This window comes from Rousettus aegyptiacus, unplaced genomic scaffold (genome assembly GCF_014176215.1).
Source record: "Rousettus aegyptiacus isolate mRouAeg1 unplaced genomic scaffold, mRouAeg1.p scaffold_m13_p_5, whole genome shotgun sequence".
Classification (NCBI taxonomy): Eukaryota; Metazoa; Chordata; class Mammalia; order Chiroptera; family Pteropodidae; genus Rousettus; species Rousettus aegyptiacus.
In genome coordinates this window covers 75,033,710-75,103,887 of record NW_023416308.1, presented here as the reverse complement: position 1 = coordinate 75,103,887, position 70,178 = coordinate 75,033,710, and the positions used below count along the sequence as shown (strand labels likewise).

General features: G+C 49.1%; 3 protein-coding genes across 4 annotated transcripts; 1 reads left to right on the top strand and 2 right to left on the bottom strand.

Moving 5' to 3' along the window:
• Window positions 1-860: 860 nt before the first annotated feature.
• On the bottom strand, window positions 861-1,832 carry LOC107519119 (olfactory receptor 2AT4-like). Its single transcript, XM_016161396.2, has one exon. The coding sequence runs from the start codon at window positions 1,830-1,832 to the stop codon at window positions 861-863; it is 972 nt and encodes a 323-aa protein (XP_016016882.2).
• Window positions 1,833-6,446: 4,614 nt separating this feature from the next.
• On the bottom strand, window positions 6,447-7,412 carry LOC107519120 (olfactory receptor 2AT4-like). The gene has a single exon (XM_016161397.2). The coding sequence runs from the start codon at window positions 7,410-7,412 to the stop codon at window positions 6,447-6,449; it is 966 nt and encodes a 321-aa protein (XP_016016883.2).
• Window positions 7,413-22,128: 14,716 nt separating this feature from the next.
• Window positions 22,129-69,920, top strand: SLCO2B1 (solute carrier organic anion transporter family member 2B1). 2 transcript variants are annotated; one of them, XM_016161572.2, is made up of 14 exons: window positions 22,129-22,262; window positions 33,402-33,532; window positions 34,750-34,887; window positions 36,327-36,489; window positions 38,215-38,448; window positions 38,699-38,797; window positions 41,012-41,190; window positions 52,923-53,025; window positions 57,053-57,410; window positions 60,304-60,469; window positions 64,942-65,105; window positions 66,548-66,612; window positions 66,967-67,087; window positions 68,180-69,920. In XM_016161572.2, the coding sequence occupies exons 1-14, from the start codon at window positions 22,247-22,249 to the stop codon at window positions 68,352-68,354; spliced, it is 2,112 nt and encodes a 703-aa protein (XP_016017058.2). In that variant the 5' UTR covers window positions 22,129-22,246; the 3' UTR covers window positions 68,355-69,920. The 2 variants fall into 2 exon arrangements, with proteins under 2 accessions (XP_016017058.2, XP_036076950.1); XM_036221057.1 differs by lacking the exons at window positions 66,548-66,612; window positions 66,967-67,087; window positions 68,180-69,920 and having other exon boundaries at window positions 64,744-65,058.
• The last annotated feature ends 258 nt before the right edge of the window (window positions 69,921-70,178 follow it).

Sequence of the window (70,178 nt, the reverse complement as noted above, 5' to 3'; positions counted from 1 at the left end):
AGCCTTTAGTTGATTATATGCATTGCAAAACACTTCTTTTGTTCTATAGTTTGGCATTTCACTTGTGGGGGGCGGGGTTTGGGGGACAGGTGTTTTTCCATGAACAGAAATTTTTATATTTTAAAGCAGGCAAATGTATACTTTCTTTTTCTCTAGGTTTAGAGGGTTTCTTTTTAAAATCTTGTATAAGAAGTATTTCTCTACCCCAAAATCAGGACTACAGTCTCTTATATAGTTTTCTAGTTATGCCTTCATATTTAGATCTTCAATGAGATTGATTTTTGTGTTTTCTTGAGGTTAGAGACATATGGATATCTGATAGTACCAATACTATTTATTACATGTCCATCTTCTATACTAATCCACAGTGTCATTTTCTTTATATATTAATTGTTTGTATATTTAAGAGTCTGTTTCTGGGCTCTCTAGTCTGTTTCATTGATCTATATGTCTATTTATGTTTTAATAACAAACTTCTTTGTGTTCTCATCTCTATTACCAGTTAGTCCTATTAAAATTGAAAAATCTATTTGATATTATTAAGAAGATATTTTTTATATTTTATCTGACATTTTAGTTAGTCTAATTGATTTCTACCTCTATCTGTTTGTTGTAATTTGTGCTTCTTCTATTACTAAAGAGGTTGAGCACTTTTTCTACATTTATTAGACATTTGTTTATTGACATTTGTATTTCTTTCCATAGAAGTGTTCATTTTAGACCCAGCCTATCATTATAATGGAAATGGAGGTCCTAATGGTAAATTTTTGGCCTCGCTATTTTATTCTTTCCCTCAAAAAACTGTAATGTCATCCTTTACACCTAGCACACTGATATTCTAGGAGAAGAATTAACTATATCTAAGGATCAAGGGCCCTAGAATGCCCTGAGCCCTGGAGACATGCCATTTTGGTGATGGCTGCTTTGACATCCTTATTCCTCAGTGTGTAGATTAGAGGATTGAGGACAGGTGTAAGAATAGCATATGCCACATTACCCATGATGTGGAAGTCCAAGGGCAGGTCAGCCCTATAGGCCACATAGGCAATCGCAATGGATGAGTAGTATGTGCCAACCACCAGCAGGTGGGAGCTGCAGGTGGAGAAGGCTTTTGAGCGTCCTTCTCTGGATCTGATGCGAAGCACCGAGGCCAGGATGTGGGCGTAGGAGAGAAGCACCAGGAGAAGGGGCAGGAAGGAGACCACCATGGCGATGCAGAAGCCCATGAGGGTCTGGCGTGTGGTGTCAGAGCAGGAGGCCTGGACCACAGCCAAGTGGTCACAGAAGCAGTGATAAACCTGGGCCACAGGACCAAAAGCCATTTGGGATGTCTGCAGCACTGCTGGGATGGGCAGGAGGAGGGCGGTGAGCCAGGCACTGGCTGCCAGTGCAGCATTGTTCTGTGGGGTCATGTGGACAGGGTAGTGCAGTGGACGGCAGATCGCCACATAGCGGTCATAGGCCATGACCACCAGGATGAAGGCTTCTGAGCAGGAGAAGCTGTGGAAGAGGTACATCTGCAGGAAGCAGGCAGGGAAGCTGAGGAAGCGGTCCCCAAGTAAGAGTAGGGACAACATCTTGGGGACGGTGGTTGTGGTGAAAAGGATGTCCAAGGCAGAGAGATTGATCAGGAAGAAGTACATGGGCTTGTGAAGGCTGGGCTCTGCCACCACAGCCACCAGGATCAGGGTGTTACCCACCAGGATGAGTAGGTAAAGGAACAGGAAGATGAAGAAGACAGGAAGGAAGAGAAACTCCTGTAGAGAGGGGATCCCCACCAGGTAGAAGATAGGTGAAGAGTCTTTTGATCCATTGCAGGCTGTGGCACCCATGGTGGGACAGACCTACACGCTAGGATGATAGGCAGCCAGAGCATCTGGAGACCAGAACAACCAGGATTCAGAAAAAGAAATCTGTAGAGTTCACTCAACAATTATTGCAATCCAAATCATTTACGATCAAGTTTAGGGGACTAGTGGTACCATCCGATGTTGATTCTTCTATCTTAACCCATGATTCACTCCTTCCATCTCCCATCAATTATTTAGTAAGTTTCTACAACGTACAAGGCCATAGAGGTATATAAGGCACTCAAGGCCCCTCTCTTTATAGGACTTAAATTCTAGTCAAATGATAGTATGTTTCAAAGCCAATCACACAGTTAATTATTTAGTTACAACTGATAAATGCACTGAAAGAGCCTCTGTCCATTGTCTGCTCCCACACTATCTTTTGGACATCAGATCTTAGATGAGCTCTTAGGTCCCCACATTACTGTCTTTTCTTTCACTCTTGCTTCAAGTTCTACTAAGTGACATCATCAGGTAGACCGAATAGGCAATATACTGCCTATTCGGTCTACTCATCACTCAGGGATGAATAGCTCATTTTCCACATGCAGCAACTCTGCCTGCTTCTCTCTCTAGTGACTTCTCAGGGTGCCCTTCCACTTGGGTTTCAGCGATGAGAGGACACTGCTTTCTGTGGAACAACTCTCTTCATTTTGGATTCCAAGCTGAAGGTGGATCTTTCTACCACTCAGGGCACAACCCAGCGAGTGTTCTGTTTAGTTTCTTTATGCCCACCCTGCCCTTGGCTCCTCTAATACCAACTCAGAAGCAGCCCTGAGGAGCTGTCTTGAAAGCCGTTGTTGCTAGAAAGGAGCCAGAGACCTGAAAGCTGTAGCTTCCCAGAGACCAAAGAACCCTATATCAGTGGTGGTTCACTAAATGTGTGAAGGCTGCTCCAGGACTGCTGGACTTGAGTTGAGGCAATACTGGCCAATTCTCACTTCAGGATGAGCCTCTGACGAGTGGTCCAGGCAACTTCATCTTTATACCCACATCACTGCTGTTTGAATCCCAGTGTTTTCCATAGGCAGTTTCCCTTTGAATTTATTGGAACGATATCTACTTTCTTTCCTTTCTAAAAGAAATGCTAAACAACAACAATGAACAAACAAAAAAACTAACAAAAAGAACACCTCTCATGTTCTAAAATAATAGAATGTCAGAACTGGGAAAAGGTCGTTGTTGTTTTTTTTTAATCTACAGTTTCAACCCGATTTCTGCCACCCCTGTTCCCACCCCCCACCTTTAATAATTTTTGTTGTCGTTGTTGTTGTTTCCTCTGTGATTGATTTGAATTGTGCGGCCTGGTTTCTAGATGTGGAGGTGGTGACTGGCAATGATTTGTCTAAAATGGACACAATCATCCTGTGTGTGTGCCCCTTGAAAGAGCACCTTAGAGGTCTCCCACATGACCCGGGCAAGGGGGTGAATCCCATTGTCTCCATTTCAAACAGTTGACCCTCAGTTAATCGGAATCCCATTCTAACAAGCTCAGGCATGAGTTGTTTCTCACTCCTGAAGGGATGCAAACGATACTGCCCTGGACATTCTTGCTCTCAGAGAGGCAGTCATGGCTAATGGCCCCAGGTGAGGCAGAGTAGGGGGTTTGAGGTGCAGAAACATAAAGGGCCAAAGCCAGAGGAGTCCTAAGGGGCCATCAAGTCCAGCTGCCCCTCTCCTGCCTCCTCTGTCCCACAGCTTTGCAGATGGAGGTGGGGATGCTGAGACCTAGGTGGAGAGGGAGCACATGCTTTTCACTGCCAGGAGGTGCTGAACTATCCAACAGGCAGAACAGGCACACGCTGGGTCACCACAGGGCGGGGGCATCAAAACTACTTTCTGAAATAATTTCACATTTTGTATTTTAAAGTGTCACTCAACTAGATCATCGTAGGAAATATCTGAATTTGGCTGGAGTTTCTTACACGCATTTTACAGGTTAGGATTCTTGTTCTACTTTGAATTATGTACGACATCTGAGTGATGCAGCCTTGTGTTTAAACCTAAAGGAGGCAATCAGGGCCCCTGACCCTGGTTCTACATCCCCGCTTCCTCACATTCTTACCCCTGTCTCTCCACTCTGACTTTGCTGAGATTTGGCACTTTACCCCCAATCCACTCACCTGCTAAGCTTTGTCCACTTTGGTGTCTTCTGTGGCGTTCCCTTTGTGTCTTACAACCTGGCTTGGCAGGGAGGAGCCAGGCAGGTGCTGAGCTGTGGCCCATTAAACCCTCTAACGCCTTGTTTCAGCCAGGTCTGTTGGGACCCTCTCCCTCTGTGGGGCTCCTTGGGGCACTGTGCCTCCCTCCCCTGTCACCCAGGATCAACTTCTTGGCCCTCTTAGAGCATGTGTTGGGAGGGGGTTTGCTTTTGGGATTTGTCAATAATGAGAACAGCATTGTTAACAGCCCTCATGGGCTCCAGAACTTTATAACCAACAGGACAGCTTTTATTGACATTGTTTCATCTGGTCCTCAGAGCAGCTGGGGAGACTGGCAGCTCGAGAGGAGGAAAGTAGGGTCTAAACAAGTGACATGACTTACCAATGTTCACGCTGATGTTTAGTATCAGAGCTACAAGTCAGAGCTGGGCTTTAATTCCCAGGCCTGTGCTCTGCAGTGTTCCTTCATGGGTAATGGCTTAGGGCCTAAAGTGAGAAAGCCCTGGTTTGAAAAGCAGTTCTAATATTTTCTAGCTGTGTCACCTTAGGCAGTTTACTTAAATTCTCTGAGTCTGAGTTTCTCCTTTTGTAAGATGGAATAATAGTATTATCCATCTCATAGAGTTTTTGAGAGGATTTAAAGAGATAAGGGACATAGTGTGCTTGGAGTGAAACATGATTATTTCAAAATCACTCCAGGAGTTTTGTTTGTATTCCCTGGCCATTAACAAAAAAGAAGACAGAGAAGAGTCTAAGTGCATATATTCAATTTCCCAGGAGACTGTGGGTGTCCGTCTTCTGTAAGAGAAGATGCAACTCTCATGGATTCTCAGAGTTTCCAGATGCTGAACAGCTGGCTTTACCAGGAGCTACAGTCACTAGCTAGTGTGCAAGCTGGGACTGCTTGGTACTGGTAGTTGGTTTGTTCTGCTTATGAAGCTACACTCTTGCTCCCTTTCTCCCCCAAAACGGGAAGCAATAAGGTCAGGGCCATTATACCTATATCTTAGGATGAACTAATGTCAGCAGCCAACACTCAGCTGCTACAGAGCAGGCCACCAATTGTGTCTACTACAGTCTACCCCTCGAACCTCTCAGATTCATTCACTTATCACAAGCAGCTCACTCCATTTGGACATAGAGTTTCCAAGATTCTGATTAGTCACAATTTAGTGTGTGTGTGTGTGTGTGTGTGTGTGTGTGTGTGTGTGTATCTCTAAAGGGTAAGAACAGTGGAATTAACTACTGCCCCTGATACTGTAGTCAGTCCCCAGTTGCAAGTGATATTCATCATGTCTACCACCCAGTCTAGATTTTCTTCTCTTCCCTTTCACATTTAATCACTTCAGGTTTTCTAGATGGATTCCCTTCTAGCATGACTCAACCCTCGTCCCTGATCATTCTGGGCCCCTGGTTACAATGACTCATTGGCTATGGTTGCTTTAATTGCCCATTTACAGTTAAAGTCAGTCGTGGAAGAAACAGCAAATGCTCCGGTGCTTGAGTGCCAACATTTCAGCCCCCTTTATGGAAGAGTAGTCTTACTTTCTCTTGAAGATCTGGGCCAATTATGCATGCAAATATGTAACTCCTTTTTTGACTGCGGGTCTACTTGCACAGTGGATTTAGATGATCAGGCAGCCTTTGTAGCTTTAAATTTACTGAGACTTACTGAATCTCCTGTGGAATCAGGACTGTTTAACCCACAAAGGCTAAATCATCAGAACTGAAGCACAAGTTCCCCCAAATGGGTCGCCGCGAGTAATGGTGAGTGAAACCACTGGTATTTGGCAGGAAGCATCCCTTTTTAATGAGTGATCAAGTTGAAAATGAATCCTTCCCATTGGACAGGAACATGGACCCCATTATAATTCCCTGACTGGAGCAGCCAGTGGGCTGTTTGTTTGTTTGTTTGTTTGTTTGCAATCATTTCAAGTCTCCCACCACCCTACGCCCCCAAACTATATTGCTGATAATGTGAGTATTCACTAACGAACAAGTTATAAGAACTTATAAGAAAAATTGTTGGCATTGAATTAAACGCTAACTTCTTGTCTTGCACGGTCCCCTTGCTTATCTCTGTCTTATCACCTTATGTTATTTCTCTGGGTCTGACTCCCCCAGTAGACCATGAATACCTTGAGGGCAGCATCTCTGTCTGCTTATTTCTGTCTCCAGCACCTAGTAAAGATTTTTATGAATGATTCAGTGATCAACTTTTATTTATCACATTGATGACTGGTAAAAATTGTGAAAATTACAATTATTTTATAGCATCAGTAGGAAGGCTTCTTGATTTAGATTTGAGGAGCAGATTTTAGCTCACCTGAATGAAGCCAATTTAGGGAGCTGTAATTCGTTTAAAAATATTTATTGTATTTTTCTTTGGTGCTAGGCACTGTCATTGCTGTTCAGGGAGCTAAATTTGTTGCATCTAAGCATCAAGGGCCCCAGAATGCCCCAGGCCCTGGGGACATGCCATTTTGGTGATGGCTGCTTTGACATCCTTGTTCCTCAATGTGTAAATGAGAGGGTTGAGAACGGGTGTGAGAATGGCAAATACCACATTGCCCATGATGTGGAAGTCCAAGGGCAGGTCAGCCCTATAGGCCACATAGGCAACCGCAATAGATGAGTAGTAGGTGCCCACCACCAGCAGGTGGGAGCTGCAGGTGGAGAAGGCTTTTGAGCGTCCTTCTCTGGATCTGATGCGAAGCACTGAGGCCAGGATGTGGGTGTAGGAGAGAAGCACCAGGAGAAGAGGCAGGAAGGACACCACCATGGCGATGCAGAAGCCCATGAGGGTCTGGCGTGTGGTGTCAGAGCAGGAGGCCTGGACCACAGCCAAGTGGTCACAGAAGCAGTGGTAAACCTGGGCCACAGGACCAAAAGCCATTTGGGATGTCTGCAGCACTGCTGGGATGGGCAGGAGGAGGGCGGTGAGCCAGGCACTGGCTGCCAGTGCAGCATTGTTCTGTGGGGTCATGTGGACAGGGTAGTGCAGTGGACGGCAGATCGCCACATAGCGGTCATAGGCCATGACCACCAGGATGAAGGCTTCAGCACAGTTGAGGCCGTGGAAGAGGTACATCTGCAGGAAGCAGGCAGGGAAGCTGAGGAAGCGGTCCCCAAGTAAGAGTAGGGACAACATCTTGGGGACAGTGGTTGTGGTGGAAAGGATGTCCAAGGCAGAGAGATTGATCAGGAAGAAGTACATGGGCTTGTGAAGGCTGGGCTCTACCACCACAGCCACCAGGATGAGCACATTTCCGACCAGGATAAGTAAGTAAATTAAGAGGAAAATTAAAAAGACAAAGAGGAAGAAGGATTTGGGCAGAGAGGGGATACCCATCAGGTAGAAGACAGGTGAGTCTTTTGATCCATTACATGTGGCCTCCATAGTGGGTCAGGCTTGGATGTTTGCAGATAGACACTGGGATCATCAGTACATATCTGGAAACCAGAACCATCAGGAAAACATTAACTAGAACATTCGTCTTTTCCTTTCCAACCATGGATCTCATTCCTGTCAGTTCCTTTCGGTTTGTAATTTCATTGCTCAACTAACATGTCCAGGTTGGTGAGGTGTCTCATGAGCAATAGTTGAAAGAGCTGGTCCTTCTTGTGGGGAACAAAGGTAGACACAAACACCTGATGGGCTGTCAACTACAGGAACAACACTTACAGAGAACTAAGGCCAGTATTAGAAGCTCCAGGGACCTAGAGTTTAGTTCTACATATGGAATAAGTTTCTTACGATTCGAACTGTTCCAAAGACTAAGAGTGACTTGAAAAATTTTGATTTCCTTATAATAAAGGCATGCAATGCAGGAGTCTTTTTGGCTGAAATGCTACAAAGGAAGTTTAATATTTGGATAGAAGTTAGATTAAAGACATTTGAGCAAACTTCTAACCCTGGATCCATTGATTCTTAAAAAAAAGAAAAGAAAAGAAAAGAATAACATAAATGAACCATAATAATCAGATTGCAGGGTTTGAGGGAGGGGCAACTTTATTCTATCTGAGAGAAAAAGTTGAGAAGGATCAATTTATGTTCAAACGTCAATTAAAAAATCAAATAGCTTCTTTACTAATTCTGATAACTCCTTTAAGGGTATCTGATGTGGTTGCCTAGTTTTCCTGCTACCTCAAGTGGAGGAACTCTCTGAGTATGGTAGTGCCAATGAACCACTTACCAGATTCTGTCCACTCTCAGCACCAGAATCATGACTGCGGTCATTTGGCACAAACCCATCCAGTCCAGATATCTCTATACAGTACTTCCTGAATGGAGCTCTTTAACCTGAAACCTTGCAACAGGATGACTGATTGAGAGTGACAAAGCTAAACTCAGGAGTGAAAACTTACGTCCTTTAAGATTCCCTTGACTCATGTACCTCTGAGCCCAGATGATTGTCAATGGCCTCTGATAAAGATTTCCAGCTCAGAGCTCTAAGGAACTGGTGGGAACCCTTCTTCAAGCGTGGCTGAAAGAATCATTTCTATACAGCTCTGAATTCAATTCCCCTTCGATGGCCCACTCCATTCTCATCTCAGTCCTTCTGGGCTGGGATGTTGGGTCTCTTGAATCAATGTTCTTTGTCTCTACATATCCATTCACTTGAGGATTCTCTTTCTGTAATATCATTGTGGTACTCGTGGGGAAGGGGGGATCTTCTTCCATGGATCATTCTAGAATGCGGTCTGCTTAATCCAAAAATGGGGTAAGTTGCTGTTGGGGTTCTCTGACTGTCTCAGTCTGAGCTGGGTGCCCCTTGATCTGTTTTTGTGTCCTATCTCTTTGTCATATCCAGTTACCCACCATCCTGATTTTCCCAGAACTGTCTGGTTTTAGCACTGAAAGTCTCATGTCCCAGGAAATCCCTCGGTTCCCACCAAACCCAGATGTTAGTCACACCATGAAGATAGAGGCATTGAATAAGACTGGTAGAAGGAGTCATTTCCCAAAGATGGATCTGCCCGTACTGAGAAATAAACAGATTCTAGGGTACCTCATGGATTGTCTTCCCTTCTTCTGGCTGCTACGGCTAACAGATGTTACTGTTTAGACACTTCGTGGCCATACCTTGAAGCCTTTCTTCCTTGGCCCAGCTCAGAAGGCACCACAGAGAACTGAAAAGTCTCAGAACCAGTGTCAAGAGAGAAGACCGAGTACTCTGCGAAGAGTAACTTTGTTCCCTGGAAGCTGGTGAAGAAGGTTATGGCATATCCACAGCCACTCAAGACCCCCAAAGTGAAACTTTCCAACTGCAGAACTGAGCTGAGGAAAGTGTTGTCTTACCTTTACCTTGACTAAGTGACCCAAGGTCAAGTTATGCTGACATTCAGGGCACAACCTCTCTGCCTCCATGACCGCTAGAGCAGTTCTACTTGGTTTTTCAAAACCACCTCTAGTTTCTTCCTCTTCTAACAAAAACCTTCTCATGTCACAGAACATGTAAAAGTGGAAGTGGTTGTGCAGATAGTCCAGGCCCTGATCCTCTCTTCACAAATGAAGAATCAGGCAGGGGTTGGGGTGGGAAGCAGCCCAAGGTCAGCAGGAGGTCAGTGCCAGGGTTGATCCTGGAAAACAGGCCTACTGGCTCTGGCCTTGGACTCTTTTCACCAAACCAGGCTACCTGGAGAATTCAGAAGCTCTGGTTTCCACCTGGGGAAAAATTAGGACAAAGGTTTTTTTTTTTTTTTTTTTTTTCCCCATTCATTGTATCTTCAGTTGATGTCAGAGACAACTATAAATTTCTGTTTTGTTCTGAGAACGTTTAGTTTCAGATGGACTGGTTTCTGAATAGTGGCTCTTCTTTTCAGTTCTCTGTGGTGCCCTCCGAGGTGGGGCTAATAGCAGTTTTTTTCAAGAAACAACTGAAGGACACATCTGCATGGAAAAAGGTCATCATGGCAGCCAGGTCACACGTCCTGAGCAGCAATGTCGCACACCCACAGTGTCTAGTAAACCCTCAACAAACACTTTTACATAAATGAATTAAGAAATGAAAGGGTTAGCCTGAGTTAAACTGAACTTTTTCCCACATGGACTAGTCAGCAGGGATTTTTATTTTCTTTTACCATCTAAATCGATATTTCCCTGAATGTTGCTGCAATTCTGAGAGGCTGTTGCCCCCACTAACTAGACCCATGAAGCCGGTTGTGCCGGGTTGGCTGGGCAATCACAGACCATCATAGCCAGAGGGACCTTAAAGTGCAAGCAATGTAGTCCAATCCCCATTTGCCCCCATTTTTCATATTAAAAAAGCTCAGAGGAGGGAGAGACTTGCTCAAGGTGACACAGGGTGTTGGTTGCAGAGCTGCACTAGAAGCCAGACCCCTGGCTCCCGGCTCAGGGGCCCTAAGTGTCCACCATGGGAGAGGCACTGAAGTGTCCCTTTCTGGAGGCCCAGACCATTCCGGGTGTTGTCCTGTTTCTCTCACCTGCCTGGGGTTCCTTGGGGCTAGAGAATGGCTTTGACTCCTAGCCTATAAAAACTAGCATCTCAGTGGGGCTGAGCACCCTGCATCTCAGTGTTCCAGACAGAGACTGGTGCATGGTTGTCCTGAAAACCTCAGGGTTTTCTCTCTAACAATCCTGAAGAATCAGACGTTTGACTCTGTGAAGAGTTTCTGGTCCTGCTGCCTTAGTGTTGCTGATAAGGCAGGGGAGGTCCAGAGAGGTATGACCTGGCCAATGTTGCACAGTTAGCAAATCAGCAGAAGAGCCAGCCAGCCTGGAATGTTACAAATTAGGACAAAAATGTTACAAATGTTACAAATTAGCCCATTCTTCTTCTCTTAGAGCCCCTCTCATTGGGGGTGAGAGTCCATAACTGCTTATCCCCCTAAACCCTGCCCTCCTAGAGCCTTGTTCTCCTTGGGCTCTGGCCGGCTCTGGGTATCTCCTTTGTAGCTTTCATGCCTGAGGTAGCTGAGCTTACCTGCAACCCAGGCCACTACAGCTACCCTCTTTGCTCCCCAAACCAGCGCTGCCTCAATGGGCGGGACTGGATTAAGGCTGAGCCTGGTCCCTTTAAACCCCCAGGTCTTGCCCCTGCCTAGCCTGGTGGGGCCTGCTCCCTGAGGTCTTCTTCTACTGGGGCCCTGAGTAATGTTTTTTGGTTTTTTTTTTTCTGGGGACTCCCAAGTGGCTGGTTAGCAGCTACCCCTGGGCTCTGCGGGTGTTAGAACAACAAAATTAATAGTCCTCACTGGGCACAGAACTCTGGTCTGTGGAGTCTTTTCCACCTATTGAGCAGCAATTGGTATCCCCATGTGCCAGATGAAGAAACCAAGGATCAGAGGTGAAAGACATTGCCCATATCACACAGCAAGCCAAGGATGAGGCAGAATCTGAGGTCTCAGATTTGCTCTCAGCCTAGCCACAGAGCCAACCCACACAAATGAGAAAAAAATTATGAAAATTCTCTATGTAAATGTAAAGTGCTGTGCTATTGGCCAGGGAACGGTGCAGGTAGAGGGGTGGCTCTTTGAGTGTTTTGAAGAAGAACAAGTATGACAGAGCAGAGAGCCCTCAGTTCCCCAAATTTTGCCTCTCTTGTTCATTCTTGCTCTTTCTTAGACCTCTAAGTCTAACCTCCCCCAGGGAGCCTTCTGTAACCAGTTTCCTCCAGCTCGCTGGGCTCTCGCTCACCTCTGAATCAATCGGGCTTGGCTGCCTTTGCTGACCATTTTAAAGATTAGGAGAACTGAGGATCATCATTCCACATTGAATGAAGCTAGCTTGGTGGTGGGTGCCTGGTCACAGTGAACTGACACAGTCTAGTGTGGGTAGCCGATGAAAAAACTGACCATCGATTATATCCAATGTGATCTGTGCTACTATAGAGTTGAAGGGCTCAGAGCGGGGTTGCATCACGGAAGACATCTTTTGGGTGGGTCATGAATTATAAGCAGATGAAGAGAGTGCTCCAGGCCAATAAGACAAAGTCAGGAAGCAGTGAAAAGCAGGACGTGTGTTGGAGGGCAGATACAAGTGTATCTGGGATGCAGCATAGAGGGAGAGACTGGGAGTCTCAAAAGATGAGGATAAAGAGGTTGGCAGGGGCCAGAGAGCGTGAGTAGGGTCTCAAATTCCAGACCAAAGAATAAGAACTCAGCACGAGGACGTTAAAGAGCCAGAACCAGCCTTCGGGCAGAGGAATAACAGTCAGCTGCATGTTTCTAAAAGATCGCACCCACTGCCATGCAGAAAACAGATTTGAATGGGAGAAAGTCTAGAAGCAGGGAGACTAGCCAGGGAGCTGGATGACAAACAGAATAATAGGGAGAAGTAGCAATGATAACGATGACAGAAGCCACCACCCTTTACCAAGTACTTCCTTGTGGCAATGACTGTGTCTAGGTGGTCACATAGTTCATTTCAGTCCATCTAAGCAGTGGTTTTTATTATCTTTCCTTTATAGATGAACAAGCTCAGAGAAGTTAAGTAACTAAGCCTGCTTTGATACCTCCTCTGGGCCAACAGTGAGTCACTGTTACAATATTATCTATCTACAAGGCCCACACCTCTTAACTATCAAGGCTTAGAGAAATCTTTAAGGCAGAATCATCAGCATTTGATAACTGCATATGAAATAGTCCAAGATGATGCTCAGCATTCTGGTTTGGGTGATAAGGCAGGTGGTGGTGATGACCGAGATGAAGGACCTGGTAGTAGGTGGTGGGCCGTGTAAATAGGAAGAAGGTTTAGGAAGAAGAAAATGAGTTTGGTTTGGGACATGTTGCATTTGAGGAGCCCGTGGGACATCAAAGTCCAGCAGTATTTGTGGGTATTTGTGAGTATGTGTCTGGAGCTCAGGGAAGAAAGCTGAGCACAGACTAAGACTGGGGAAGTCTATGTTCTATGGAGCTGGGAGAGAATCTAATGAGAGAAGAACAGAACCTTGGAGGACACCAGGGTTAGACTGAGGCAGGACAAGAAGGGTCTGCAAAAGACACTGAGAAAAAATGGCGGGAGAAAGGGAAGCAAAGCCAGGAGACCACGATAGCACAGAGGAGCTCCAAAGAGCATGTGTGGCCAGCAGCAGTAAAAGCTACTGTGGCACCAGAAGAATGAGAAGTGGAGAGTGACCAAGGGATCCAGCAAGGAGGAGGTCACTGGTGACCTAAATGTAAACAGGTCCAGTGTAACAGTGGGTATGGAAGGTTAGGGGGCAAGTAAGTAGAGAGAGAATAGACTTTTTAAAGATGTTTGGCTGTGATGAGGAGTGCATGTTTGGAAGGCAATGAGAGTCAGGGAGGATTTTGTTATATTTTAAAATTGGAGATATTTGAGTAAATTTTACATCATTTCTTTGTGGGAATTAGTCAGTGTAAAGGGAGAAAAGGAAGAAATGGGAGAGGAAGGGATGGTCAACAGAGGAGAAGAAGAGCTTCCGAGCCCAGGGGTTAGACTACTTGTGATTCAGGTGAGAGAGAAGAAAAGGGAGGGAGGGAGGGGGGGAGAGAGAGAGAGAGAGAAGCAAGTTTGTAGATTTAGTTACTTAGGTGGGGAACAAGTCTCACTTAAGAGAAGAGCGGTGAGAGGATTTTGTGAAGATGCTGAAATTGCGGAAGAATTTGTTCCCCACTGAATGGGACTATGAAGCTGTGTAGCAGATATGTGCTCAGATCTTGGTGCCAGATAGAATTGGGTTCATGCTTGGCATTTAATTCTCAAAGACTCTTCTGCTTCTGTAAAATGGGTTTGTTCATTAAGTATCTCTTGAGAGCAAGCTCTGTGCTAGTGTGGTGCAGACTAGAAGAGGTCAAGAACGTGAGGAGTTGTCATTAGCATTTTCCACTGGGTTTTTTTGCACAAGCCCTATTCCTCTGCCCTGGGACCTCCAGGAGGTCCATAACATTCACGGTCCAGATCTCACCCTCCTTAGAGAGTGGGGAGGTCCAGAAATGTCTCCAGGAGGAGCCGTGTATCTCAGGAACATTTTTTGGGCTCAGAACAGAAAACAACTCAGCTCTCTGAAGTTCCCACCATAATGGAGGTCAGCTGCTTGCCCTGGAAAGTCCTCAGTGATGCTCTGTTTCTCTCTGTCTCGCCCCCACTGCCCTCACCCTCACCAGTGCGAGGCTCCGACAGACACGAGAGGATGGCAAGGGAAAAGTGCCAAGGAGGAAAGGGAAGTTGTAAATATGCCCAGGGAGAGCCTGAGCTGCCTCGCAGGCTGTGAGCAGGAGGCCTGTGGAGCTCTGTGGGGGAGAGTCCAGAATTAGGGTCCCCCAATGGGGCCTCCAGTATTCTCATCACTGTCACCATCCTTGACGCCACTAGGAGGCAGTGTGACATCAGTTTTGGGGGATAAACACATGGGGTCAATCCCAGTTCTTTTACTTACTGGCTCCCCTTGGACAAGTGACTTCGCTTCTGCCTCTGTCTCCCCTTTGTAAACAGGGGTGACAGTTTCAGCAATATCGCCTGGAGTGAAGGATGCGTGAGATACTCTAGGTGAGAGCACTTTACAAACTGTGAAATACTGTGAAGATTTCCGTTGCCGTCACCACCACAGTCACAGAGAAGCCAACCCCTAGACGTCTTCTCTCTGAGGTTTTTCACCTTCAAAGCTACCCCAAGGCTAGAGACAGAGGAACTGGCTGATGGAAAATTCCCCGAGGGTCTGACCAGCCTGTTCAATGCTCATTGACTGAAGCCATATAGAGAATTAGGATAAGATCCCGACCTTATCCATTTTCTTTCTGGAGGAGTCAGGACACACTTAAAGTGGGGATGGAGGCTCGGACGTGGTCCTTGAAAAGTGCATGCTAATCCTGTGACAAAGAAGGAGGGGCATTTGACCAGAGGAAATTGCACATATGGCGCCGAGATACAAATGTCATGATGTGCTCGGAGTAGAGACCAGGGCGGGTGGGGAAGTTGATAAGGTAACTTATAGGTATGTGATGAGGAGCGACAGATGTTAGGCTAAGAAATAAACTTTGCTCTGAAGGGCAGGGCTGAGAGCTGTAAGATTGGGGTTTGGAAAAATGATTCCAGTAGAATGTGGGTAATGGATTGGGACAGGGCAACTGGAGTCACAGAAGAGTAAGGAGACTGGGCAAGGGTCCAGGGGAAATGAGGAGGGGGCTCTGAATTAGTGGTGGGGGAGAGAATGAGGAGTATGAAGGGCCAGAGAGTTCCCACGCAGGCTGTAGAGGGGAGAGAGGGGGGTCAGAGTTGGCCCTGACTCCAGTGAGACTGGGAGCTTAGAGCAGGGACCTGGGAGCGGCAGATTTCCAGGTCAATGGTGAGCTCCTTGCTGAACCAGAGATACCTGGGGGAACCCCAGGAACAGGTGGCCATCAGTATGAGCTGAGCAGAATCTAGGAGTCGCCAGCTGGGTTTCAAGCCCTTTTCGTTGTGGGTAGGAAACCTGAAATTTGCGGAAGAAAGTGACACAGCAAAGGTCACTCAGACGGTTATCCCTAGAACAGGCCTGGAACCCAGTCGAAGGTCTTAGCTCGATACTCAACTCTATACTCAAATCCATGGCTTAGGGACAGGGGGACCAATGACTGAGACCTCCTACTGGCCTGTGAGACTGATAAGCATCATGGTTCAGGATGTGAATTCTGGGGCCATACTGTCTAGGTGAAATCTCGGTCTGCCTCTTACAAGCTGTGTGACCTTGGGTAAGTCTCCTAACCTCTCTGCCTCAGCTTCCTCATCTATAAACTGGGGATTATAATGGGTAGTTGGGAACGTTAACTGGATAATACAAGTAAAGTACTTAGAACAGTACTGGCCTTATAAAGAATGTCAGTCATAGTTATCATATCTATTTTAGAGTTGAGGAAACTGAGGCTTAGAAAAATGAAGAAACCGCCCTGTGCCACAGCTAATTTTTGGCTAAGCTGAGGCTTATGCTGAACTGCATTGCCTTGTGGCTATTTCTGGAAGATGATTGATGTTTTTAACTCAAAAGACAGGAGTCCTCAATCTAAGGACCCATGCGAGAGATTCTGTGGCCCTCTAGGCTTCCCGTCTGAGCCCAGCTCTGACCCTGACACTGCCATGAAGCTTGTCTGCTGGAGAGATCCACCTCTCCTCTTGCCAAAGATCAGGCCTTCTCTGTTTGGGACACCTCAGGCCTGGTCTCTCCGCTCCCCCAGGGAGACACATCTGTGTTCCACCCAGAGGACAAAAACAAACAAACAAAAAAGAGCAGGCATTCGAATAAGGTCAGCATCACTTGGATGGTGAGAGAATTTTAGATATGAGTGCCAGAAAGAGTTGGAGTGAGTAAATCTAGGAAAAGTGTTTGTGGAAAAAGTATGTGTGGAGTGAAGGGAGTAGGTGCGTTTGGGGTGGAACATGAGAAGGAGAGAATCAAGCAAAATGCAAACTGACAATGCTCAGAATAGCAACGCTGATGGAAACAAATTAGCCTGTTCTAGCTCCTTCCGAGAGAGGCAAGCAGAGTGTCCTCCACTGGCCCAGATGGGGCCCTAATGCCAGGAGAATTCTCCTTGCCAGTACACTCCTCACTGGAGCATCTGTGGAGGACTAGCCTGGCTGAGAAGCAGCTGCCTTCGCTTACTCTGCTTCCTGCCTTCCCCATCTTCAGGCTCATAACTCCATCAGGAGAGGAAGTGACTCATCTTCTGAGATGAAGCATGCGGCATGCTGCTCCGGCAGCTGTCCTATACACTGATCAGTCACAGCAATGAATCCCAGGCCTTAGGTTTCTATAGATAACCCATGTGTGCTGCTGCACTTCCCAGAATAAAATTATTGTAGTATCCGTTGATTACCTACCTACCAGGCACTGTGTTAAGCATGCCCATCTATTAGCCCCGTTGTACAGACGAGAAAATAGAGGCATAAGAATGAAGTAACACATGGGTATGGAGTTTCAGTTTGGGAAGATGAAAAAGTTCTGGAGAGGGATGGTGATGATGGTCACACAACAACGTGAATGTACGTTTTGCCACTGAACTGCACACTTAAAAAGGTTAAAATAGTCAGTTTAATGTTATGGATATTTTACGACACACACGAAAACTACAAACAAAGAATTAAGTAACACAGCTCTCAAGCGGAGAACCCAGGAATCACAGCTGCTCAGTCCTGTCCCATAGCCTTAGTTCTTGACCACCCACAATTTCCTCTCACATGCAAGTGAAAATACTGAACTGGCGGAAGACAGAGAGAGACCGAGAGATTGGGGTACCTGACATCAAGCTGAGAAAGATGGGTTTATTTTGAGGGTGCTGGAATGATGCGGGTGGGTGGACAGGAAAGGGTTTTAAGCAGGGAGGAGGTGTATGGTCAGATTTAAGACTTGGAAAGTTTCTTCTGGGTCCCAGGAAGATTGGTCGGAGGATGAGATTGGAGGTGTGGTGGAGCCTGGGACACGGGCCAGCCAGAGCTGCTGGTGGCCTAGACCACAGCGGTGATAGCAGAATGGGAAGAGGTGGGCCAGTTCAAGAGACTGTGAAATAGAATGGACCATAGAGGGGAGGAAGAGGGAGAGAGAGACTCCCGCTGGGCTTCTTCTGGCTGTCTATTTTAGCTTCCTCTGACAGGGGTCTTTTCACCCCTCACACTCTCCCTGACTGGCAACATGGAGGAAAAGTCTAGGGTGCAGATCTCCTCTCTGGACCTCAGGGGGCAGTGTTGCAAAGTCTTCGAGAATTTGGGGCACTTGCTTCAAAATACCTGCAGCCAGGAGCAGGTGCTTTCTCACCTGTCCCCTCTCCTAGCCTTTGTAGCATCCTCTCTCCCGTGTCCTGTCTCCCAGGAGCCAAATTATTAATAACTGTAATCCCTCATGTCCCACACTTGAACTTTACAAAAGCAGTGATACATCCATGATCTCATACTGTCCTTCCAAAAAGACAAGGACAGAGCAGAATAAGACTTTTCCTCTTATCCCCTCCTCTACCACCATTTTATAATAAGGAAACTGAGGACCAGGCGGGAAATGGAACCCGACCAATGACTATGTCGGTAGCAGAGCTGGGCCTGGGAGCCAGCTAGCACCCAGTCTAGACCCTGTAAGAGGGCACAGCCCTGCGGCACCCATAAAACAACAGTTGCTAACAATGGCCACCCACCTGCCTGCTGAGCCCCGATTTTGCCCTCCAGGTCCCTCCCACCTCAGAGGGCCTTTCCCTGTGATTTGTTCCCACGGGTTGTTAGTGAGGTTGAACGGACCTGACATGCACCTGATTTACTTCCTCATCCTCTGCTTCCAGAATTGCCAGTCATTGCCATTACCATCACCACCATATTAATAATGGCTTGTGTCTGCTCAGCTCTCAGAACTTAGCAAGGACGAATTCATCCATCAGCTCATCTGAACATTATGAAAACTCTGGGAAGATATTTCACAGACAAGGACACTGAGGATCAGAAAGGGCAAGTGACCAGCCTCAGTACACCCAGCTAGGCATCAGAGGAGTTTATGGTCTTCTGAGTTAGAGAAGCTGTGCACATACAGAGCTGAAGACAGGGTAAGATAATTGGGTTTAGTGCAGCCCCACCAGGAGGTTTCCCATCATCACAGTTTTATGAATGGGAAAACTGAGTCTCAGAGATCTCCTTCCGGGTCAGGATCGGACTGTCTGATGCCCAACCTCATGCTCTTTCTGGGGCACGAGGCTGCCACTTTCAGTGAGGAATGCAGAGCTTCTAGCATGGCATGCCTTCTCTCCATGGGGAAAAGAATGGTGGGAGGTGGAGTCAGTCAGATCCAGGGAAAGGCTGTTGGGGCAAGAGGGCTTCCTGAGGCAGAACCTCCAGGAGGGGTTTAAGCTGTGGAGAGAGCACAGGATGGGCTGTGCAGGGCTGGGTGAGCTGGAGCAGCCAGTGGCTGTGCTGAGCCAAGGTGTATAACACTGAGGAGCCAGGCTAGGCACCCACCTGTCTGCCAACCTGTGTGCCTCTCACAGGGTTGGGCAAAATGCTATGCTTTGACACAGGAGCCATGTCAACAAAGAGGGGGAAAGTCCACCAGAGAGAAACTGAAACCTAAGGAAAGACAATGACTTCCCCATGGTCTCGACACACACAGCATAGCCTGCCTGACTTCAGGCCTCAATCTCCTAATCTGAAAAAAGAAAGGGTCGAAAAAAATGAGCTCCAACTTCCTTCTCGCTCTGACCTTCTGAAGACCATGCATCCATCCTGCTGTCCTTGGCTCAGTACCAGCCTCTGCTGTATACTTGACATGTAGCCTGGGGCAAGTCACATGGCCTCGCCGAGTGTCAGAGTTTTCATGGGTGAAATAAATATGGCATTGCTTTCCTTGGACAAATGTAATGAATAATACATGGGAGCATGTCTGCACAGCTTGGGATCTGACCCCTGGGTAGCATCTGGGGGTGGGGAAAACCGAGGCCCTGACAGAGGTTCTCATTCGTCTGCCTGGCCGAGGGCTCATTTATAGATATCCGCTCCCCAGCTACCAGGCCAGAGGGAAGTGGCAGCAAAGGTGCTGAGGTGGCACTTTGGAACCCTTTTAAAGAAGGAGCCTCTGGCCACTCTTCTCCCCGCCTCATCTCCTAGAATCTTCGTAATGATCCTATAACAGTCCTGAAGATGAGCGATTTGACCTCAATCTCCATTTAACAGGTGAGAAGACTGAGATCCAGAGAGGAGAAAGGACTTGCTCAAAGTCCCACAGCGAGGTAGTAACAGAGCTGGGAGAAAAACTGAGATCTCATGTCTGGAGCCCAGAACTGAGAACTCAATCTCAGTTCTACAAAATAGTCTCCCATTTTGCCTGGTTAGCAAAAAGTCATTTCCCTACGTGGGTTGACATAGGGAATGGCTTGAGTTCTGCAAACAGCCTAGGGTTTTGTGAACAGCTTCAGGTTTGGCACATGGACACAAGCTGTGGGAACATCGTGGGGCCCTGGAAGCTGCAGAGCTCTGCAAACCATGCCAGGCTTCGCCAACAGCACGACTCGAAAAAAGGCGTCAAGTATGCAAACTGGGGAATCCACAGATGGTGTTGCGATCTACAAACATCATCATATGCACAGGACTCAACAAACACTACCCTGGCAAGTGGCAAAACTGGGGTGTAAACCAGGTTGGTCAAACTTCAAGCCTGGGCGGCCCGCACTGGGACCTCACTACAGGATTACCCCCCAGAGCCTTCCAAAGGCCTGTTAATCTAATTCCCAGAGTTTCCCAGGTATCTTGGACCCTTGCTCCAAGTCCACAGCTGAGCCCAGGAGTATTCTTGGACTAGGCTGTGTCAGCCTGGGGAAGCCGAGGTGATAAATGACCACTGCTTCTGGCTGAGGTTACTGTATGTGTTCTGTACCCAGTTGTGCCTTAGATGAACTTAGCCAGGCAAGCTAGTCCCAGTACATATCCAGACCAATCCATGTGTAGATCTTCTTCAGCTCCCAGGGCTGAGAGGGGGCCAGAAAGTCTAAAAGGACCTTTCCTCTCTCAACCTTGCACCTGAAGTTTGGATTCTGGGAGGCTGCACTTCTGCCAGTTGCAGGGTGGACTTGCAGTGCTGACTTCGGTCTGAAGGATTGAGAGAGATAGACCCAATTTAGTTTTCTTAAGTAGGATCAGGGTCTGGTCTTTCTATAAATCCAAGCCAGCTATTGACCTTTCCCAGGGCAGTGGTCATGCATTCAGTTTCTCAGACTCATTCATGCAATAGGTATCTATTAGGTGCTTACTATGTGTCAGGCTGGTCTGTTATTATTTCAAATACCCCTCACTTCCTATTAGCTTCCTCCTATAGCTACTAGGAGCCAAGTGGGGCTGACGTACATTTCTCTATGATTGCACCTTGAAAGTCGGACTCCAAACCCATTTCTCATTTCATGTAAAGACCTTATTCCTGGAACTGGATTAGGTTCGCCTACTATCTGGGTGACCTCTGGGCAGATCCTGAGACTCAATGCCTCATCTGTAACATGAAGGGATAAATTCCTGGCCTACAGGGTCAACAGGAGGGCCTGACCGGGCCACGCATTTGAAAGTGCTGAGAGGGAATAGGCAAAACCAAGTTAAATTTATCTCTCACTGCCCTGCTTTGAGCCCTACCTCTGTCACGCCCTTCTCTGAGCTCCAAGCTTTCAGAGTTGTCTTCCTTCTCGCTCACTAAACTTTCACAGCAGCCCTTCAAATGAGGACCGTTGCTCCTCCTTTGTAGATGAGGGAACCTGACGCTCAGAGAGGTGTAGAGACTTGCCTAAGGTCAGGTGACCAGCAAATGACAGGGCCGAGATGGCATCCAGGTCTGTCTGACTCCCAGGCCTCCATCCTCACTCAGTCCTTAGTCCAGCAAACTCTGGGAATTTGCCTTCTGCTCCTGACTCCCACCCCTCCACCGAGATGGCCGTAACTTTATGGAGCTGCTACCATGAGGCCCTCCCAGGCGGGGTGGCCATTGTGATTCCCAGTGGACAGAGTCCCTTTTTGCTTAGGATCCTTGGATTCAGTGAGGAGGTGGGGGTTCAGGGAGAGGGGGTGGGAGCGTGAGGAAGACAGTGGTTGAGTGAAGGATAGTGGAGGAACAGGGCTTCTCTGTGAGGCTCTAGAGAGTGACAAAAGTTCTCCGAGGGGGACAAGAGCTTGGTGGATAAGGAGGCTCAGAATGAGAATAAGAGCACAGTGAGAAGACTAGAGAATCAGGACTGAATGACCCTGGATCTTAGGGTCACTCTGTTGGGCCCCACCTCTCCACTGCTAACAGAGTAGAAAATATCCAGGAGAAATGGGAAGGAACAAGCTGAGGGGAGGCGAGACAACAGCCTCCTCCCATCAGAGGGGCTGGAACTAAACAAACCCAGCCTCCTACTCAACTGGCCCTGGGCTATCCCAGCCAGAGATCACAGGAATTCAGAAAGAGAAAGAGACAGAAAGAGTGTGAGTTATTGAGGCAAGTCACAGATAGAGGGTCAGGGCAGAGAGACATAAGAGGAACAAGTAACCAAGGGAGACAGGCACTTGGAGAGTTGGGTCAAGATAGGACTTCCCAACCCATACTTGGAAGAGGTAGCTGCTATGCAGTGTGGCTCAAGAAGCATCTGCCCAGCGTGCCTGGACTCCACTCGATAGCGTACCCCTGCTGTGGCTCGAGACTGCTGTGGCTCGAGACTGCTGTGGCTCGAGACTACTGTGGCTCGAGACTGCCGTCTCCAGGAGTCCCTGATAAGGTGCTCACTCCTTCTCTCCTGCTAAGCTCTGGTCCTGAGATTGAAATAGGGGCTGGAACTCATTGCATCTCAGCAGTCATGGGACCCAGGATAGGTAAGTCCAGACGAAGTAAGGAAGGGGCATTGGGAGGGAGTCTGGGGGTCACGTTCTTAGTGTGGAAGGTGTAATTGTGAAGCCAAAATGGGTGTGCTGGGGTGGAGTGGGTGACTCACGGTTCCCTACACAGAGCCAGGCGCATGGCCAGACCTAGTGAAAGTGTGTTGAATGAATGAGTGAAGGGCAGGAGGGACAGGAAGGGATAGTGTTTACTCAGCTGGAGGCAGAGAATCTAACCTCACCTCCCTGATGAGACACAGAGTCCTGCTGCAGCCCTTCACTGAGCCCTGTTTCAATCTCTCTGAATTAGCTGAAGATAGAGACGAACACAGCAGAGAAAAACAGAAACAGAGAGCAGCATAGAGGCAGAGCAAGTACAGAGATATGCAGCCAGACAAAGTCCAGAAAGGAAGGATGGAAGGACGGAGACAGAGAGAGGAGACAAAGATCAGCAGGGAAGGAGGCCAGCCCCGGGCAGAGGGCTGTGCAGAAGCCCTCAGAAGAAACAGAGAGAAGTAGAGACAGTGGGAGAAAGAGAAAACCAGACAGAGACAGATGGGACACACAGACAGCCCCGCAGATGAAAACTCAGAAAGATCAGCACAGGAGAGAAGCAGATTGAGAGAGAGGGAGATCTGCAGAGACCTACGTGTGCTGGCCGTGGTGTGGGGAGGAGGTCAGAGAGGAAATCTCGTAAAGCCTTGAGAAGCCCAGCCTGGAGCCTGGCTGAAGCACCATGTAGAGAGGGCGGTGGTTCTGAACAGAGCACCTAGCTGAGCATTCCTCGAGTAGGCAGAAGGAGGTGGAAAAAACAGTCTTCACACAAAGTGGCTGTCCCAGCTGGACACCCTGCAGTGATCACCTCTGGCCTCCCTCCAGCTGTCCGTCCTCTCCAGGCTGTGTGGTTAGCCTCGCATCCTGTCAGACAAAGACAGACTTGCTCCCCGGAGGGCGTGAGTGAGGGCTTTGTGGGCTGAGCAGGCAGACAGGTTATGTTGCAGCCATGGCTTGGGGACCATGGCATGACAGGAAGGGCGGGGGATGGATGCTTCCTCTGGGGGTCTCATAGGAGAGATGACAATGAAGTCAGATTTGGGTGGGTTGGCTTGGAGATGGGCCACCGACAAACCAATTTCCCTCTCAGCCTTGCCGTACGTACTATGAGATGGAAGTGTTGGTAATCCTATAGGTATGGGAAGAAACTAAAGACTTTGGCTGGACTGCGCCTGTCTCTCAGCTCTGCCCCAACCCCCATTGTTATTCTGACCCCTGTAAGCTCAGTTCTGGAATATTCTCTAACTGATGACCCCCTCCCCCAACCTACACATATAGCAAGAAGGCTGACCTCCGTGTCTGCCCACTTGGCTACTAGAAGTCATGCCTGTCCTCTCTTCCTGAGCCCCAAACCTGAGCTGTGGCCAGGCTTCCCTCAGGCTCTCTTTCTGGTCTGAGGGCACTCTGAGGGCTGTGGGGATGCTGGCAGGGTACACAGCCTGGAGCCTGGGAACAGACTTGGTCTTAGCTCGCTGGAAGGAGAGGAGCCAGCTGTCCCAGCCAGTGGCAGACACAGGAGTGAGAAGAGTCAGGGTCAGATCTGGCTCTCAGCCAAGCCCCACCATTAGCTCACTACATGCCCTTAAGTAACGGCAGAGCTTTCTTGTCTGTCGGGGAGGGGCTGGAGGAAATGAACTCCTAAAGCTAGTTTAATTTCGTGATTCAGAGAAGCCACTGCCCACCTCTGCACCTTTGCTCAGCTTTGCTTCCACCAGGAAAGTCCCTGCCCACATCCCATTCTGGTGAAATGTACCCTGTTTTCTAATTCTTCTAAACACCGACTCCTCCAGAAAGCTTTCCAGACTGATTCTCTCAGCTATCAGTAACTTCTCTCCCGTTTATGCTCTTTGACCCTCTCTTTGTGGTTTATCCTTCCTTGTTCCTGGTGTTATTTTCAGTGCTCTCTCCAGCTCTTCTGGGTTCAAATGTGAACCAGTCCAGGGCAGATAGGTGGGGCAAGGGAAAAAAACCTGCAGCCCCAGGTTCAAGTTTCAGCTCTGCATTGTTAACTTTATTGTAACACAGTGATGTGCTCTTACCCTTTTTAATAGGTGCAGAAAAATTGCTCAGAGAGGGCAAGTGACTCACCCAAGGTCACTCAGCAAATAGGCAGCAGAGTGGGGTCCAGAACGCAGCTCTGCGTGAAGCCCTTTCCTCTGTGTGCCAAAAGCCTCTGAGCTTCCTCTGCCCTTCCACAGACCTTCCACTGGTGAGCCTTCTCCACTGGCTCCAGGCAAAGCAAGCTGTTCTCTGGGTGCTGGTGACTGTGGAGCAGTGGGTAGTGTGTGTATGCGGCAGGAGGGTGGGGAGCACAGTTATTTTCTCCTAGGCCAGGCTTTACCTGCTGGGCCAAATCTCAGGCAGCTCTAAACCACATGGAAATCTTGCTTAGACCCCATAATCAGGTGCCAGGCATCCAATACTCTTTCTGCTTTTGTCCCTTTCTGGGACTCACTTTCTTCCCCTGTGATAGAGGGGGTTGGCCAAGGTAGTCACTGTGTCTCTTCCTATGCTGAGAAGCTCAGTCTTCTGTCTCTGGAGAGAACGGTGGAGCAGAGGCCTCCCCTTAGGGGCAGGGGTCTTCCCATCAGTGTTAGAGGGGCTTGGCTATCTCCAGGGAGCCAGCCTGGGCCTCAGCCACAGTCTAGGGGTGGATAGGAAGTAAACGTAGTCCTGCCGCTCTTCATGGGCTGCAGCCCAGAGCCCTAAGCACTGGTGATTGGAATGATGGAGGTCACTGCCCACCTCACCCCACTGGAAACTCCCTGGAGGTTGGGGCTGGTTTGGTCTATTCCTGAGGCCCCAGAACCCAGCACAGGCTGGGCAGGGGCAGGTATTGGGAAGGCTCAGTACTAAGCTGTTCTCGTCCCTCTCAGTGCCTCCCCCTCCGCTCATGGCATTCCTGCCCTCTCTCCCACTGTTTCGAAAGCCTACTCTAACTGAGGACTGGCGATTCGATAAGGAGTGAGGTAGGGTACAACAGGGCCCTTAGGGCGTAAATGTGAGCTCAGAGAGATGAGCTGAGACTAGTGGTTGGAGGTAGCTGCTTGGGTCAATGGTGCTTATCTCTGACCCTCGGGTCTAAGGAAACTGGCCTGTATTCTCTGTGGGTTCAGGGCTCACTCTCCATTCAGGCTTCATCACTTTTCTTAGGGTTATCTTGGGTCTAAACGGGTAGCCAGGGCCAGAACCGGGAACAAAAAGTCCCAGGACAGGGTGCCTGACCCGGCTTGGAAACCACCAGAAGTGCTCGGCCTCCTCTCTCATCCTGCACAGACCTCCTTCAAGAAGCAGCAGCCGGGAGTCCTGCAGCAGCTGGACCTCAAGCAAGCTATTGTCCTTCCAACAGATCATTCAATGGTTCTGCTGGGAGGACTTTCCCAAGGACAATAGCTGAGCCCAAGGCCGGGAGATTCCCCTTCTTGCCTTTGACTCTGCTCCCTCCAGAGCCCGGCCAGGTGACAGTGAGACTTGGAGCACTCCGGGCCCCCTCTGGGGGGGCTGGAGAATATGTTTACTAAGGGTAAACCCCACCCTAAGCTTCCCCTGCAGCCCCGCCACCCCTAGCGTTGTTCTCCCTCCTTCAGTTTATCTCAGTTCAGCAATCATATTTTTAAGGTGGGCCAAGCCTCAACAGATGAGAAGTGGTTTTCTGGGAAGACACTCCAATCTGAGTACGTGCAGATGTTGAGAGGCAGGAAAAAACAAGATAAATTTTGGGAATGACAGGCATCTTCTGGGGCCAGAGAATATGTTTACCAAGGGTGGGTAGATGAGGCAGATTGGATCTCAAGGAACCTTGACCTCCTTGAGGCTGAAGCATCTGTACTAAGGAGTTGCAGATGGGGACCAGTGGTGAGGACTACAGCGGAACAGGCAGGGCATTTTCATGTGAGATGCTTCTCTCACTTCTAGATAAGGAAACTGAGGCTTAGAGAGGCCAAATAAGCTGCTCAAGGTCACACGGCTACAATGTGGAGAAAAAAACAAACAAACAACTGAATCTAAAGTTTCTGACCCAGAAGGTCAGGAGCCTGACACCATCCATCAAGACACCGTACAGGACAGCCTCTGCCCAGGTCCATTCACTGCCTGATCAGATAAGAGGGGATATAAATAATGCCAGCAGGGGAATGACCAGCTTTCCAGCCCAGAGAAAGAGTTGAGGGAACTGGCCGAAAAGAGAGTTTTATGGAGGGAGAGACAGCTGGTCTAGACCACAGGAGAGAGGCAGCAGCGGGGTTTGGGGGTGGGGATAGCAGACAGAGGGAACCCAGGCAATCTAGGAGGTAGGAAGGGCTCAAGGCAGGAGTTGGCCATGATAAGGCCGCCCTCCTCTCACCCCAGTCCCTCCAGAGAGACTTATGTGCCATCATTAGGAGGTGTGGATTGCCCAACATCTGCTTCTGGGAATATTTCCTTTTGCAAGCTCAGGCTGTGGCTGTGTTAGTGCTGGAGGCTGATGGATTTTCCGAAAACATCTTGGCTCCTTTGTGACACTGCAACTCCCCACCCCTTGGCACCTGAACAAAGTTCCAGGATAGTTCCTCTTTTTGCTCTGTTCTCAGATGGGGCACATGGTGGCAGTGGGTCGGGGGAGGGCTTCTCAGGCTCACTGGGCACGTTTGCCCACTTATGGCTTCTGTTACTTTCTTTCCACACAAAGTTCTGGCTTCCCAAACTTACCACGTCAAAGACTGAACTCACCACCACCCTACAGTCCTGGCCCCCTGTGGTGATACACTCCGGGCCTCCGGGCGGAAAGCCTAGTGCTTCTGCCCTACCTCCACCTCCCTCCAGGACCCAGCTGCTTGTACTCCTCACAGCTCCTTTTCCACCAAGCCCTGTTCATCCCACCTCTTCGCTGTGGCGCATCTATTCATCGCTCTCCCTCGCTCAGGCCCATTACCACTCACCGCCTTGGACTCCACTCCTGCTTGCAGCCTGACATCTCCAGGGGCCAGCTCTGTCCCCGCCATGGTGACCCTGGGCAAGTCATGGCCCTCTCTGGCTCTGTTTCCTCACCTTCCAAAGGGTTAACCCCACCCTGGCTTCCTGTCCAATGGACGCCCCAGGCCCAGTGTTGCTGTGAGGTCACAGATGGAGAAACCCCAGGTAGGTGTAGAGCGTCCACGAAGCGGGCCAGGCAGGCATCCCGAAGAGGCTCCAACAGGGCAAACTGCCACATGCAGACCCAGCAGCATGGGCCAGCTGAGTGGTGCCATATGGGAATGTGGGTCCAGCATTGCCAGATCTGCTAATCTCAAAAAAAAAAAAAAAAAAAAAAGCAAAAATCTAGAGTTTTAAGTGAATTTACCTGATTTTTAAAATGCTTCCAACTAACTTAAAAACACTCAGTAAGCCAGCATTGTGCAAGCCCTCAAAAGATGTCTAGGAGTCAGATGTGCCCCCAGGCAGGATGGCTGTGCACCGCACAACTCTAGAGGGAGCCATTCACCTCATGGTGCACAGCCCTCACCGCTACATGGGCCAGGGCCTCTCAGTTGTAACCTCTGCCTTGTACCTTGTCTCTGCCAGTTACTTTGATGGCCTTGGCAAAGTATGCGTGGTGGCAAGTGAGTGTGTGTGTTGGGGGCGAGGTGGGTTTTCCTTCTCTCTCACAGAGAAATTATTAGGAAAAAACCCCCAAAAAGCTCCTGGAATGCAGCTGGTGGGTTTGGAGTGGGGAGAGAGGAGACGAGACAGCAGAGGGAGGCATCCAGAAGGTTGGAGAGGCTTCAGCGGTCAGGAGGAGCTGAGAGAGTAATGCTGAGGCTGCTATCCCACAGGATGGAAAACAAGTTATTCTGAAGCCTGGTAGCCACGCTTGGAAGTAGACTCCCTGGTGAGTTTGGGGTAAAGGCTGACAAAACTGGCACTTGTGAGGCATCTCAAAAATGAGAAAGGACATTATTCTGTGTGACCCTCATGCAGGCTTGAGAAGCAAGACTATTATCCTATTTTACAGAGGCTCTGAGAGGTCTAATTTTGGCCCCAGGCCGTGCCAAGGTCTAAGTGATCCTAGATCTCACTCTCTCCACTAAGGGTGGAACTTCTGCAGAGAAAGTGTCATTGCCCTATCTCTCCTTGATCCAAGACTTCCTCCTTCATCCTGAGGATGTGAGAGTTCTTGGCATTTCTTTGGACATCCCTCCTAAAAGTTTAACTCTGGGCCTTTGTTTTGAGTTCCAAACTCCCACTATACTCAGGTCTGCTGACCTGGGGGCCACGTGTGCTTCTTACCACATTTCTCTTTCCAGCCTTGCCCTGACAGTGCTCTCTGAGGCCATCAGAAGGGGATGTTGACTGGTAAATGGATGGACTGACTGACTGACTGACTGACTAGCTAAAGAACCAGTTGGTAAAATAGCACATTGTCCCTATATAACTACCTTGACAATTCACAAGAAGGAAGCCACCCCGGGTAAAGAAATGGCTACATGGGGATTATTTTTGCATATATTCTAAGGCCATCATTATAGCCACCATCTTGTGGGCTGCCCGACTGAGAAGAAAACAAAGTTCACTGAAAACCTGTATGTGCATCTTGTCTGTGCTGGCTTCCCACTCATTACTAACACAACCTGTTCACAAGACAGAGTCTATTGTTTACCATGATAAGGGACAACACTACTTCTCAAAGCTTTGGCAGTGTCTCGGAGTGGGAGGAAAGGTCAGTATTTGTTGGGAACCGAAAGTTTGTTTTAAGGCAGTCCTTCAGTGCTGGGAGGGAGGTGGGTGAGGGGAGCCTGACCAGGACTGGGTAAGAATTTTGATCCAATAACCCAGGATTTGTGGGTGGAAACAGCAAGGAAAGGTTTTTGTGGGCAGAGATTCAAAAAATTTGAGGGTGTACATTCTGTTGATGGTTTCCCTTGAAAAGTTGATCGGTCTTTCAGGAAGTTTCTGTAATAAACAATCAAGCCATTTGCTTGGTCTAGAGGGTCTGGGGCGAGTAAGAAGGAAAAATGCTAATGAAGACAGTAGAATATCAAGTTCGAGGTAACAAGGACATTGAGGTATATTTTCAGGCTTTCAGCATCCAAGCTGAATGAGGGATGGAAGGGCCTGGTTCCTAGTGGACTCTGTCCACACTGGGAAGTAAGGATCATCGTCCCCGCATTGTGGATGAGGAGGCCAAGGGGCCACTGGCCCAAGGCCACACAGCAGGATTGCATGCAGCTGGGGGATTCAAACCTGGGCAGCTGCCTCCAAAGATAGTGAGCCTACACGAAGCGAAGGGGTCCAGGCCCTCAGGTCTGTGGTTGACTGGGACTTGGATGAGAGAGGGAGAGAGAATGCAGAGACGGTGTTAACTTGGAGAATCCGGGTGTGCATGGAGGGAAATGGGTTCAGGTAAGCCTTGTGCTCTCGGAAACAGTTGAATGTTATCAGGAGAAGGGAGGGCAGTGGTCCTTAGTGGGGCCTGTCGCGTGCCATGCCTGGGCTAGGCACCCTAGATGCCTTATCTCATTAAGATAGATGCTGTATTTTCACATTGCAGATGAAGAAACAGGCTCAGAAAGATGAAGGGGCTTGTTCAGGCTCATAGTGCAGGCCCATGGCAGAGGGTCTGGGGACTTGGAAGCCCACCATCTGTCTGGGATTTGCTGTTGGCAACTGGGAGGTGATGGAGAAGGCAGGACCTCAAGCCTTTCCAGCAAAGAGCAGGTGGGAAAGGTGGCCCTCCCTTTTGGACTGCTCTCTGAAACCTCACCCCTCATTACTCGGACTCAGCTGGTGTGAAGAATGCCGACTTCTGCCCAAGGAAGGGCCAGCCAAAGGCAGGCCCTCTACCTCACGACCTCCCAAGTCTGACTGAACTGGTAAATAAGGTCTCTGACTAACAGAGTTTCAGGGTGACTGTCTGACCAGCTGTAGGCAGGTGGCCGACTGACAGCTCAAACAGACAAGCCAAACCAATGACTTTCCAGCTGATGGACATGAGTGCGCCTGTGCAAATGACCAGCAGTGTAACCTACTTACAGCCACACAGATCCCTTGCCCACCAGCTCTGGGACTGCAGGCTCCAGCTCTTGGAACTACCTGGCCTTCCTGGGGCTCTAAAACTTATTTGCCTACCTGGGAGTGAAAGGAGCTGGGATTTTTTCCCTAGGGCCTGGCTTCCTGTCTCGTGCCTCATCCCTGGCCCAGATGAGGTTTTCTCCCACAGCTGCCCCACTCCCGTCAGGCTGGTCCCTGACAGTCTTCACAGGATTGGAAGGACCTCAGAAACAGCACAGGAGAACAGGAAGCCCGGGTCTCAGGACCCTCCTTCCGAAGGGTGTTCTGTGCTATCTCAGGGAGTGGGTAAAAACCTCAGCTCACAGACAGGGCTCAGGGGAGACAACAATCTTCCTGGCCAGCCCCGTTCAGTGAACAACTACTACCCAACACATTGAGTGATGACTACTCTCAAACCCGGGGTGGCAGGGGGTGGGTCAGAACCAGTGCTTCCCCCTTCACCCAGAGACTCAGGCTGTGGACTGGGCCACAGGGAAGTAGAAGTACTTCCCTGAATTGATCTGCCGGCCTTCTGTCCCTCTCCCTCATCTATCCCCTGGTTTTCCGTTAGAGCTGGGGCTCCAGGTCAGTGACTTTTGCCCTCCCAGCCTCTGCTCCAGCCCCATCGTCTGGCTGGCCTGGCCCCATGGTTGGTGGGCACTGCTACCTTCTGGGTGGCCTGGCTAGGTTTGGTTGGGCTGAGGCAAAGAAGAGAACTGTGCTTCCTCCCCTCATCAAACCTGTACAAGGAGCATCAAGTGTTGTTGAAGTTAACACCTGGGCTCAAGACCTTGCACCAATGTCAACCAGCAGAGCTAGTTACCTCTGAGCCTCGGCAGAAGCGTAGAGACAATGACAGCACCAAAGGCACAGAGCTGTAGACAGCCTTCATGAGCACGTAGAGCATGTGGCAGAGCATCTGTGCTGTAGCAGGTAACCAACCAGTCTCTGCTGGTGAGTTTGCTTAGAGCCCCTCGCCTCCTCTTCTCTTTCAAAGTGACCTCTGCAGAGTACCACCTAGCCTTCTTTACTAAGCCAACCCCATATCTCCTCCCTCTCAGGTGTCACTTTTGTTTTAATAACTCCTGTTTCCTCTGAGTGCTTGTGCCCCCCAGAGGGACTTCTCCCCAACCACACACGCTTTCATTTTCTCAGTCCAACTCCCCTAGCTATTTGAACAGACATTTCTCTAATGGCCAATAAGTACATGAAAAGATGCTCAACATCATTAGTCACTAGAGAAATGCAAATCAAAACCACATGAGATATCACTTCATACCCACGAGGATGGCTATAATAAAAAAGACAGACAATAATAAGTATTAAGAAGAATGGAGAGAAATTGGAACCATCACACATTGTTGGCAGGAGTATAAAGTGGTGCAACCACTTGGGAAAACAGTTGGGCAGTTCCTTGAAAAGTCACACATAGTTATCATATGATACAGGAATTCCACTCCCAAGAGAACTAACTAAGAACAGATGTCTCTGTAAAAATTTGTGCATAAATGTTCAGAATACCCAAAACAACTCAAATGTCTATCTGAATGAACAAAACGTGATATGTATCCACCCAATGGAATATTATTAAACCATCAAAAGGAATGAAGCATTGATATATGCTATAACATGGATGAACCTTGAAACACTATGCTAAGTAAAAGAAACCAGTCATAAAATCCATATATCCTAGGATTTCATTTATATGAATTTATATAAAATACCCGGAATAGGCAAACCCAGAGAGCCAGAAAATGGATTAATAGTTGCCAGGAGCTGGGAGGGGGAGGAATGGGGAGTGACTGATAATGGGTATGGGATTTCTTATTGGGCTGATAAAAACATTCTGGAATTAGATAGTGGTGATGCTGTATAACTTTTTGACCATACTAAACCCTCCAGAATTTAAACTTTAAAGGGATAGATTTATGGTATGTGAATCATATCTCAATTTTTTGAAAATTCTTCATGCTGCTAGTGTGAGGACCACAAATCCTCAGCTCATGGCAGTTCCAGGCCTGTGTAGCCCCTCCCCGAGTTTGCCTTCCAGGTCTAGAGATAGAGAGTCTCCAGTCCCATCTCTTGTCAGAGTTGTCCTCAGGTCTGTTTTCAGGCTCCAGAAGGAGCTTATTGAATGAGAGGAAACTCCTGCCAGGTTGAGAGGAATATGAAACAATGGAAGAGGCTTCCGCAGGAAGTTTGGCCCCACGAGGAGAGGAAGGCCAAGGAGGCCCAGGCTTTCAGGAGGTACAGGTGGTTTCCATCTAAGGGAAGGGGTAGAGTGTCCCAAGGCTGGACTTCCAGGAGACCCTAGGAGATGCTTCTTAGGGGCTCAGCTTTCCCCTTGCTGCCGTGAGTGGGATACTGACACGGTTACTATGGCCACCATGGGAGAAAACCCACATGCGTAATGGGGCTGAGGGTCCAGCTTCTGCCACAGCTCTGCCTCTTGAGTCACCACCCTTCTTGGGGCCTCAGTTTGTTTGGTGGGAGAGGGTTCAAATGGGATGACCTCTGAAGGCCCTTTCTGCACTAATCGGCAAAATGGTTTGATGTATTATTTGGGGACTAGGCTGGTTAGCTCTATGATTACATCCAGGGTGATGCCCTCTGGGTGTTCTGGTTTCTGTTCCCAGCTACCTACCCCTATTCCCTGGCTATGGACCAAGACTTGACTCTGCACCTGGCCTGAGATATCTGATCTTAGACTAAGCCAGACAGACCCAGGCTCAGCCTCCAGGAACACTGATGTCTCACAGCTGGAAGCCCAAGGTGGGCTGAGACTGTGTATTCCCACCACTGGGGCCACTGCTCTAAGGTTGTGTGCTGAGTCAGCAGTTTCTCTTAGAAGGAAGTGTAAAACAAGTAGTCCCAGTTGGTATATGGCTAGTGTCAGCACAAGGAGCATATACCCTCTTTTAGGAAAGAACTTCCCAGCTCTCAGGACTCAGGAAGGCTGAAGGTGCTTCGACTTTTAGATCCTCACCAACCCCTGAAATACCTCGGGCTACCTGGCTCAGGGCCATTCTCTGGGATTCCATTGCTACTCTCACCCCCTGGCTGTCTCTCGTCCCACAGGGACAATGGGCGAGGAGCCCCAGCTGTCAGACAAGGACACCAAAGCCACAATGGGCACAGAAGACACACCTGGAGGCAAAGTCAGCCCAGATTCTCAGGACTTGCGGCCAAGTGTGTTCCACAGTATCAAGGTACGTCTTGAGGCCTGATAGTGGCAGGGCCATCCAAGCCTGACAGAGGAGGCTCTGCCCCTTACTAGCTGTGTAATGCTAAGCAAATTGCTGCCTTTCTGAGCCTCAGTTTCCTTATCCGTAGATTGGGTAGCTGTGAGGACCAAAGGGATGATCTATGAAAGTGCTTAGCTTGGTTTTGGGTACATGGAAGATGCCCAATACATAGTCTCTCCTTCCAGAGATGAAAGAGGGGTTTCTCTGTGGCAGTGGGGTCCAGTCTCCCCACCTCTCTTTTACCCAGAGGGAAAGAGATGAACTCCACTGATCCTAAACCTGTGTGGGGAGTTCTGGCTCCACCAATGGCAGCCCTCAACATCCAAGCATCCACTGGCAACTCCAGGGTGCCAGGTCCTGTACCAAGTGCTATTTTCACATAATCTTATCGAGTTCTCACAGTAACCCTGAGGGGTAGGGATATTGTCTTTTCTGTACACAAGAAAACAGACTCAGAAGAACAGAGTGAATGTTATTAAGCTCTGGCTTATGAACTATTTTTTAATCCTTGGAAACTAGTTTTTCTTTTCTTAGGAATTCTGCCAGTTTTTTAGGAAGCAGGAAGGGATGTTTAGGCTGGGTTTGTATAGGATAGGGTGGGCAGCTTGGGGATTCAGTGTGTGCAGGTGGCCTTCCAAGGGAGCACTAGGAGAGGAGGGGGTGGGGGGCGTGGGTCGGAAGTGGGGGTGGATGTGGAGAAGGATCTGGGATGGCTGCCTGGAGAAAGAGGAGGGTGGTGGAACAGAGAGGAAGGTCCAGCCTCAGCCTTGAAGCCGAGGGTCACAGGGGGCTCCCATCATTCTTAGCCCATGAAGACCCTCATAGTCATGTAGGTTTGAGTAGCTCTCAGGCCCCTGAGTTGTACCCAGGACAGGTTTTCTAGTTTTTAGGTCTGTGTGAGAAGCTGTGGATATGCCAATGACTAACTAAGTAACTCTCTCTCTCTCTTTCTCTCCCTCTCCTTTTGATCTTGACCCTCCTTTCTCGTTCTCTCTCCTCCTGTGTGTCTGTCTCCCCTGACTCTTTTTCCCCATTTCTACTCCTCGTTCCTCTCATGGCCTCACTCTCCCTCTTTCCCCAACTCTGTCTCTGTCCCTCCTCTACTACCCCCTTTGACCATCTCACCACTGTCTCCCTGTCCCTCTGCCCATTGTCATCCCTGTGGTCCCTCCCTCTGGCAGTTCTTCATCCTGTGCCACAGCCTGCTGCAGCTAGTGCAGCTCATGATCTCCGGCTACCTCAAGAGCTCCATCTCCACGGTGGAGAAGCGTTTCGGCCTCTCTAGCCAGACCTCAGGGCTGCTGGTTGCCTTCAATGAGGTACTGGTCCTGGATCAGCCCCAGGGGTGGGCATTGAAGGAGAGTGGCACCCCCACTGCCCCCCATCCCCCTCTCTCACCACCCCAACAAAAGCCCTTCCCCTCCCAGTGCCTGCAGACATCATCATCATAGCTCCCTCTCTAAACCTCCTTAGTCAGCTCCTTCTGCATTGTGTTGGCCAATAAACCAAGTCATGTTAGGACAAGGCCTAGCAAGGCAGCTTCTCCCTTCCTGTAAAGTTACAGGATTGGCAAGCCTGCCCTTATGGGCACTTCGATGGGGGACATAGGGGTATTTTAAAGTTAGCCAGGGTCTCCATATCTATCCACTTTCCCTTTGGTTCCTTTTTCTTTTCAGGCACCTGGCTATTGCCCATCCCAGGAACAAATCAGAGGAAGTCACTTCAATAGTAATGACAGAGGTTTAAATTAGATCAAAGGCAGAACTTTGGGACCTTGGGGTGGTAGGGGAGGGAGCGATTACACCCTCAGAGTCACCTAGAGATCCACAGGCCAAGCTTGGAGGTGTAGACACACCGCTTTGGGAGGATCTGTAAATCAGAGTCCAGCTGTGTGCGGCCCCTCCCCCACCCATGTTTGGAGAAGGCCACTGTCCAGAGAACACTTTCTTTTTCATCTCCAGCAGATTTCTGTGAAATTCTCTCCCCCTGGGTGATACAGCACATTCCTCTCATCCCAAGGCCTGACAGCGACACAAAGTCCCCAGTGTTCTTCAGACCCTACCTCCAGATTTCAGAGGTGGGAAGGGAGCGTCATTACCTAGCTTGGAGACCTCGGGCACTTCGCTCTCTGCCTCTGGACCTCAGTGTCCTATCCATAAAATGGAGAGTGGCTGTCCTTCCCAGGGCCAGTCCTCCCACCAACCCTCTGTTGATACTGCTCCGCTCCCCCATTAGGGGAACTGAGGACCTTGTCCACAGTCAGCAGCCAGTAAGCAGTGGAGTGGGGTGCACACCCCAGCTTCTGACAGCAGAGCCTGCTCCTTTCCTGCAAGCTCTCAAGTCTCCTCCAGCGCCCACATCCTAGGATTTTTATTCTAAGGCTCAAAATTCCAAGCCGTAGTCCTCTGGCTTTAGACTCCCTTTATGTGTTTCTCTCATTTATGACATCCCAGAAACTGAAAACCCCTTCCCTTGACTGTTCCCCACATGTTCCAATATGGGATCTAACCCACGTTCTAGAATGAAATTGAATTTCTAGCGTTATCTGCTCTCATTCCTTTCCCTTAATGGGGCAATGGGGCCCTTCCCAGGAAGACCTAGAATCCGAATTTATAAGAGGGACCCAGATGATTCTTATTCAGCCAGCTGGTCCATTATACAGATGAGAACACCGAGGTTGGCGATAGAGGCACGGATGGTGCAGGCCTCTAGCCTTGGGCTCTGCTCCACTTTAATGGGTCCCTTCATCCTTTCGCAGGTAGGAAACACAGCCCTGATTGTGTTTGTGAGCTATTTCGGCAGCCGCGTACATCGACCCCGACTGATTGGCTATGGGGCTATCCTGGTGGCCCTGGGGGCCCTGCTCATGAGTCTCCCGCACTTCATCTCGGAGCCATACCGCTACGACCGCACCAGCCCCGGTAAGAGCAGGAGGTGGACATAGGAGCAGCATTATTGGGGCCCATCCCCAGGCCTTCATCGATCAGGATGGGCCCAGCTTCCCAGGGCATCTGCGGGCCATCCCCACCCCACCCCCACTGCCTCCTCAGTCCCAGCCTGGGCGAGTTCCTCAGGTGGTCCTAGGGTGTGGGACAGGAGGACGAGGCTCTCTGGGGCAGTCTTAGTGAAGGCCTGCTTGTATGTCACTGCTTTTCTTGAGGTGGGGGTGAATTTACAACACGGTCTACTCTGGGACCTGGCAGTAGTAGGTCCTCAGGGAATGTTTGTGGAATAATAACAGTAACATATACCACTTACTATGCCCCAGACACAGTTCTAAGCATTTAATCTTTATAAGAAGCCAAGAAGGTAATGAAAAATAAGAATGAATGAGTGAATAAACAAATTAAAAACTGAAAAGATTTTAAACAGAGATAATGTAGCCCTTTTTCAGCCTACTTGACCGATGGATACCTGTCCCTTAGAGAATGACCCAAGCAGACTGAGCATTTGCTTCATTCCTTCCTCCTCTCATCCACCCGTTTACCCATCCATCTACCACCCCTCATTCATCCATCCACCCACCACTCACCACTCACCACTCTTCATGTTTCCATCCCTATGAGCTGGTGTTATCATGATCCCACTTTACAAGTGAGGAAACTGAGGCCCAGAGAAGGAAGGACCTTCCTAAGGTCCACGGCTAGTGGAACTATGGCACGCACGCCCAGGTGGCTGGACCTGGAGCTCCTGCACTGAACTACTGAATTCTCGTGTTCTGAATTCCATGTTTTCATAGAACTTCCATTCTAAGAGACTCTTTTGAGAGATGAGGAAACTAAGGCCCAGAGAAGCTGAAAAGTTTCACAGTCTTCAGCCCAGGCAGCCTCAGTTGAAGGTCTGGGTCCTTGGCCTTGGTTCACCCAACTTTTCCTCTCGGAAAGGGTTGGGCAGGCTGCAGAGAGAAGGCCACCTCTAGACCCACACTGGGGATAATAATAGCATGAAGGTCTCTTTAAGTTTGCTCACCAAATACTGGTGAACTACAGGGAACAAATGTCTGGAACTAAATTAAGAAATGCCCCTTTTCTGCACTCTGCATCTGTATCCCAAGCTGACACTGAGCCCTGCTCAGAATGAGGGCTGGGGGCACTGCAGCTCTCCACAACCCCGCCCCAGTGTTCCTCCCCTGCCCTGCCCTGCCTTCAGCCCTGGCCCCTCACACTGTGTGGGCCAGTCGTGCGAAACCTCTCAAGCCCCTGGGTTTGCATGTACTGTGACCTCTTCCTGGAACAACCCTCCCCATCTTCTTTTTCTGGAAAATCTTGTTTGCTCTTGACTCAGTTCAAACTCAGCCTCCTTTGACAGCCCCACCCCACCCAAAAGCCACCATTCCCACATTGCTATGGCATTTCTACATACCTCTGCTCAGAAGGGTGGCATAGGGCGATTTAAGGGCATGGACTCAAAGCCAAGCTGCCTGGATTCCAGTCCTGGCTCTACCTTTGCTAGTTGCATCCTGACCATCATTCTCCTCATCTGTGAAGTAAGAGTAATGAGAGCACCCATCCCCTAGGTTTCTTTTCGGGGGGAGGGGGGGAGGTCAAATGATTTAAATACAGAAAGGCTTAGAACAGTATCTTGAATCCAGGAAGTGTTATATAAAAGTTTCAGCTATTGTCATAATATTTTTTATCATCTCTCAGTGGACATGCCGCAGGATTTCGAGGCTTCCCTGTGCCTGCCCACGACCTCAGCCCTGGCCCCAGCCCTCTCCAACAGCAGCTGCTCAAGCTACACGGAGGTCCAGCATCTGGCCTTGGTGGGGATAATGTTCACAGCACAGACTCTGCTCGGGGTGGGCGGTGTGCCCATCCAGCCCTTTGGCATCTCCTATATCGACGACTTTGCCCACAACAGCAACTCACCCCTCTACCTTGGTGAGGACTGGTCCCACCCTTTAGGGTCTGAGGAGGAAACCAGGTTCGGGTGGGAGGATAGGAGGCCCTGAGTGAGGGGGTGGCTGGGCATGAGTCCCTGACCTCTGTCCCATGTGGCCAGTAAAGGTCCAGAGCAGTCCTGGAAGGTTGTCTGGGCCCAACCAAGGAAGACAGGCTGCTCTTGCCCATTGGACAGGCACCAACCTGCAGAGGGAAGCTAAGGTGACCTAACCTAGGCTTTGTGTTGCAGGGATCCTGTTTGCAGTGACAATGATGGGGCCAGGCATGGCCTATGGACTGGGTGGCCTCATCCTGCGCCTTTATGTGGACATTGACCGAATGCCAGAAGGTGAGCCCCAAGAGCACACAGGTGACCCCAGGGCACACAGAAACTAACTAATTGACTGCCATTCTCATAGGAGACACTGAGTCAGGGGGCCCAGTTTCAACTCCCAGCAATTCCACTGACTTGGACATGACTCTTATATTCTCTTGAGCCTCACTTTTCATCTTTGAGATCACCTCTGTCTTGTCCACCTCCCAAAGTCACAACCAGAATCCAGCAAGATGATGGAGATAAGCTGTAAAATGCTACTGATGAGGAGCTGTGGTCGTCATCCCTGCTATTATTATGAGTCCTCACCTTGTTCCATCCCTGAGTCCCCCAGGTATCTAGTCTCATGCTCAGATACACTATTGGCAGACAGGGGCACGGACCTCTTGGCTTGCAGGGGGCTCCCATCTTTAGGGGGAACAGGACCCAGGTGAAACACAGAGAACAGTGCGAGGGAACTTTTGGAGCATGACTCCAGTTCCCTTTGGCCTCTTTCCAATGGGAAGTTTCCTGGGTGACCCCTGAGGACCCCTCTAGTCCTGACCATCTCAGAGTCTGAGAACCTGTGCTGAGGGCACTATTTGGGGAACAGTGGTCTCTGACCCAGGTAGTATCAGAGTGGGCCAAGGAGTGGGACAAAAGCTTGGTTTGAAGGCAGCCAGGAGGGAGGAGTTTTGGGGGTCCTGGCACCCTGGGATCCTGCAGGGAGTGAGAGGGGATTCCTTTTAGAATAGGACTCTATGGCATCTCAGCTGCCCGCTTGCCATAACAAGTGGCTCTGCCGCAACTATGCCTTCTGCCTTCTGCTGCTCTGAAGTCCCATCCTTCACATTGGAGATTTTCCAGAGGGCCCTGGAAGCCTCAGGTGATACACGTATAGATGAATGGACATGCTACTTCTGCTTCTTATTCTCCGGCTTTTGCCCAAGGGTGCCTTGAGGCCAGGACAGATCTAAGAAGCTCTGAACAAAAGTTGCTAGGGCAGCCCCGCCTCTCCACCCCTCCTAGAAATCTGGGCCCAGGAACCAAATGTGAGCTATGCTTGCAGCTTCTGTCCACTAGAAGGGCAAGTCCTGGGAGTCAGAGCTTCCCTAGGTTTCCCAGACATACCCCAGCTCAGAGCAAGGAGGTATGTTTTCTGGCTCTGTCAACATTATGTAAGAAGTGGCACTTCCATAGACAGACATGACGCTCTTGTGGACCTAGTCCTTTCTCTCTGGGGGATTTCATGGGGTAGGTGGATCATGTCTGCTGCAGGCACAGACTGGTATGTGAGGAGCAGAGGAGTTGAGAAGAAATATGTGTGGCTCCCCAGCATGGCACAAGAAGCAGGGGAACATTAAGTGGAGGAGGGAATTGACTGTGTACTCTGGCCCCCGCTCAGGAGGAGTTCAGGATCAAATTCCTGGGAACCAGTCTGACTCACGGGGCTGCTGTCTTATGCATCTGTATTGTTATAAAGTGTTTGCAGGTACTGTGGTGATTGAAGGAAGAAGTACCCAACTGAGCCTTGGGGTTAAGAGAGAGATGGGGGCATTACAGCCAGCGGGTATATCTAGGATAATCTAATCTTAATTATACCTAGTGGGGGATCAAAATCACCTGTAGAACTTGTTAAAGGTACAGACTCCTTGGTAACCTTCCTACCCCACCCTGTGTTAGTTCCATGTTGGTCTTGGGTAACTGGGTATTTTTGATAAGCACCCCTGGTGATTTTAATCATCCCGCAGGTCTGAGAGCCACCAGAGTAGTCTTAACCATCAATTTAATAATAATAATTACAATAGTAACAGTAAAATGAAGAAGAGCAAACATCTATATAGAACATACTATGTGCCAGTACTATTCTAAGTGCTTTTTACATGTATTCATTTCTATGATTCTCACAGCTCTCTGATATAGGTACTACTACTATTTCCTTTGCAGAGGAAGAAACTGTGACACAGAGAAGTTAAGTAACTTGCCCAAAGTTATGTTAGTAATGAAATTCAGACTGAGCTGTCCATTTCCAAAGTTCGTGTCCTTGACTGCTATACACATTGCTTTAGCTGCTGAAAAAGCCAAGGCCCACGAAGGGTCAGGTACTTGCCCAAAGTCATGCAAGATATAACCGGCAGAGATAGAACCATAACTCAGGTCTCCTGACTCCCTTGGAGGCCAGCCCCAGAGCGGTGGCCAAGAAGTAATGGTCCATCCTGACCCTAATATCACCATGGTCTTCTCTTCCAGGTGGTATCAGCCTGACCTCGAAGGACCCTCGATGGGTGGGTGCCTGGTGGCTGGGCTTCCTCATCTCTGCTGGTGCCATGGCCTTGGCTGCCACCCCCTACTTCTTCTTCCCCAGGGAAATGCCCAAGGAGAAGAATGAGCTTCACTTCCGGCGAAGAGTCTTGGCAATTGTCAGCAAAGTAAGCTTTCTCCATGTCCCAACCCTAGACCTGGCTCCAGCCCCCACCCACTTGTCCTCCTTTGTAACATTAAACTTCTTCCCTCCTGGGCACTGTCCTTCATAGCTTCCAAAGTCACTCCTGTCAGGATCCACTGCATCCCCCCACCAGCCCCGCACAGGATTTCCTGTCCTCCCCACAGATGAGGAAATCAAGGGTCAGAGATGGAAATGGCCAGCCCCAAATCACAAGGCTAGCGAGGGCAGCACTGGGATGAGAACCCAGCTTGTCTGAGCCCATGCCCCTCGCTTTAACCACTACACTACTGCCTCTCTGCTTGTCACTTAAAAGTTTTTTTGTAAATTCTGAACATGCTATAGCAATGTTGAAAACTGGGAGGAAGTGGTGGGTGCGTGGGAGGTCCGGGAAGACTTCTCTGAAGAGGAAGGTTTTGAGATGGACTTTAAAGGATGTGTGGAAGTGTAGAAAAGAGAGGGAGGGGCATTCTAGCTGTGGAAACAGTCTGGGCAAAGGATTTGGCTATAGAAATGAATCTTACCTTTTCAGGGACAGTGATGGGACAAACATGTATTAAATGCTTCCCCTGGGCCAGGCATCAGGGTAGACACTGGAGCTCAGAACATGGTCTCTACTCTTAAAACAGGCACAGCTTAGTCAGGATAAGTAACAACCGTAAGTTGTTCCAGGGGCATCTCTACTGAATTCCCTGCTTGGCTTATGGGGCAGGTGGTTTTTCCTCAGAGAAGGACACTGAGGCCCAGCGGGTGCAAGGATATGCTAAGGTCACAAGTGGTAAGGGAAGACAGGACCCTGCGAGCCGCTGGGCAGGAGAGGTGAGTCCAGACTGGGAGCCTCCACGTCCCCCAGGGACTCACAAAAACATAAGGCTTGAAGAACAATACATTACTTCCAAAATACAAAAGAAAATGACAAAATAGAAATGATTTATAAATGCTCAATGATGTCACTAATGTCAATGTCATTAATTCATACACATTTTATTACATCCTGAAAAATCGTGCATTAGATTTCCTCTTCTCGCAAGCATGGGAATATAAAGAAAAAGCACCTCTGTGTTTCTCCTTTACTCACGCACATAGCGCTTCTGTGTTTGCAGGTGTGTGGTTATTCCCACGCTGACCAATTCTCTGTGACACCCCCTGGGTGTCTCATAGTTTAACTCCATTCTTACACTCCGTACACGGTGATAGTGTCAGAATCGCATGAGACTGCCCCCACTTCAGACACCAGTCACAAGTAGTAGATCCCCAGGTTACCCACAACTTCTGCCCAACTCGGCTACAAAATCTAAGGTTCCCACACTGCCCTCCTTGGGGGGAAAATTCCATTATTTGCTAGAACAGCTCACAGAACCCAGGGAAACACGTTGACCAGTTTATTGCATAATAAAGGATATGATAAAGGATACAGATGAACAACTAGATGAAGAGATACATAAGGTGAGGTTTGGCAGGCCCAGAGAGCAGGAGCTTCTGTCACCGTGGAGCTGGGGGCATCAATCACCGGCACACAGATGTGTTCACGGATGTGGAAATTCTCCGAACGCTATACTATTGGGATTTTTATAGAGGCTTCATCACATGGGTATGATCAATTATTAACTCCATTCCCAGCTCCTCTCCCCTCTCTGGAGAATGGCGGTAGAGATGAAAATCCCAAGCTTCTAAGTATGGCTTGGTCTATCTGGTGACCAGCTCTCACCCAGGAGCCCACCAGAGTCTCCTGTTTAAAGCAGAAGATGCTGCTATCACTTAAGAAATTCCAAAGATCTTAGCAGCTCTGTGTCAGGAACCAGGATCAAAGACTAAATATTAGAACAAAAGATTCTCCTAGCACACCCATTTATAAGTATTTTAGGGGCTCTCTGTCAAGAACTGGAGTCAGAGACCTGTATATATTTTCACAGGGAAATAATTGTTGAGAAATCATAATCATAAATTAAGTTAGTTGTTGCTAAGTCTAATTTCAAAGGGACGATTTATAAAAATCCTGTTGAATATTTTGCAGCAAGAATAATTCTATCTAATGTGACAGGTCAGTGCATTTGAATATATTTGCTGTAATATACGATAGGGCCTCCTTCTTAGAGCAAGAAAATTTGGGCCTAGGAGAAAGGGCTGAAAATATCTCTGCATAGAAAAGCTGGAACTTGAGCCCAAGTCTGTCAGACTGCAGACCCGGCTGCTCTATGAACCTTACCACCCCACCCGACCCCCTGGTTTCTTTGGAGAACCAAAGAAAAATGATGTCGGAACAGCCAGAAGGGGAAGAGGAAAAGCCTTGCCTGCTAGCTTTAAGAGCAGTGGGTGGCCCTGGAAGGAGGGTAAGCAGTGGGTCCCATGACTTTATCACAAGATACTAGACAGAGAAGGGATTACAAGGGACAGAGGAGTGCAAAGAGTGGCTGGGGGCAGGGAGCCCAATGCGACGGCTATGGCATTGGTCCAGGCAGGAACCAGTGCATTGGCAGTGAGGTGGGGCGTGGGGATGTGTCCAGAAGCCACCCAAGAGGGGCACTGCACAGACTTGGGTGCTGCTCTGCTATGGGACATCCCAGAGACCGCGGAGGGCTGGGCCGATGCTGGCTCAGAGACAGAAAGAGGCAACCGCTGGAGGAGGACCAGTTTTAGGGGAAGAGGAAAGCTTGGAACCACAGATGGTCCTTCCTGGTTCTGCCTAACTCAGGCCAAAATCTGAATGAGTTAGTCTTCCTAGAATTTGGGGAAGAGTTCTTAGGAATGGCGGTAATTATAGAGGAAAAGGAAAGCCTGGGTTGTTGGTTATGGGTAATCTCCAAGTTGAGTCTTAAATGTGAACAGAAAGAACAGCCACTTGGGCCATGGGGTGGACTAAGTGGAGGAAACGTGTCTCTGCTGGTCTCAGTCACATGTCAGTTGTGTGGCCTTGAGCAAGTCACTTCCGTCTTCTGTTCTGTTGTGTAAGATGCTGATGTTAGATTCCTGGAGCCTGTTTTGCGTGCCTCCGATTCTGAAAATGAAAATGCGTGATTCCTTGAGTTGAAGCTGCTGTGATGCAGATTAGGATTTTAAGTGCTATGTCTCTGTGATGCCTTGAAACTCTGGTTCCCCAGCTGTGAACCTGTCTGGCTGTCTGTATTCATTCTGTCAGCACATTGGTGATGGGGAGTGGGGAGGGAAGGGGGTGAGAGGTTCTTAAAAAAGAACCGAAGGCTGAGAACATGATGATCTGCTTCCAGCAGCTCTCAGGCAATAAATATTGATGTGGGAGGAATTGTTCCCTCGCCTCCTGAGGCTGCCTTGGCAGTGTCTGCTTGCAGTTACTCGGGCTGACCCACTGATGGGGACATGGATGGACCAAGAGAAAGGGTCCAATTAGGCAGAACTGGCTGCCAGGTTCCCAGACATGGGATGTGTATCCTCTGCAGTTGGGAACAAGCAAGGGGAGACTACTTTTCAAATTCCTTTGAACATCTTCTCCCAGGCTCAAGGGTGCCCTAAACACCCTCCTAGGAGTAAATGCAGTTTCTAATGGTATCCAGGAGATGGTGGTATGTAATATAAAGATTGTGTGACCCAGAGAAGGTCTCTGGCCTTAATGTCCCTGTCTGTACAATGGGCAGATGATCGGACAAGGTCTGTTAGGTTCAGTGATGTCTCCTCTAAATGGCTCCCTGTCCCTGAAGCAATACATGAGCATATTCACGGCGGAACAGAGGGGTGCATCCCACAGCCCCTGTCCCAAGGAGCTCTCAGGTAGTAAAGGAAGGCCAGGTACAGAGAGATAGGGCATGACTTTTCTCTCATGACCACTGCTCAGAATTCTCTGCCTAGAAGAGAGGAGAACATTACCAGTTTCCATAGAGAACACTAGGAGATGGGGGGTGGGGAAGCCATATAGGGCATGGGAGGAGGCAGGAGCCCTGCTTTCTTGCCTTTAGCTCTGCCCATGTATCTATAACCTTAGGGCTCAGGTGGCTACCTAGACATCCTTCTAGGAGTGAACCAGGGCAGGTCTCACCTCTCTCTGGGCTTCAGTCAACAATTAGCCAGTCTCTAGGGCCTGTCAAGCCCCAGAACTCCTGGCAGATGGCTCTGCAGAGCCTGTGGAGTAAGGATGGTTTCTTAGCGGTTCCCTAGCAGGTCATCTGGCCTCACCTGTCCCTGTGGTGGTAGGGTCCCATTCAGCCAGCAACCTTCCTATGCCCTTTGTACCTTCAGGACTTTCCAAGTACCTGTCCCCAGGACTAGCCACAGGCTGGGAAGGGCCTTGACTGTTGAAATCCCCTGCCCCTGCCCAGCCTCTAAGCACCACTTGCCATACTGTGGATGCTTTTCCTTAGTTCACATTCCCTGGGAGTCTCCATGTCTATTATTCTGGGGTACCTCTCAGAATCTGGGATTCTAAGATTCTATGGTTTTAAAGTTCTGTGTTTCTAGTAGTTGAAGATTCTCAGGTACTTGTGTTCTATTATTCTAAGATTCTATGCCTCAAATGGTCTGTGATTTCCAAAATTCACATTTCTAAATGGCTAGAATTTTGGCAAAAGAGTCTATGAAATCCATCATCTCCCAGTCATTAAACTCGATGTGCTTCTTAGGGAGAATGATCAGGGATGGGGACAGGAGCGGGCAGTGGCAATGGCCTTTAAAGCCCAGGACTTAGGACTGGTTTATTGAGGTCTGCCCAGCCAGAAGGCCCCTGTTCTGCTGGGAGTTTATGCTCCCTCTGTTGCCCCTGTGAAGTCCAAGGTGACTTGAGACTTCCTTGCACCTGATGCTGCTCCCTCCAGATCTCTCCCAACTGGCCTAAGAGCCCTCCTGTGTCCTTCCCATTTCTGGTACTCTAGGCCTTGTGTCTACCCTCGCCCCACCTCTGAGTCTAGAAGGACTTAGAATCCCTCTAAGTCAAGGAATTCATAGAGGGATTGAGGCCCACAGAGGGTCAAGGTCATTCTCAGAGCTTGGCAAGCACCATCTCCCCCTGTACCAGTCTGTACAAGGCCAGGTCTTGGCCCAAAAGGGCTGAGTAAAAGCTCCCCCTCCCCAGCCTGGTGCAGATTACAGCTTCCTCAAACATTAGGGCTGAAGGGCTCTCTGGGGTAAACTGTTTCGGTGGTTTTCAAAACGTACCCCACAGAATCCTCAGTACCACCATAGGAATACTGAGGAGAGCTGTCCTCTAGCAGGGCCATGGGTCTTGTACGCCCCTAGACACACACACACACACACACACACACACACACACACACACACACACATTAATCAGACAAGTTCTATTTTTACGTGTTTTTATTTCGATTGGGAAAAGGGTTCTATTGCTAAAAACCAGTCTTAAAAACACTGATCTATTCCAGTCCCCCCATTTGACAGAGGAGGAGACTGAGGCTAAGGAAGGAAGGGGACTGGTAGCTGATTTGGCTCTAGAGGCATCAGGTGAGACTCCCCTCAGTGTCTGAGGCAGGTCGTTCCGCAGTGGCAGGAGGGAGGCCGGTAGTAGCAGGGGTCAGACATGTGATTTCTGCTCCATACCGGCCCGGGCATGAATCCTGGCTCTACTTCATACTAATTCTGAAATCTGTAAAATGGGTATAGCCATAAAATCTATGTCTTGGATTTTTTGTAAGAATGAAATGAGGCAAAGTGGTGACGTGGGTGGTTTAACGGCTGACATGGAAGTTCAATAACCAGGAGCACTTGTTCTTAGGATCTTTCTCTGATCAGAACATCTCTTAAGAGGAAAAATAGCAGAAGATTTACCTTTTCTCTAATTTTCTTTTCACATGCTTTTCTATATTCTACTTCTACTATAGTCTGTAAAAGGTTTAAGGCAGCTTACCCCAAACACATACACAGCACTAGTAAAAGAGAAATAAGGCTAACATTTATTGCGTGTTCCGTACCATGCACTGTTCTAAGCCCTTTATGTATTATCTCATCCTTGTAATTCATCTATGAAGTAGGTTCAGTTACTACCCCTATTTTATACCCAAAGGACAGATTTACAGAGGGACTAAAATAACCTGATCACATGGGTAGTGAATGTCAGACCTGTGCTGAACCACTCAATCAAGACCAAGAAGCAGGAAAATAGAAATAACAGCAAAAGATATCAAAATGAGAGAAAGAGAAACATAGAAGCCTGGACCATAAACATGAATTCATGTGATATAATTAAACCATTTATTTGCTTCTGAGCTTTCTGACAGCTAAAGCGAAAGAGAGGCATGGTAGATTGCCTGAGTCTCATTTTAAGGAAGCCAGAAGTGTGTCACGTTCCTCACAGAAGTTCAGATTTCCAGGTCTGCTAGAAAACATGATCTCCCTCCTGTAAGGGAGAGGAAGTTTAGCAGATAAACCCATCCCCATGGCTGCTTTTCATGGCCACATGTGACAGAAACTGAGGGCTGGCAGAAAATTCCGCATGCTCGCCAGGGTGAGCCCTGGCTCTATGGGCCTGGGGACATAGTCCTGAGTCAGAGCCTTCTAGTAACCAGCTTCATCTGAGAACAGCTCTTGGATTACTGGAGGCTCTGCAGATAGTGGGGCCACCCATGTGCCGGACCACACAGTGCCCCATGTCCTGTGGGCTTGCAGCTGTCAGCACATAGCCGCAAGAGGGGAAACTCTAACTAGCACTCTCAGCCCAGCCTGCTGACCTGTGCAAACCACAGACAGATGGGTCTCACTCCAAGACCTGCTCTGAGCAGAGGCACAGTGTTTCCTGTTTCTGGAGCCTGCTATTAGTCAGGAGTCCTCAGAACAGATCCCGGAAAGAGAGGTGGGAACTTATAGAGAGCACAGGGACAGTCAGTGTTTCCTGTATGCACGGGATAAAGCCCAAGTCCCTTAGCCTGGCCCTCTGCACTCTCCAGCTCCTGCCCCAGAGGCTCTTGGCCATAGCCAAGTCGGTTTCTCCACTGCCTTCCATACACAACATGCCCCTTCCCATCACCACGCTTTTGCTGTGCTGTGCCTCTGTTTCAATAATCTTATTTCCTGTCTGTACAAACCCTAAACTGCACTTCTCCCTGGAAGCCTTCCCTGAAACTCCAGCCCCTGCAAGTCTGTCCCTCTTCTTCCATCTCCAAGCTCCAAGTTCTTTTTTACAGCATGAGGCAGGGGTGAGTGCGGGGCTATTAGAGGACCTGATTTCGAGAGGCTGCTGTGCCAAGTACTCTCCCTGGATGCCACTTCTCCTTTTAGGACTTCAGTTTCCTCTTTCGTGAAATAGATGTAGTAATAACTCTTGCGCCAAACTGTTTTGGGAATTAATTGACGTGGCGGATGTGAAAGTGCAGTGTAGACCATATAGTGTTGTACACACAGGCGCAGGTGATATTGGGGGTTGTTTTTAGTATTTACACGAGGACAAGGAGCCCCAGGCAAGGAACTTATAAGATTCTGCCTTTCTAAAAGGCAAGCCTCCTCCTGTGTGATAAGAAAGGCAGGAAAGTTATCAGTCTGTCACAGCCCTTCCTACTTCTATTCCTCGGGCAGCACCCCATCCCTAGCATCCCTCTCCCTCAGGTACCCAGGACTCCCCCACCACGCCTGGATGTCCCTCCCACAGCACTCTCTCCTAGCTTGCATAGGACTGAGAAAGGAGCAAGAAGATTCTCTCATTCTCTTTAGGCAGCTTGTCCAAAGGAAATATTAATATAGCTACATAGGTAATTCTAAATGTTCTAGTAGCCACATTCGAAAGTAAAAGAAATTAATTTTAACAATATATTCATTTGAATTTTATCTTATCTAGATATAGATTAGATATATTAAATAATACATTTAAATAAAATATATTATATCTAATATATCCACTATATCTAAAACATTCTCATTTTAGTAGATATCATAAATCTAAAAATAAATAATGTTGATGTAAGAAACTGCCAAACCCGTGGAGAATTTTTATATGAGTTTATTTGAGCCCAAAGTGGTGATGATTGCTGGAAAGCAAGATCTCAGATACTCTGGAGAATGACAGTTTTGCAGTTTCTTTTAGGCATTTGAAAGTAAAGAGAAAGTAAGGAAAATTGCATGAAGGTAAGAGAAAACAAGGGGGAGTTGGATTACAGGATTGTTAAGATTATGTGCTCTCTTGAGGGTGGTTATCTTCTCAGGGGTTTGAAAAAGAGGCATTTCAAAGGTGTGTTAATCTAGATGCACAGAAACAATGGACAGGGCTGGCTTAAGGAAAACATAAACCTTTTATGATAGAAGTTATAGGTCTGGGGTAGGACTGCTCCCCATGACTTGCCCAGTTAGGAATTTATGATCGGATCACCCTGTGAGGTTACTCGAACTTGTCAGATTTATGATACAGCCCCTTTTTTATTCGCATTAATAATGAGACATTATCCATTTTTTTCATACTAAGTCTTTGACGTGCAATGTGTATTTTATATTTACAGCAAATCCTAACTAAGACTAGCCATATTTCCAGTGCACAGTAGCCACGAGTGGCTTGGGGCTGCTGCATCAGGCAGGACAGCTGTTATGTATAAATGAATAATAGACCCACAGTGTCTCACCCAGAGAAATAAGACTCAGATGGTGGCATTTCGGGTCCCTTTACCCTATACCACAAAGGTGCCTCCTAACTTTTCAGTCCTGATCCAGGGCCTCTGACTCATAGGACTTAGTAGATAAAGCTTGAGTATTTTATTAGACATGCTTGAGCTTGGATCTTAGTTCTGCCACTATCTTGAGCTTGGATCTTAGTTGTGTAATGTTAAGCAAGTTACCTTAGCTGGCAGCTTGTTTGCTTAAGTGTGGAATGTTTAAGTCTGCTTTCTTTTCAGGTCCCAGGGAGGATGGAGCAGGAGCATGCGTGTAGAATCAGTGGCTCGGCTTATGTAGAATCACTTTCTGCTAGGGCCCCAGGTACTCAGTGTAGACCCTCTGCCCCACTCCGAACAATCTGAGAGCTTGCTTAGAGCACAATAGTATCTCCTGTAGTGTAGGTGTTCCCATTTTTCTTCCAAGAGCCTGAAGTTGGCTGCACCCACTGCCTGTTGGAGCCATCACCTGCACTTTCCCCGCCCTCCCCATAGACTTTAACTATCAGACATCGCTATTTTGCCCCAGGCCCTGTGCAAAGTTTTGAAAGAGAATAAGGTAAACACAATCCCTGTCTTGCAGAGTTCAGAGTCCAGCAGGAGAGAAATAATGGACAAGGTCTGACTGAGTCACAAGTGTGTGTGAGATAGATAGTTCTTTATTTTCTCTGAAAATCAACTTAACTTCTATTCCAATGCCCATCCTGCTGGATCAGACAGTAATTCAACCTCAACCTTTCTCAGGGTTCTCCCACCAGGGTTAAGCAGAGGTCCTGCAGTCTTACAGGGTGCCCAGGCAGCAGGGAGGACCCACCCCCACCCAGCGGGCATCAGCATCAGCCCATCCTCAACATGCTTAGAGCAGAGGAGTTTGGAGTGGCTGAACACAAGGGAGCCCAGCCTCTCTAGGTCAGTTTGCAGCCTGGCCCTCAGAGGGGAACCGCTTCCTTGAGCAATCTCAGAGGCTATATGGCTCCCTGCTGCTCAGGGAGCCCTCTGACTGCTGGGTCCCCACTGGACCCCTACCCCGCCCCCATTCTCAGAGGCCTCCCTCTCTCCTTGCACTCCTGGCAATACCCAGCATAATTTTCTCAATAGACTCAGGCTTTGGGAGCAAATGCCAGGGAGAAAAATCTTGCAGCCAAGGATTGCTTTCTGTCCTGCGACGAACCGCCCCTGAAGTCAGGAAACCCAGAGCCCACTGCCTGCTGAAATAAAAGGAGAGAGAAAGGGAAAAGCCCAAGGGGGAAAAATACACAGGAATTAATGTATAATTGAATTTCCCTGCTGTGTGAGGCCAGCCAGGAGCCAGCTAGAGTGAAAGAACCAGATGAAGGTAGCTTAGAACAGTGCACCCCTGGGTGGGGGCAGGCATGGAGGTTTTGAAGTGTGGAAAATTCCAGTATTTGCCTCCTGAGTCTTCCTTAAGGGGCGGGGGGATGGGAAAGGGTGGTGGGGAAGATGGGAGAGGAAAAAGAAAGTGTTAGACACTGACCAGAGGGTGAGGCCTGTAGAGACGGAGGCTCCATGGAGGATAGAAGAGAGTGTAGACATAAGAAACATCTAAACCTGCAAAGAATTTTTATAAGATTTTATCTGAGCCAACCTGATGACAATTGCCAGGAAGCAATATCTCGAATGTTCTGAAGAATGATACTTTTGTGGTTTCTTTTATACATTTGGAATTAGTGAGGGAACGTAAAGAAGACAATCTGAAAGTGGGTGAAAGCAAGGTACAGGGTAGTTAACAAGGTTATATGCTCTCTCGAGGGTGGTTATGCCTCTGGGAGGGGTGTCCAAAAACAAGAGGATTACTTGGGCATTTCAAAGGTGTGTTAACCTACATGCACAGGACAGTGGACAGGGCTGGCTTAAGGCAAAGAAGTTACAGGCCTGAGGGGTGACTACACACCATGACCTGCCCAGTTAGGAATTTATGATCAGATCACCCTATGAGGTTACTTTCCCATTACTGGACTTATTGGTTTTATTACAGAACCCCTTTTTTGTCTACAGGAGGCAGAAACAGAGGACCCCAGATAAGTTTTCTAGCCGAACCTGCCCTCCCCTATGGCATACTGCACCCCAGACCAGGGAGAAGCCAGCCTCTGCTTGCATGCTCCTAGTTATGGGGAACTCACTTCCTCCCAGGGCAGGCTAAAGTGCTCTTTACGATGGGCTTCCGTCTACGTCTATGGAACTCGTTGTTTCTAATTCTGATCTCGGGCCGCATAGAAAAAAATGTAGTAAAATCAGACCCCACTAGATAACATATTTAAATGATCCTGTGCCAGTAGCAACTTCCAAGGTATAGTGTCATCATCTAAAAAACATGCACAGTTATAGGACCTGCGTGAAAGCGTCATATTAGAGCAAAGCAGGTAGAACGCCCAGCACTCAGTGACCTTGGTCCCCCACTTAGGGTGAACCAGCCAAGTGAATACAGGCTCTGGAGTCGAGCTGTCTAGATTCAAATCATAGCCAGACCACTTACTAGTTGTGTGATCAAGCAAGTTATTTCATCTTTCTATGTCTCAGTTTTATCCCCTAAAAAAACAGGGATTATCATGGTACCTACTTCAGAAGTTTGCTGTGAGGTTTCAATTAGTTAATGCATTGGTTAGTCATTGAAACAGCACTGAGGTTGTAATAAGTGATAGCAACCATTAACCATTATTCATCATTATTTCCTCCCTCCTTCCTCCTGTGATTGTGTCCCAGAAGTCTTTTTCTCAGGATAAAAGACCTCTCCTTCAAGAGTTGTGTGTAGACCATCCTCAGGCAGGTGGAAGGACACTAGTCAGGGCAAAGTTGATCACTTGTTCATGAAAATATTGGTGATTTGAATGAGGTGATATTTAAAGTGATGGGAATAGTGAAGACAATGGTGGTTAGGGTGGTAATTTTCATGATAATGTTGGTGATTATTATCATGCTAATGATGGTGATGACAAAGTTTAGTCACTGGAATTTTATTCGTTCTTTCCAAACCACTTGTTAAGTACTTATAGGGACAAGAATCAATGGAGAACTCTGGTGGTCCCCATTGCTCCTGAGAAGGTGACAACCCCCCACCCTCTCCTCTCCCAGAGCTCCCCTCCCCATCACACAATCATGTCTGAGCAGAATGTCTCACATCCAGCTGACCGCCCTTGGCTGTGTGTTTTCCCAGGATGAGGACTCCCCTGCTGAGCAGAGCCCGGGGGCATCCCCAGAGAAGAAGAATGGCCTAGCCCAGATTGCACCAGACCTGACCGTAATCCAGTTCATCAAAGGTAGGTGAGCTCAGGCTAGGCTATGGGGAGATTGTACGGGATCCAGCCCCTTCCAGACCTTCTTGATTCATCTTCCAAACCTACAGGCCCCTCATGAGCAACATACACACCTTTAAGTCTTTGTTCATGCCATTCCCTCTGCCTGGATCATCAGTTTTTATTATTACCTATCAAAATCTTCTCTGTCTCTCTAGATCAAAATCAAGTACCACTCCTTCCCTACTCCCAGCTAATCTGGGTCTCCCTCTTCTCAGCTCTCCAAATCCTCGGGGCTTCTATATCAACTCCTATCTGTGCTACACACTTGTCCAGTCCTTCCCCCAAGCAGTAAGCTCCCGAAGGCCAAGGACTGTGCTGAGTCATCTATGACCCTTCTCCTCCCACCTACCACTGTTCCCACAAACAGGAGGCTCTCAGGAAATATTTATTAAATTCCCAGGCTACGACATGAGTAGAGGGAGCTCTGGGCTGAAGTACAGAGGCTTGCTCCTCTTGGGGAGTTTCTCCAACTGCGCTGTGGGCGGTAGACTCAATGATCTAAGATCCATGTCGCTCTGATCCTAAGTCTATGCGATCAGTAACCAGGTCCATGTTGTGACCAGGCTGTCCTTTCTAAAGAATCTGATTGCATACTTATCAATCAAGTGCCTACCGTGAGCCGGCCTCTTGCAGAGACCTGAATGGCAAGTCAGAGACTGGATTAGAGGCTGGTCCCCAACACTGACCAGTGTACAGTTTTGTGGAAGCTACTTTCCTTCCCTAACCTGAGTTTTCTCACTTGAAAGATTAGGTACAGACCTTGCTCTGCCTCTCTCAAGGACTACTGGGAAAATCAAATGGGATGATGAATAGAAAGCCCTTGGTACATTATTAAAAAACAAAACAAAACTGTACTTATATAAGGGACAATTATTATTTCAATTATCACTGCTGTTATTATTCTGACCATGCCCCGAGACAGAAATTAAGCTGCCTGTGGTTTAAGAGGGTAATGATCCTAGGGTTTGCCTCATGCCCCTACTGAGGATTTTTGCAACAGAAAGTTAATTAGGCCCAAATTGGGGGAAGTGTTTCCTAAAATAGTATGTTGGGATACCAGTAATCTAGCCCCCAGTTCTCCAACATCCCCAGGGAAAGGGGGCCTGGACTCTTCGGGGCTGGGCTAGAGTCAGAGGCTTGGACTCTTTAACCTCAGGTCACCCCTAGCTGCTGGTCAGACCTGGCATACTGCTCCATGGAATAGCTTATTAATCATTGCTTTGGCTCCTGCCCAGAAGGAAGCTGGAGCCAGTCACTGAAATTAAATCCCGGAGCCAGTGTCCTGAGCCAGGTTGTCTCTGGTAGTTTCAACTTCTACATGAGCTTAGAGGAAACCGAGGCAGAGCTGGCCACAAATCCTATGGCCAGTCAGCCCACCTGGCTGCTGGGCTTTCTGCTGAGCTCCAGAGGGACCACTCTGACTCTGAGGTTTGGCCTTGACCACCTGGGACCATGAGAGAAGCAGAGGAAGGAGGAATTACAGTCCTTCAGCTGGAGGAGCCCTAATCTCTTGGGGGAAGAGAGCCCCTGAGCTAAGGAAGGCTCTTGTCTGATAACAGAGACATAGATCCTGAGCTGGGAGAGGCCCTGGTTGAGGGGAGAGACACAGTCTGTGCTAGGGGTGGGGTGTTGGTCCCTGTCCAATGAAGGACACAAAGTCCCTGAATGGAGGGAGAAAATGCCTTGTCCAATGGAGGACCTGGCCTCTGTACTGGAGGGGACCCCTGTCTGACGGGGAAGACATTATCCTTGAGTTAAAGAAAGTCCCTGAGGAGTAGAAGAAATGTAGTCTTTAAATTGAGGGGTGACCAGCCCCATCTAAGGGAGGGTACCTGGCCTCTGAGCTGCAGCAGGCCCCTGTCTGATAAGAGACATAGTCTCTGAGTTGAGAGAGGTCCTGGTTTGTCTGATGAGGGAGACATTGTGCTAAACTAAGGGAAGCCCCTGTCTCATGGAGAAGACACGTTTCTGAGCTAGAGATGGACCCTGGAGTTTCCCTTCAGGTATCCCTATCTAAGTGGAAGGCATAGATAGACCTGCCCTTTAGGAATTTTCTACCTGTTCTAGGGACAGGCTGCAGATGCTTAGAGATAGAGGATGGGTACAGATTACACTGTAGTGATTAGCACAGGAAAATGGGATGGAAACAATTAATGGACGGAGCCATCTGGAGTCAGGTAGCTGAGGCGTAGAGGGATAGAAGAGAGAATGGCCCTTACACTAGAAGTCAGGAAACCCCCAGAAACTCCTGGCCTTGCCCTGGCTTCTCCAGATGAACTTGGGTGAGTGCCTGCTCCTCCCTGGGTCTCCCCTGTACAATGAGGGCACCTTTACTACTTGGGTCAAGCTCAGGCCAATCCTGGCCAGGGCAGCTCATGGAGGAAGGGAGGCTAGAGCAGCTTACCTGGGGTGAAGGCATGGTGTCACACCTCCCTGCTTCAAATCCTAGCTGAATGCACTGCGTGTGTGGCAAGGGACTAAGGACAGAAAGCAAGCCTAGGACATGAAGAAGGGGGAATTCCACAGCCCCAGCTCCCATCTACCCTGCCTGGACTGTTTGTCTTTATTTTATGGCTTTTAAGAAAACAGCTTCAGGGGCTAGGGAATCACCTGGCTTGATTCTGGCCATGCTCAGAGGACAAACAGAAAGCTCCCATGACAGAGGACCTGGTCCTGCTGCTACAGGTGCAGAAGGGACCCCTCACTCAGCCCAGAGAAGCCGATGGCCATCTCTCTTGATCTCCCCAGCATGGAAAGTGGTTTGCTCCTCTGACACCCCTTTTTAGAAAGGCCTTTCTTCCTCTCTCTCACATACCTTGTGTCTAATTTCCTTCTTACCTTTTGCAGGCAGGAACGCATCTCTTCTTTCAGCATTAGTGGAGAGAGAGTCACACCATGTCAGAATAGAAGTGTTCTTGGCTGTCACCTGGGCCGCCCTAGCCGATGAAGGCCCAGAGCTTGGAACTTACCCAGTGTTATGTGTCCTTCAGCTCGGCAAACTTGTGATGAAGGGAAACCTGCACCAGGCTGTGGTTTAGGAGCCAGCAGGAGAGTGGGGAGGCTCTCACTTCTGTCCCTGCCCCCATGTGTTTGCCCTGCTGTGCCCCTACTAGGAATTCCCTTTCCTTCCTACTCCACCTCTCTAGATCCTTCCATTCTTCAGGTCCCACCTCTGTCTTCCCTCCAGGAAGCCGCCCAGCACCCAGCCTGCCCAGGTTTCACCTTCTCTGGAGATCTTAGATTCTGCCCCAACAGTTTAATGCCTGATCACATTAGTCCGCATGTCCATTCATTCCATATCGAGTGCTTACTATGCCCCAGGCTCTGGAAATTCAGCAATTAACACAGCAGACAAAAATCCCTGCTTTACATGAAGCTTACATTCTGGTGGAGTGACCAAAAAAAAAAAAAAAAAAAAAAAAAAAGCTAAATGAGTAAAATGTGCAGTATGTTAGGTAAAGTCCTATGGAGAAACATGAACTAGGAATTTGGAGAGCAGGGGAGAGGATGCTGTCCAATGCCGGGGCCACAGAAGGGAAGGCAAAGGTGCGGGTTGGCTTGGAAAGAGCTAAAGCAGGACAAAATGGAAAGGGCTGAGTGAAAAATAAAAGGGATGCACGAGTGGAACAGAACGAATGAAATCAGATGGGCGGGCATCAATGAGATAGAGTCAAATAAAATGGTATGGAATAGAACTATGTGGCATAGAATTTTGAATAGAATTGAATGGAAAGAAATACAACAGAGCAAAATGCATTCTAACTCAATAGAATGGATTAAACAGAATTTCAACAATGAAATAGATTTAAATGGAAAGGAGTCAAATGTTATGGGATAGAATTGAATGCAGCAGAACTAAATGGAATGGATTGGGGCAGAAAGACTGAAAAGGGATGGAATAGTTTAAATTGAACAAGGCAGGATGGGACAGAATTGAATGGCATGGCTGGCCGCCCACTCTAACCTTCTCCCCCACTCACCCCAACAGTCTTCCCCAGGGTGCTGCTGCGGACCCTGCGTCACCCCATCTTCCTGCTGGTGGTCCTGTCCCAGGTGTGCATGTCGTCTATGGCAGCGGGCATGGCCACCTTCCTGCCCAAGTTCCTGGAGCGCCAGTTTTCCATCACAGCATCCTACGCCAACATGCTCATTGGCTGCTTCTCCGCACCATCGGCCATTGCAGGCATCATCCTGGGGGGTGTCCTGGTCAAGCGCCTCCACCTGAGCCCCATGCGCTGCAGCGCCCTTTGCCTGCTGGGGATGCTGTTCTGCCTGCTTCTCGGCCTGCCCCTCTTCTTCATGGGCTGCCCTACTCACCAGATCGCGGGCATTATCCACCAGCCTGGGTGAGTATGAGAAAGCGTGTGAGCTAAAGCATGGTAGAGGGTGGCCCAGACAAGGCCAGGTCAATGGGGTACCTCAAATCTCACCTGCCTATAGCTCCATCTCCTCGCCTCCCTGCTGGGCTGTGATGAGCAATGGAGACTTTCTCCAGTGAAGGTTTCACACAGCACTAGAAGGGGCAAGAACTTCACTAGCAGGATGCTCAGGCCTGGGGAGGGATGGAGGCTGAGTCAAGACAAAGCCACTTGTGGGATGCCATCTCCAGTGTGGATAAGCCCTGTGTGCCAGTGGAGGTGGGGTGCATCCCAGCAGCAGGATCCAGCTCAGCCTGAGAAGGCTTTGCTCCCACACAGAAGAAAGACCTGCCCAGAAAGCAGACCACTCTCCATTCCCAGGGGTCAAGCAGGGGCTGGGGACCCCTACCAGGGACACACGCAGTGGGGATTTATGCTCTGGGAAGGGCTTGCCTTGGAGACCTCAGAGATTCTTGGTTCTTACAGTCTAAAGAGAAATTCTGTTGTTCCATGACCCTAAAATTCCAAATTCTTTTTTCATGTCCATGGGGCAGCACCTGCCTCAACGACGCAGGCAGGAGGAAAGCTTCTGACGTGGACCTCCCTTCCCTCTCCCACACCCTCCCCCCACACCTTTTCCCCTTGGGAGCTACTTGGAGAGGATATTGTTGCCTCTTCTCCAGAATGATTTCATATTTCCTGGAAATTGCTCCAAACTTAGCCTGGCCCAACACCCAGCTAGAATTCCCGAACTTTCTCTGTTCCCGCCTCTCCCTGGGCACCATCTCCTCCCTCTACCCAAGTGCCAGCTTTCTGCACCTGAGGCTCCTTCTGTGTGACATGGTGAGGGGCAGGTTAGAAATGCTGGGCCCTGGCCTTCTCTGTTCCAGGTCCCACCTCACTGACCTCTCCCCTCCCCCCTCCCCTCTTTCCTTTCCTTCTCCTTTTCCCAAATAGCAAGCCATCCCTGCTGTCCAAGCTGGGGCCTTCTGTGTGCATAGCCCTGTTCTAGCCCCTGCAGGGAGGGCTTCAGCCAGAACTTCCTGAAGCCCCTGGTCTGAGGAGGGGGCCAGGACCTTTAAGTGAGTTTTAGAGTAAAAAGTAAATGGATATGTTACCATGATTAAAACAAAACAAAAACAAAAAACAAAAAATGGCCTATGCCACATGCTCTATTTTCTTTTCTTCTCCCTTTCACCTTGACATCTCAACTCATCTAGTTCTCATCTATATTCTTGCAATTTACTCACTGAACTTCGAGTTCTAATTCATTGAAGAAGGCTTTCAGGATGATCTGAGCAAATTGAGAATTTGTCATATTCCAGCCCAACTAATGGTACTGATGGCTGCCAAGAACTGAGGTCTCCCGCACGCCTAATAACACACGCTCAGCTCTTCCTATATTCTACCTCATTGGACCATCACAGGATCTCTGAGTTGGGTCCTGCCATTATCCCCAATGGTATCCCTGTTTCACAGATGAGGCTAGTGAGGCTCAGAGAGGTGAAGTCATATGCCCAGGGTTGCCCAGCTGGGAAGGGGCAGAGCCTGGAGCCAGAGCTCCCCTTGATCAAGAGGCTGAGGAAGAGCCCCAGCCCTCATCTGCTCAGCCTTCCAGCTGCTGGCAAAGGAGCTCTGAGAAGCGCCTCCCCATGAGCAAAGGCCCTTGGTGCAGCCTCCTGATGGACCCTCAGCTCAGATGGTGCCAGCCTATTCCCTCTCCACTGGGAGAAAGTGTGAGACACACAACGCTGCCTGATGAAAGGAAGGAGAGGACTGTGCTGGCTGATGATCTTTCCCTGCTCAGATAGAGATCCCCACTTTAGGAAGGCTGTGGAGCTCACCTCTGCCCCACTGACCCACCTTCCCACCCCCAACTCTGGCTATAGGCTATTTCAACTCTTACTTTACCTACCTCCCAGCCCCATGCTAACCCTCCTCCCCAAGGAACTGAGATTTCACTCAAGGCCTGCCACTCTTCCTGGGCCTCTGCTCGTACCCACCCCAAGCCTGCAGGACCTCCAGCTTCTGCCTCTGATCTCCTTCTCTGCAGCTGGGCCACTGGCTTCCTAATACATTTTATCCCTTCCAGGGTCCACCTCTACCCTCTTCCAGGGTGACCTGTCCCATGGACTCAGCCTCTCTTCTGACCTCCTGCCTCATCCACTCCATCCAACTCCATTAGAGTTGGGGCTCTTCTGGGACTTGGGGGTGGGGAACAGGCAGGCCCTCAGTAGGGAGGCAAGTGGGACAAAAAACATGCCCTAGATTCAGTAAACAGGGTAGTAAGAGTGAGCTAGAGGTCATGAGACTGCAGGGCAGTGATGGTGAGGGGGATCCACAGCTGAGGTGACAGACAGACTGAGGCCCAGAGAAGGGCAGGAACAGGTCAGAGATCTCACAGCTGGTCAGGTATCCTGAGTTCCATATGCATAGCTCAAATATTCTAAGAAAAGGAAGCAATCCAGCTATATCAAGAAAAAGGCACTTTTTATCTGAAACTAGATTCTGGGAGGAATTTTTCTTGTGTTCCATAAAAAAGGATCACTGAGAAATAGAGATGTTCACAGAAGCAGCTCAAAGGCTCATAGGCTCCTGGAGCGGGAAGAGGTCTCAGAGGCCTCTGGTCCAGACTCTCCTCCCCACTTCTCCCATTGGGAGGCCTCTTGAAGCTTCCAGCCCTTTCCTTGCTCGCACACCTTTATTGCAAGGAGCTCACCACCCCATGTCAGGGAGCAGCCAGTGAAAAACATGTGTGAACTGGAACTCTCTGGCCATTGCTTTCTAGGGTGGGAAGCCAGGCTGAGGGCTGAGGTGGCTTCAGCTCGTGGCCTGAGGGAAGGCGTGCCAGATCAACCTTTCTGGCCTTCTTTCCTCCCAGCACCCGCAGTGAGCTGGAGCTCTTTCCAGGCTGCATGGAGCCCTGCTCCTGCCCATCGGACGACTTTAACCCTGTCTGCAACCCCAGCACCCGAGTGGAGTACCTAACACCCTGCCACGCAGGCTGCACAAACCAGGTGGTCCAGGAGGCTCTGGACAAGAACCAGGTAGGTCAGGCCTCTAGCTGTTCCTTCTGCATCTCACGGGCTCTGCCCTTCCCTGTCTCTGTGTAACTGTCACACTCTCCAGCTCTGAATGTCCTTGCTCTATGGGTCATCTGTCTGTCTGTCTCCCTTGGTTGGCACATGTAGAATGTTATTCTCCCATTACAAGCCTGGGCCCAGCCATGTGGCAGGGCCTGAGGCACAGAGGTGAACCAGATCTGGCCCTAATTTTTCATGCAGGAGAGAGGTAAAAGGGAATAACTCAAGAAGTCCAGGGGTGCTGCTAGGCAAAAGTGGTCTCCACAAATACAAGGATGGAAGGAGATACATCCTACTTGGGTGGGGGGTGGGGAGGTGATTCCAGGGGCTTCACAGGACATGGCATTTGTGCTGGATCTTCAAGGGTGAGCAAGCAAACTAGAGAAGGGCTTTCTAGGCAAGGGGAACAGTAGAAGCAGAGTCTGGAAACAAGCACATACACATGATGTACACACACACACACACACACACACATATAAATAGTATTCTATGAAACTTTGAAGAACTTGTTGGAGCAGAAGCATAGGGTTCATGGAATGAAAACGAGGCCCAGACCAAGAAGGGCCTTGAATGCCAGACTACAAATGAGGACTTTATTTAGAGAGCAATGGGGAGCCTTGGATGGGTTTTAAGCAGGGGAGAGACAGGGTCAGACCTCTGTTTGATCACATTGAGGCCATGAGGCCATGGTGTGAAGGGAGGTGAGCAGAGTGTAGCCAGGCGGTGGGGAGATTTGAACCAGGTGGCAGTGGGCTGTGCTACAAGGATCCAGAGCCCAGGGACCCTGACCTCAAGGCTAGAAAGGGGACACACAGGACTAGAAAGTGTCACCAGCAGTAGTGAATTCTGTGTCAGTCTTAGAATGGCCACCGAGACCAGCTGGCTCCTCCTCCCTTTTCTCCTTAGTCCCTTCAAATGACAAATGGGAACAATATCTAGCCCTGGGTTTGTAGTAAAGCATGTGTGTGGGAAGGCAGTATCAAGCTGGTTGTTATGACAACATCTCCCTCTCTCCACTGTCCCCCTCCTGCCGTGGTGTCCTGCTGGGCATTCGCATCTAAGCCTGCAGCTCCTGCAGGGAGAGACCTGGACCCAAGCGTTGGTACAGCTGGTACAGAGTAAAGCACCTGGTTGATGTTACTTCCGAAGCCAAGCAGGTGCTACCTGGGCTGTGTAAACCGTATTTGGGATAATAGCAATCCCAGCCTTTTGGGCCTCCTAGGGCTCACTGTCCTGACCTGGTTTGATCTTTCTGAGACCATTCCAGAAGCCAGCAGACCCTGGAAGCTGGGGCAAGGTCCCCTAGGGGACAATGAACTCCTGTAGATATAGGCCCCTGAGCACAGAGGCCATGCCACCTGATTCAAATCCCTATTCTGCCTCTAACTGACTGTTACTTTAGGCAAAATAGTTGATCTGGGCCTCAGTTCCCTGGTCTGTAAAACGGAGGTAATAGTAGTAAGTATCTACTATATACCAGGCACTGTACCAAATGCTTTCCTTAGATGAATTCATTAAATAGTAAGTAAAGAGCCACATGACATATTCCATAAAAAACAGTTAGCACAGTGCCTGAGAAATTTTAAGCACTCAGTAATACATATTCTTATTTATGCCCATTAAGCAGGTGGGAAATGGAGACCCAGGAAAAGGCTAGGCATTGCCCAAAGTCTTAATGCCAGAGCTGGGACTAGAACCCAGGGCTCTGGCCTCCCAGGCAAGCCTCCTGTCTGGAGCATCCTCAGAGGTTGTGTTTTGGTACAGTACCTGGAGGAGGGTGCAGCTGAGCCCTGGTCAGCACTCAGGAACTGTCCCTCGGTGAACCTGACTCCTCTAGCCGACTATGAGCTCCTGGGCCAAGGGCTGATGAGTCAGTGTTAGGCACAGCTGCGCTCAGTAACCATTTATGAATGAGTGAATAACCTGGTGAAAGATGGGGAGAGGTGAGAGGCTGGTGGGATCTAGAGCTCACTTAGTAGGGCTGAATTCCCCTGGGGAGTGAGAATCAGAGGCAGTTAGAGAGGCTGAAGTTATTCATAAGAACTTTCTGTCATGGAATTAGATGAATGTGAATGAAGGTCTGGACCAACCCCACCCACCCACCCACCACCCTAAGGGAAAGGCATCTAGCTTTTGAGTCCATTCCAGATTCCCAGAAAAGGAACTGGACAGGGTACTTCTCTTCCTTACTTGCCCTGGCATATTTCTCCCATTATCCGGCCCTCCATTGTATTTCCATCCCAGTGGACTGCTCAGCCTGTAGGTGAAGGTCCAAATGATGCGTGCTCCAGAGGTCACAGAGATGTGGCAACACAGCCTTGTCATGCATAGGAGCTCTGCGGCGCAATAGAAAGCAGAAAAGCTCACTTACCCAAGCCTGAATCTTAGGTGATCTTTCTCTCCCCCTCTCCCTCCCTCCTTCCTTCCTCCCCTCTCTCTCCCTAATATCCCCTCTCTCTCTCTCTCTCTCTCTCTCTCTCTTTCTCCCCGCCCCCCCTCTCTCTTTCTCTCTCTCCTTGTCCTAATTCAATTTCCTAAACATCTCTCAAATCAAAACAATTTTCTCCATCACCTTCTTTTTGTAGTGGCAAGACCAGCGTTTGCACAGTCAGGTCTTTGTTCTCCCATGCTTAAAATCTTTCCAAGGCTCCCAGCATCCACCTCAGGGGTTCCAATCCTTTTCCCATCATGAAGTGTCTGAAGCTGCTCGGGGTGGAAGTGAGAGGCCCAGAGGGTTCTGGCTGCTCTGGACCAGCCAGACCACATTGAAACCAATCTCTACCTGTTTCCCATCTGAGGCCCAAGGAAGGGTCTCTGGGGCCCACTCATCAGAAAACTAATCTTTGGGGAAGAAAAGTCTGGGGTTCCTGGCTTGGCTTTGCCGGTGTCAAGGCCTGAGGGCACTCTAGTCTAGATCAGTTCTGAAAGAATCTTTGGCTAGAGGTTTTTCCAGACCACCCAGGGAGTGAGGAATGCAGTCTGCAATTAAACACACCTGGCTAGCCTGGGGACTTTTCCTTGCAGTTTGGAAAGGGGTCAACTTTTACCCATACTTTAGTCTTTGGAGGGGTCCCAGTTTTCTGGAAGTCTCTTATTAGACTTTTTACCCTGGCAGGAGGGAGGGCTGGGACTCATCATCTGGCCCTGCAGCGCCGCCCCCCCAAACCTCAGAAAAGTACACTCCATTGTAGCAGGTCCCACAAATGCCTTGGAGCTAAATTTTATTTTAAGACTGCTGCCTCTCTGGGTTCTGGCCTCACTTAGTACCAAACCTGAGTATTTTTACCTTCTGCCAGCTTGTGGATATATTCAGGACAGTGTGTTCAATACTTTATCTGGCACTCTAACTTGTCATCAACAAGAGGATTGGCAGGGCACCTGGTCCACTGTGTCTCTGGAAACAGCAGTCCAGGTTCCTTTTATGCCCAAGGCTCTTCACAGGTGTCACCCCAGCATGAGCTTTGAGCACCTCCCTTCTGCCCTCTGGGGCATGCGCTCTGCTCCAGGCAGAAGGAAAGATTTGCTGGGCTCTTTCAGTCACAGTGATTTTACATTTGACCCTCCTTCTACTCATTCTAATTTTCCTCTTGGCAAACTCTTATTCATTCCTCAAAACCTATATCCAGCACTCCTCTTTGGTAAAGCCCTCCTTGCCCCTTACTGAGACTGGCCTCCCACAGTACTATTTGCATCTCTCCTAAATCCCACCTTGAGACTCCACTCTAGAACCCATTGTCCTGGAGTAAAGTGGGGATGTGGGGACACTTAGCTAAAATATTTGAGTTCCTTCCCCCCAAAAAACTCTGTTGCTTTGATTCCTTGCACGTATGGTCAGGAATTTGGAACATTCTGACATGACCAGGTGAAAGAATAAGTGTGAGTGTATATGGTGGATGTGAGGGGGTGTGTGTTTGTGGTGTATGCATATGTGTGTACGTGTGTGCGGTGTATATATCTGTGAGTGTATGTGTGTGATGAGAGTATGTATGTGTATGTATGTGTGTATGTGTGTTTGTGGTATGTGTGCATGTGTGCTATGTATGTGAATATATGTGTGTGGTATGTGTGTATGAGTGTGTATGTGTGTGAGTGTGGTGGTGGGTATGTGTGTGAGCATGTACATCTGAATGTATATCTGTGAGTGAGTGTGTGTAGGGGGGGGTACGTTGGGGAGTGATGCTCTCCTAGGCCCCTCTCCATTTTCTCCTCTCCACTTCCCTCTCTCTCTGCAATCTCAGCCCAGGCTCGGCCCATTTGCATGCAGACAGCCTGTATCCAAGAACCTGCCTGGCTGCTCAAGCCACCCGATTCAGCCAAGTGGTCAGAAATCCCAGCCTCGCCGGTTTTGGTCTCCCACAAGCCTCTGAGCCTTAGGTCCTTGGCCAGCTGCTTGCCCCTGGAGGTTCCTGAAGGCTCTTCTCTCCCCACCCCGCCAGGTTTTCTACACCAACTGCAGCTGCGTGGCAGGGGGCGGTCCTGTGCAGGCGGGCTCCTGCGACTCAGCCTGCAGCCACCTGGTGCTGCCCTTCATGCTCCTGGTCTGCCTGGGTGTGGTCATGGCCTGTGTCACTCACACACCCTCCTTCATGCTCATCCTAAGGTGAAAGCAGGGGACAGCCAGACCTGGTAGATACCAAGATGTCCTTAACCACAGGCAGGACAAGGAATCCTGAGGGAGGAGTTCAAAGAAAGAGGTGTCTTGGGCCCCCACAACAGATCAACCTCCCTCATGACAATCTGATGAGATGGTTTAGCATCTTATAGATAAGAAAACTGAGGCTCAGAGCAATTTAGGAGCTAGCCCAAGTCATGTAGCAAGTGTTGGGTAGCAAATGGAAGAGTACTGGTGTCAGGGCCCAGAGCCCAGGCCCCTACTTGCCCCAGGGAAGGGGAGGTCACACCTACGGCCATGTCCTGGCCTCCCAGTCACTGAGAGAAGGAAGTGGAGGAGTGTCACCTGACTCCCCAGTTCCTACCATATCTGCCATGGGCTGGCCATAGGAAGTGCATCAGAAAATCAAATACTATCAGTGTGGTCCATGATTCTGAATGCCATTCCAAGTCAACGAGCACTTACTAGGTGCTCACTGTGGCCCCAGCCCATACTAAGCATTGTCTCTTGGTCCAACATCTTTCTGGCCATTGGCCTAGTGGGCCTGCTGGGACTGACAAATTGTCACCTGAAACCAAAGTCAGCATCTCCTGGGGTGGAGGCTGGAATAAGGGTACCTCCAAGAAGGATAATTCCAGTTGTTCATTATGCTGGGATTATTTTATTCCCTGTTTTCTAGAAAATTAGAAGGGTGATGGAGCCCCTTACAAATACCAGAAGACACATAGATCCATAAAACAAGCTGACCACAAGAGAGAAACTAGAGAAATCAGATGCCCAAGCAGGCAGCCTGCTTAAGAGGAGTTAAGGCAGGCAACGTGCTGAACAGATTCTGATCCTTGACACCCATCAACAGTGGGATCTTGGCCAAGTGACAGAAACTGTCCAAGCATCTGTCAGTCTCTTTATCAGTAAAATGAGGATAATGATACACCTACCTCATTGGAGCGAGGTACCGGTTGCAGGAGAGAATGACTGAGCCCGCAGTCAGCACCTCATAAATGCCAGCCACTAGTATGTCTTAGGAAAGGAGCCAATGATCGCCAGGACAACCCAGGCTGTGGCATCACAGTAGCTGGGGAAGTAGAAGGCATGTCTGGCTTCTCAGCTCCAGGTTTTGTCAAGTGTAGGAAGAAGTAGAGAATTTGGTGGGGCCAGGGTGTGGGGAGAGAGAGGAGGCACCTGTGACTAGGAACACAGGGAGCTCAGTACAGAGCCCTGGTGATCAGTGGGTATGCCTGGTACGTGGAGACCAGGCTCTGCAGGTTGAAGAGAAGTGAAGTGTGTAGCCTGAACACCCCACCCCACTACCCAAAGACTTCGGATGGGGGAAGGCTGGTGCTGGGTGGTGGGAAAGAAGGGGATGGTGAGAACCCCTTGAAGGCTAGAACCCTCTTAATCCTCATGTCACCCATGTCCCTGCTTGCTAGGGGAGTGAAGAAAGAAGACAAGACTTTGGCTGTGGGGATCCAGTTCATGCTCCTGAGAGTTTTGGGTAAAGAACCTGTTTGGGACCATTGGTCCAGATGCCCACTGTGTGTCGGGCCTGGGGGACAGGACACAAGGATGAATGAGACCCAATCCCTGACCTTGAGGTTCATAGGTCCATGGGGCAACAGATCCAACCCAGGTACCTGGAGGTGGGTGTGCAAGCAGCTAGACAGCCCATCAGGGAAGCAGCTTCTGAAGCCAGGGTCAGGGGTGGGCTGGAGGGACAAAAACTTATGGGCTGAGAGGCCTCCAGTGGCTCAGAGCCCCTGAAGGACTTTGTACATCAAGGAGTAAGGTAAGGGGAAGGGGAGGTGCAGGAAAGTCAGGCCTGTTGTCCTCTGAGCACCTCCTTCTCCAGCCTGGATGCCCAGTCCTGTGATCCATGGCAGTGCCATTGACACCACCTGTGTGTACTGGGCCCAGACCTGTGGGCGTCGGGCTGTCTGCCGCTACTATGACCACGACCTGCTCCGAAACCGGTGAGACCTGGGTGGGGGCTGCCAGGGGTCTGTGGGAAGGGTGCTGGAAGTCCTCAAGAGGTCCCAGGCAGAACACCAGCAGAGAAAGATCTATATACATTCACCTACTAGGTGACAGGTGCTATGTCCAGTGCTGAACTCACCAGTCCTGTGAGCTGACACTATCTCTCCCTTTATAAATGAAAAAGGTGAGAGTTAAAGTAAGTAGCCCAAAGACACAGCAAATAACTGGCAAAGCTGGGCCTTGAACACAAACTGACCGTAGTCTGTGCAGGAACTCGTGTCATCATGGCTGAGTGTAGGGAGAATCAGGGGAGCATCCTTGTTGTGAGAGAGATGGGCAGTTGGGGTTAGGGAGGAAGAAGGCCCTATCTAGAACACTAGAGGCCTGGGATCCAGGCCCAACTCTGTCTCCCTCATTGTGAGACCTGCCTTTTCAGGGCTCAATCTTCCCATCTGAGCAATGGGAAGCCCAAAGAAACCTGAGAGGCTGCTGGCCCTGGGATGAGTGGAAGGTTAGAGCAGGGACTGGCTAGCAGTGTTGGGAGCATGCAGCTGATCACTTCCAGCTGTGAGGGGGGCATGGTTTCTGTGAGCTCAGACTGTCCAGGGACTTCCTAGGGGAGGAAAAGTCAAAGGAGAGACTTGGTGAGTTAGATAAACAGGAAGATGGAATCTTCTTTTCCTTTTGGTGGGTGGGGCAATCCAAAGTTGTGACTGCCAGACCCCCAGAGCCCTTAGGGAAACCTAGACAGAAGTAGGGCAAGCCCAGGCCACAAGGCAGTCAGGGACACGGCAGGGAGGTTGCCAAGCTTCTTTCCCCAACCCAGGGCTCCTCCTGTAGAGCTTGTTCCCCTCTTTCAGAGAAGGGCCCCCACGGGGGTCAACTTCAGGGGCTCCCTCATCTCCCCAACCAAGGCTATGGTGACTGAGTCCACTGACCTGGGGCTGGTAGCCTCTCCTCCCCCAAGGCCTCAATGTGTCCAACTGCATAATGGATGATAACTGCTGACCCTATTATGCCCTAGCCCAAGGATATCCAAGCCCTCAACAGTGAAGTCCTGAGCTCAAGTATCCCTTGCTCTTTCCCAGGTTTATTGGCCTCCAGTTCTTCTTCAAGACAGGCTCCCTGGCCTGCTTTGCCTTGGTTTTGGCTATCCTAAGGCAGCAGGACAAAGAAGAGGGAACCAAGGCGACCTGCTCTGACCTACAGCAGCAGCTGTTAGCATTGGGGCCAGAGAAGAAGCCTGAAGAATCCAGAGTGTGAGCTGTCACAGGGCCCCACCCTGGCCAAGAGTGGCAGCCGTGGCAAGTACCTCTTCTGGACCCTTTGGTTGTCAGGAGCCCTGTTTTCTAATTCTGACTCCTTCACTAACTTGCTGTGTGACTTTAGGCAAGTTACTGACCCTCTTTGGGTCTTTGTTTCCTGAACCAAGGAGTCACTTGGGGGTTTGCTGTGTTGGCTACTTCTGAAGCAAAAGGGTCTTCCCACTTTCTCCCTCAGCCAGACAGGCTGACCTAAAACTAGGCTTTTCTGGGTGGAGGGACTGCATATCTTTCCCGCAGGCCCTAGAATGGAGAAGTGAAAATAGTAGGCCAGGCTGCACAGCACACCAGGTCCTAGTCTTGCTCTGCAGCTCACCTGGATCACCCTTTCTGAGCGTTAGCCAACATCTCTGTCAGGTGGAAATTGACTTACCAGCTTTCAGGTTTATTCCAGCTGTGACTATCTGTATGGTCTGGATGGATTCAGGTCTTCTCTCCAGCCCTGCTCAGGCTGGAGGTGGGGCCAGGACCGCCTCCGGCAAGAAGTGTCCATTTGGCGCCCCCTGGAGGCAGAGCTCTGAGCTCAGCGAGGAGACCAGCCTGGGAGGGAGGTGGCCTTACACTCGGGACATCCAGGCTAGGGAAGGGCCTTCAGGAAACCTGGTATGAGGGCCCTGGTGGGTCTTAGCTGAGAGGGGAGATTCACTCTCTGGACTCAGGAAGTCCAAGCCCTGGCCCTCAGAGAGCCACGGTCTGGGTGAGGTCTAGTCTTTCTGAGGTCCTCCAGTGGAGAGGGAGACACAGACCCCTTACTTGGGCATTTTCCAACTTCAAAGACCAAACACACCCAGCACACACTCACTGATATCTATGCACCAAAGTTTCACACATTTGACCAGGGCCCCCACCCAAGTCACTGTGACTTTTGTAATTAGAATCCCAATTTCACCATTTCCTTCTGGGTGCTTGAATTTGTGTCACCTAGGGCTATGTAGATAATGTCTGGTTTTGTGACACCCAAGTTTTTGGGGTAACATCTGGTTCTCTGTGATGCCTGGGCTGGTGCAAGGACTTCTTCTTTGTACTGCTCAGGTTTGTAATGCTGAGAGCAGTAATGCCCCATTCTGTCTCACGAGTGGGTCTGCAGAATGCTTGGTACCTGCTCCTCCAGAGGCAGGAGACAGAGAGCCAACAGCATCAACTTCACAAGCCTTGTGTCCAACCCTGTGCTGGGGGCTGGGGAGAAGCTGGGGGGAGGGGTAAGTCTGCACATATGGCTGTAGCCCTCTGAGCAGCATCCAGCATCAGGCTTTGGGGCTATCTCATGTAAAAGAAGGAGGAATACAGAAATTCTAAGTCCCATTTTATTCTACTATTTGTTGATACCTTTAAATGTTTAATGAGTATCTGAGCCTATATTTATCAATGCCAAGAATTTCAAAGTCTTCAATATGATGTTGTTCATATGTTTATATTCCTTCTCCTTCCCTCCTATTTGCCAGGTTTTGCAGAAATAATCTGGAGTTATAGATACAGCTTATTATTAAATTTGTTCTTGCATAGTGTCTCTTTTATTACAAAAATCTTTTCTTACAAACTACATCAGAGTTTGCAACAACTACATTATTCCCAATTACTTATATTTAAGTTTTACTGGATTCATCGTTCACCATTTTTCCTTGTATATTACATCTTCCCCTATCTATATATTCTGGCCCAATTTTCATTTGGCTGGGCTACTTCCTCTAGTAATGGTCTCAAAAATGGAATAAGGGCATGAAGCTTTTTGAGTCCTCATTTGAGTCCTCACCTGTCCAAATTGTCA

Excerpts from the sequence above, each read along its gene's own strand:
- LOC107519119 (XM_016161396.2), bottom strand. The coding sequence starts at position 1,832 with ATGGGTGCCACAGCCTGCAATGGATCAAAAGACTCTTCACCTATCTTC.
- LOC107519120 (XM_016161397.2), bottom strand. The coding sequence starts at position 7,412 with ATGGAGGCCACATGTAATGGATCAAAAGACTCACCTGTCTTCTACCTG.
- SLCO2B1 (XM_016161572.2), top strand. Across the intron at positions 41,191-52,922 it reads TCTTGGCAATTGTCAGCAAA|GATGAGGACTCCCCTGCTGA; the intron begins GTAAGCTTTCTC and ends GTGTTTTCCCAG. Across the intron at positions 65,106-66,547 it reads TCCTTCATGCTCATCCTAAG|GGGAGTGAAGAAAGAAGACA; the intron begins GTGAAAGCAGGG and ends CCTGCTTGCTAG.